The sequence below is a fragment of the Ascaphus truei genome, chromosome 10, assembly GCF_040206685.1.
Source record: "Ascaphus truei isolate aAscTru1 chromosome 10, aAscTru1.hap1, whole genome shotgun sequence".
In the NCBI taxonomy this organism is placed as follows: Eukaryota; Metazoa; Chordata; class Amphibia; order Anura; family Ascaphidae; genus Ascaphus; species Ascaphus truei.
The window spans coordinates 32,187,094-32,259,182 of record NC_134492.1 but is presented as its reverse complement, the minus strand read 5'-3'; the positions used below and the strand labels follow the sequence as shown (position 1 = coordinate 32,259,182).

Here is a 72,089-nt window from a genome sequence, read left to right as displayed (position 1 = left end):
CACTTGATTTGCAAACACTTCCCTATTCAGTGGCCCCTAAGAAATTCTAATGGCCGACCATGTGGGATTCCACCTTTAAGGCAAATTTCAACTTAACTCTCTTTGCTTTGACGTATCAAGGTCATTGGTCCAAGTTTCGTGCCATATGCGCCAGCTTGCGATTTGGTATCAATGGGAGCAGTTAGGAATGAGTTACATGATGCACAGAATATAGGCCAGGATTTATCACGCTGCCCCAATCTGTTGGTTACTGCCATTGAACTCAATTGCAATTACCACTGGATCCGGGTTTGATAACCCGCATTGTATCTGGATGAATGATGGACATAATGAGATGCATCCATCTCCATGTGTCTCCATCCGTCTCCATGTATCACTTTTTTTATCTTGTCAAAGAGTCTGCCCGGTCTGAAGTGGCATAAACTCTTCTAGCTAACAATTTGTCAAATGTAATAAGCACTTCCTTACACAAGCAGAAACTCAATCAGAAAATTGAGTGAAACGAACTTCTTTTCACACTCTCTTTACGTGATACACCTCCTCCACTCAGTTTGTCTATATGTGATTACTTTATTATATGTCACTATAGTATATTTAGTCAAATTTGTCACTTTAAATCATCTTCACTAAAAAGGCTGAAAATCCAGTAAAACTACAGTCTTGAAAAAAATCCAGAGACTACTTTTAACTGCATGAAATATGGGATGAGTAGAAAAAAAAACCATTTCTAGGTAAACTAAGTTTAGGAGAACTCGTTAAATATTGTTTTTACAGGGATAGTAAAATCCTTTACATATGCCATATGCAGGCTCTGTCCACTTAGATATATATACAGTGTTCAATAATTAAACTTACACTATAAAATAAATGGGTTTTCCACTTTCAGACTCAAGAATATCCCAATCAACTTGAATATTAAAGAAGAATGAGATTACACACATTGGAAAACTAGCCAGCTTTAGCTGTCACATGTTTAAAAAAGTGTCTAACATTTTACATTTGCAAAATAATTACATTTGACTTACTGTATGTGCCCTACTGTAGATTATCCGCAGATCTTATGATAAACTGATGGAGTGACACAATCGAAAGAAAGGACTAGACAGGGTGTGTCATGCTCAACTACATTATAAAGATCTTTACATAAAAGATATATCAAGGAAACTGAAATGTTGCAAATTATTTGCATGTGACAGCCCTTTCAATAGTACCCAGAACTCCTATTTTCCTAATGCCCACAGCAGACAGTTAGAGCGACCACCGCCACAGCTTGATCCAATTACTGTACTGTGTTGCTCATCACTGTTCCTTTCTTGTGCTCGGATCTGAGCCTCATTAAGGTGAATTCTGACAGGTCTAGTCAATGCTAAATTATAACTCTTAGGTTATTCAGACATTTTGGAATGAAATTTGGATGACTGAACTTCGTCAGGTTGCAAAGTGAGTTTTAATATTTCATTGTATAGTGCTATTTATGTAACTTATCAAAATGTATTCTTTGGGCTATTTAGGAAAGAAGAAAAATATCTCACTAAAAAGAATATTTGAATAATCATGCAGAAATGTCCAACTATATATTTTTTGTTCTTTGACAAGTCAAACTGTTCTGCTCTATTTTTTTTAACTGCTATATTCAGGGAAATAAAGAATGTGAAGGCTAGTAGCTGCTACTTATATAAAATGTATCCATCTTGCCTATATAGATCTCAATTCACAGTATGGGATCAGTCCTATTTTAAAAATTCATCTTCTGCTTGTACTTTTGATCTCTGGTTCCAAGTGACCAAAGTTCTGTGCTTTGCGGAGGAATATATGACAAAACACACACAACCACACACACACATATACATACACATATACATATACACACACATATACATACACACACACATATATACATATACACACACACATATACATACACATATACATATACACACACACACATATACACACACACACATATACACACACACATACACATATACACACATATATATATATATATATTATATATATATATATATATAACACACAAATTCATCTTCCTGTATGTACATGACATGTCCAAACACATGCAATAGAGAAGAAAGTTAACAGCGCTAATATTCCAATGTATGTTCCCCTGTATTAGGATATACACATAAACATGTTAACACTGTCAAGTTTATAGAATGCAGAAAACACAAGAAATGGCCACAGGTGTCATAGCGCTGGCTAATAGATATTCCATGTACAAGTTTCATAGGTGTAAGCAATATGTCTTATTAGCAAGCATTGCTTCACAACTGTTGCTTAAACTACACTAGTCCAGAATCTTGCCTTACCCTATAATCGTATAGCATACTGTGTGTCCAATGCAGCAAAGGATTCTGGGTAACGACATGCAAATGAATTGGCAAATTATTTTGATATAGTGCCATTTAAGAGTTTATAGGTGGCAGTGTTTGCATCTATATAAAGAACTGGATACAAGACTGGCAGATGAGCAGCCTCAAATAGACATGTGTATGAAAACTTTTTGTGCAAGTGACCACAAGTCCAGAGGCAGAAGAACCAGAATGTTCCCGTTGGGCTTTAAGCACAAAACGCATTTCCTCAAGTGGATAATTTTATGTGTTCCATTTTAGGCATGGGCACTTTCACTGGTGTTTTGGTTCTAAAACCTTTTGTGTTTTGGATTTGTAAAATATTATGTGTTTATTAAATTAAACTATTATGCCCATCCTAAAAGCAACAATCCCGGCTGTTCGTCTTTTTATTATTTATTGTTTTACATTTTTACAGTAGCATCTGTTTTTTAAGGCTGGAACTTCGGGGCTCTTTTGCATTTACTGCAACTGCATTATTTTGTTTCGGTTTCCGAGATACTTACCAGTGAAGTTACTGGTTTTCAATCTCCCGCCCAGCATAACAAAATGGACACTAAACCTCGCAGGTTCCATGGTCTTATGCTGAAGGTAGCCACAACGTCGTCGCTTGCTGCTGCTGCTTCTTCTTGGATGCCGATTTAAATCCTGTGGAGAAAACAGAAAGTAACAGCGGTAACTTCACCAGTATGTTTATGGGGGTCCAAGGTGTCCATCGAGCTAAAAAAATAATCTGGACTAGCTCCAGGGAAGCATGCTGCCAAACAAAATATGAATTAGTCAGGATTGCTGCTTTAATATCTCTCTCTGAGATGTGGAGGGGATTGAGTGGGTGACATGGGGATGGAGAAATTGAGTGACAGAAGGGAGAGCGGATTCCAGCGAATTAATCTCAAAAAGGGCAATTTCACGTTTTGCCGATTTTTAAAAAAAAATTATTATTACCAGTACACTCTGCGGTTCCGCAACCCGTGGACGGATTTGTAGACAAAGCCGTGGATTTTATTCTACAAATCCGTTCACGAGTTGTATCCAATGGCGGTTTTTGATGAATCCGCGCGGATTGAAAGCACCCAAATCCGTGTCACTGGTTTTACACCGCAGAACGGATTTTGCGGGGTTACATCAGTGAAAATCCGGGAAAAGGACTTGCGTGGGTTCGCCCATCTCCAATGTCGGGGTATGTTACATGTCCAATTTTAAACTCTGTTTTATTACGCTTTAAATTTGATTTGACTCTTATTTCTCTATTGACAAAGCTACCATACCATACAATTTCTTTATTAACAGAGATACTCGCTATAGACTATATAACTGTGTGCAAATAGAAAAAAAGATTTCAATATTAAACATCAAACTATTTAACATGCCTGAGAAGCAAAACTGTGACACTGAGGATGTTAAAAGCATTGTTAAAATGTATTTGCCTTGATTATCGATAAGTCCCAGAACTCATGTTTAACTCACGTGGGATCTATCTCCCCCTCAAAATAGCAATCTCTTCCACAACTTTGTTTTTAATCAAATGTGATTGATTCTGTTTAATAAAGAATTAAATTGAATTTCTTTTCACATAGTTTCCTTTCCAGGATGGAGACTGAATCCTATTTTCTTTTCATTTCCAGCAAAAAACAATACAGGTCCCATGGTGTTAGAATGGATTAGTCCTATGATTCTGTTCTATTCCACCTGCGGAGGCAAAGACTCTGAGTTGATTAAGTAATGGGTTAGTGGTATTCCTGTGAATTCATTTTTAATACATTGCATACTGCGCCATAAGCTTGAAATTGAAGAGAAAATCAGACTAATTGTTTCTCTAGCTCTAATATCCACCTGAAGTGCAACTCGCCAACTGGATGAAGAGACATTTCCTAGTTGGAAACTCATATAAAATCATACGTATGTTTCTTGCTTTTGATGATATCTTTACATTAAATGCAAATAGTTCTGATAAATGGATGTTATCAAAATCAATAATGGCCGTTATTTACCCGGAGCATAACGCATATCCACCAAGCTAATTATATGCAAAACCAATGGCCACTGAATAACTCATTAACATCGTTTTAAAGCCATGTTAAAATAGCATAAGATTAAAATAACATGACTCTCGTTGACTCTCTCTTGCCTAAAGGTGGCATTTGTCCCATCCAGATCTGAAATAAGGGTTTTGCAGGAGTGAGGTGAAAGTCCCACATTATTTATATACATCTCCAAACACCATTTGTACACAGGTTTCTCCCTCCCTCCCTTGGTGGGATTTAACAAATGTCTCATTAAATCCCTGCGTTACACCTCTTTTGCATATCATTGGCACTAATGGTCATTACAGTTAATACCATGCGCTTTCTAGCCGAAAACAGCACTTATCACTGCCTTCTTGAGCTTTGAAGATATCCGTGAGCACTTAACAATGTTTTATGTCAATAACGAACCACTGTAGAACTGGGCCTTAGTGAGGTTAGACAGGCATGCTCCTAGGTACATTGACACACTTCCACACATCTTATTTGTCCAGTGACTCTATTAATCATACTCAGGGCCTCAGCATAGAGGCATAGGGCTAATGTGATCAACTGGTCCTGGGTATGCACCTCACTCCCTAGATTCATCAACACACCCACTAACACTGCTCTTCTGACACCTCCTCTGTCAGTGGATAATAAACCGCCTGATTACTAGCAGAGGGACATCTATAAGCCTCTGGATACAGCCCTGATTTCAAGCACCAACAAGTATTCAGTTGTTCCATGTACATAGCTCTCCAATCCATGCATCACGCTCCACCTACCAGATGTATAAGCACACGCTGCACCACACTGCCCTTGTAGGCACTTACTGCCCACTTAAGTTGTCATTTAGGAATCATGTTTCACATTTTCTTGTGTGTTGGAGGCTGTGTTGCACAAGCAGGTTGGTTGTACTGTAACTGCTATGTGCCTACTTCAAGCCTTACCAGAAAACTCCCTGGAACCGAGGAAAGATATAAAACAGAAGGTAAAGAAATCCATAGATGTGGTAGACAGATGGGTAAACATGTTAAAAAGGAATATACTAAAGTACTGAAGGGAAGCTATGATTGGCGGCATCAGGGTTATGAAAAGGTTAAAAAATAACTGCATGCACCAGTAATTTTAGACTAACAGTACATGTTGATATTAAAATATAACACCAAACTCCATCCCTACAAGTAACTGGCACAAAGATGGTGTTTTCAGATGCTGGACCAACACTCATCTCAGATTGTAATACATTTATGAGATGGATTGACAGTGAGGAAGAAACATCAGTTAACAGGAACTGATCACAATTGCCTTAAAGAATGTTGAAGACTAAATCATTAACATTGAAGATTTCACAGAGATGTTTCCAATTTTTCCACATGGGTTGCAGAGAGAAAATATGTACAGTGCAAAAATTGTATACAGGCACAAAGATGTTATGAGTTCAATGCCAAATGAAAGCATTACCAGCTGTGCTAGGAGAATCATTCATTTTCTTGCTGCCTTACATAAAGATGCTACAAATGCTGGTAAAAGAGAACAAATGAGACACACTATGGAAGGCAGAAAGAGTGTCAGAGATCTTATTCTGTCCTTAGTTCCAGCGCTAGTGTTTGAATACATAGATTTAATGACAGGATTGAATGTGGAATGACAGATGGATGCAACTTTTACAGCTGGCGTGTAACAAATTAGAAATGATTAAACCAGTATCTGAGATACAGATGTAACTACTGTATGCTAACTGTCTTCGGTGCCGCTCCCACTGGTCTGGGTACCGGAGGATTAACTCTGTGGGGGTCCCATTTGGGAGCTTGGACCTCCTACAGCACGATTGTGGAAGACTCTGTCTCTGGCGCCGCAGACTTTTGCTTTTTGAAGCAGCGGAGACAGAGAGTCTTACAACATCTGTGTGTGAGACTGGGTGTAGAATATGGAATGATGGCAGAAATTGTAACAGGGATAGTCGCGGAGAGTGGAAGGAAGAAAATCTCAGAAACAGAAGGCGAAGCAGAAGCGCCGCTGGTATGAATGGCGAAAGGATTCTATTTTCCAATTAAACCGTGAGAGACAATTACTTGAGGAAAGACTTAAGGAATTAGGGAATCAATTGAGGCAACATTGAGTGACTCTTCCTAACTTTGAATAAAGAGATGGTGAGAATGTGTGAAAGTTTGAGCAGAAAATTCTCTGCAGGGTTTTGAACAAAATTTTATTCTTAGACAGATATTCGCAGGCAGTTTGGACAGTTAAAAATGGGTGCGAACGCTCCTAAATCCGCTATCATTTTTACTTTGCGCACGCCCGAGAGAGACACTCGGGGGGACACCTCTGCTCAAAAAAGAGCACACCTGCGATTCCTGGGATATATACAAATAATATATTCAAAGTATATTGTAAGGACTCCTATTAGCGTATATCTCAGGTGTGCCCTTTTTTGAGCACGTGTCTCTCTGCGTGTTGTTTTAAGGTTGGTTAGAGGGGATATATAAAGCACTTGCAACTCTAGTAAAATAGGATCCCTCTCCCTCTCCAAGCTGCAAATGTTGGTAAAAGTTTCACCCATCTCTACTCCCCAATTTTTGATGCTCCTTAACATGCATTATAATAAACAGCCTACAAGAATACTCAAATACATTTAATGCCAAAGTGGGGTATGAATAGACTAAATCTCCCTATGTCCAAAGTATGCTATAAAATACATATGTAGTGTAAAATAAAGAAGTAATTTTAAATTGGTTATCTGTCTATATCAACAAATGCATACATTTTATTGAGAGTTGTTAACATTTTCCGAATAAGTAAAGGTGGCGTATGGTATTATTGCAGTTGTCTTTTCTTTCAGGAATGCTACAAATAAGCTGCGGTTAATAATCTTTCCCCCCACCCAGAAGTGTGAGTTAACACTGTATCGTATGTATTGTTGGCAGTGGCAAAAATGGTATAATAAAAGTATGGCTGTGATCATACTTAATTATATGGAATATATTGTTAACGTGGATAGTCTTCAAATTTAAGAACAATAACTGCTAACAAAAAAACAAACATGATATTGCATCCTGAGCTCGTTGTATAAAGAAAATGTTTGCAAACAATTATTTATAAACGTTCAAAATGGTATTCATGGATGTAAAATGACACGGTACTGACATGTCTCATGTTGTATTGTGACTTCTCAGATCACTCCATGGCATTAAATAATTTATGGGTGAATATAGCTAACAATTGTCTCTTTCCTTTCCTTTTTTGCATTTTTAATTGATAATTAGAATATATCCCATTTGAAGCAATGAATAAATAAAAACACGCTGAATAATTCATCAACAATCTAGTATGGATTTATGCATACAGTGATAAGAGTAACAATGTTATGTTGTTCGTGTTTATGTTTGTATCTTGTTTAAGTCTTGTTGCAGACCACAGAGAAGCAGATTGAAACTAGTTAAATCTCACAGACCACCAGAATCAATGTATCCTTTTACTTTCTGTTCCAAATTTTGGATTTCTTAATTGTTGGACATTGGTCATTTTTCCAATCACGCACATTATTGAATTGTTTGTAATATTGTATTAATTTGTATTAAAAAAATGATTCAAGAATGCCCAATGAGAGTTGCATCACACAGATACTATTTTTTTTATAGGTAGGGGCCTAGAAAATTCCCCATTTGTTCTAGAAATCTACATTTTAATTATGTTTTTACATCCTGTTCTCTAGTTTAGAAGGTATAATACATTCAACATATTACTGGGAATATCAAAGCTAAAATGATAATGATAGTCTTATTCATAAATGTAATTACACATTATACACATCTATGTCTACGTTGTTTTATTTTAAAGGGGGCTTATTAGTTTGGGGACACTAATACGTCAAATAAAAAGGTTAACAAGGATTCATTAACTACTTGTTGAGGAGGAATACAGTATGTATTGGACTACTAGTTTGGGACCACTGAATGCACTACACAAATACATGCATTATCCACTGTATCATTTCTGGGTATGGGGGTGTATAATGAAATCATTTGCTGTGCATGAATATACTGAATGTATAGTGCAAATAACTTGTCAGTGAATACTCAGGCAATTATAAAAAAAAATGTCTTAAAAATGGTGTCAGTGGATGCAGAAACCAATCAAGCAACCACTAAATGTGTTTTTAAGATGTAAAAATAAAGGTTTACATTAAAATAAAATCAACATCATTCAAGTATCCATGGTGAAGAAATCAAAATTCTGGAAATTAGATGCCTTCCTCCCCTATATATCATATATACATAGATATGTATTTTATAATATATGTATATATATATACTGTGTATATATATAAAAAAAAATTAAATCTTCGTTAAAGTGTAGTTATAGTTTGTAAGCAAACCCTTCAAAAGTCTGAAATTTCAAAGTTAAGGTGACACGAAATCTTAACTACATTTGTAGTTTCTTACCAATGTAGCCAGGTCCCCGTGACGCCCCGGTCCTCTGTTTCCCCCCCCCCCCCCCACCTTACCTCCGATGACGCGGGGAAGGTGCGGGTGGTGGCAGGCTCGCCAGCGGCTCCCTCTGCAGGGCGCTGCCCTGTTGATGACGCGCAAAAGTTCACGCATGCGCAAGGGCAGTGGACATTTGAGACTTGCGCATGCGCAGTGAGTTAGGCGCACGCGGCAGCAATAGGAGAAGGCTCCACGGGGAACTCCCTGCAGAAGAGAATAAATACTTTTTGCATGCTGCAGGCAAGGCATTCGGAGCTGGGACACAGACAAGGGAGAGTGTAGGTTTGCAGGGGTCTGTGACCCTCTGCACTAGGCCAGACATCCCCCTAGGCCCCAGCTAGGCCCTGACTCCCCTGGTGAGAGTGAAGCAGTGACAGGGACAGGCCCTTAGGTAGGGACACAGCCTCATTAGCTGTGTATGTCAGGGATACCGTTGCGACATTGCACAGCACTGGAGAGCGGTGGTCTGGGACCAGATCACCTGAACAGGAGAGAGAGAGAGAGACTATCTGAGTGTGGGATCATTCTGCAGGATATCAACCCACGTGGGGGCGGACATCATCGCGGCGGACATCGCTGGATCGGCGGATACCAGTGTTTCCTTAGTAAGCGCGCCCGGTTGCTGGAGCACCCAGCAGGTACCTATATCCTAAGCGCACCAACCAAGTACATACACCATAGTGGCAGCGCTGACCACATATAGGGATGGGGGCTCTTATCCTTGTGGACACCAGGGTGGTTGGGTGCCCGAGGGTCCCTCAGGTACAGTGTACACGGTGTGGGTTACACGCTGGTGGGATCAGGCCCTGCGAGGCGAAGGGGTAGCTCTAACCAGTACAGTTATTACCCAGTTATCACTGTTTATTATATGTTCATCAGTAAAAGGCTATTCTTATCACATACTGTGTGTGTGTACCTCAGTATTGTGGTTCCTTTGAGGGGCTACTCCCACTACGCTGGGATCCCTCCCAGGTGGAGGCACTGTACCAAGTTATATTATTGTATCACCCCGGGCTCGCGTGGCGGACGTTCGGGGTCTCTGCGAGCCAACAGGTAAAGCCAGCACCTGTAGACTCCTTACCCTAGGGCAGGCCTGCACAACTCCAGTCCTTGAGGGCCACAAACAGGCCAGGTTTTCAGGATGTCCCTACGTCAGCACAGCTGGCTCAATTAGTGGCTCAATATGACTGAGCCACTAATTGAGCCAGCTGTGCTGAAGTAGGGATATCCTGAAAGCCTGGCCAGTTTGTGGCCCGCGAGGACTGGAGTTGTGCAGGCCTGCCCTAGGGGGAAAGAGGGCTACAACTACTTAAATACTTGTGTGGGCTTCAATTATGCTTAATTTCTGCTTTTGCCATCCATGTGTTTTACTAGTAAGCATGTATTTACTGTATGTCAATCTGACACAGTTCCCCAGTAATAGAGATTAGCGGATTTGGTCTCAAAAAGGGCGAATTTGTGTTTTACTGACTTTTTTTTATTATTACAAATACACTCCACGGATCACGCAATCCATAAGCGGATTTTTAAGAATCCGCCAACGGATTGCTGAATCCAGGAATTGGATTCTGCAAATCCATCCCCGGGTTATGTCCAATGGCGGATTAAAACTGACCAAATCCAACCGCGGATTTTACACCACGAGATGAATTTTGGGGGGGAAAATGCGAGAAAATCTGTGACATGGATTTGGGCGGATTCGCCCATCTCTCCCCAATAGGAGAGAGAAAACACATGGGATAGGAAAAGAGTTGGTTGGCCAGCAAATAGAATGCAAGTTTTAGAAAAATCAACGTTCTCTCCAATAGAGAACTGTAGATCAAAAAACTTCAATATTCTCTTAGCTCACACATGTAAATCAGCATTTAGGAATGATAATTAGTATTTTGATGCAATCTGGTCAGGGCTTCTGACAGGGGGGGAGAGCCGGGCTTGCCGGTCCTCTCGTTGCCACCGGGCCCGGCTCTCCCCCAGCTATGGGCCTCCCTCACTAATCCTGTCCCACGCTGATCTTCTGACACTGGCGCGCCGGGCTTCTCTGATGTCGGCGCACACCAGAAGCAGGCTGGGCTCAGCTTACGGCATGCACTGGCATGAGAGGGAGGCCCTGCGTGTGCTGACATTAGAAGCTTGGTGTGGGACAGAGTGAGGGAGGCCCACTGGGGTGGGGGAGAGCCGGGGCCCGATGGCAACGAGAGGACCGGCAGCCGGGCAAAGCAGTTGGACCCGACCAGAGGCCTGAGACCCAAGACCATCCCCAAGGTAGGCAAGTTTGTATTTATTTAGTAGGTTTTTTTGTTTTTTTTTACATTTTATTAGTATTTTGTATTTGGGGGTTTCTTTATATGTATTTTGAAGGGGGCTGTATGTATTTGGGGGATGAGGGGGTTTAGTATGTATGTGGAGGGTGAGGGGGTTTGGTATGTATTTAGATGGGTGAGGGGGTTTGGTATATATTTGGGGGGTGAGGGGATTTGGTATGTATTTGAGGTGTGGGAAGGTTTTTTGTAATTGGGGGGGTGGGTTTTTTTGGTATGTATTTTGTGGGGGGGTTGTGTGTAGGGGAGGGAATGAGTAAGAGTGGGGTGATTGATGGGGGGGGTGGAACAGTGAAAGAGGAGGGAAAGATGGAGTGAGTGAGGAAAAGAGGGGTAAGATTGAAGAGGATGGGAGAGAAATACATCCGAGGCGGGGAGAAGGTATTGAGTGAATGTGGTAATTGATGGAGGGAGAGTGAGAGGAGAGAGGGGGTGAGTGAGGAGAGAGGGAGTGAGATGGAGGGGAGATAAATACAGTACATGGGAAGAAGGTGGGGAGGAAAAGAGGTGTCTCGCAAGACTACCGGCACGAGGGGGGTGGTCTTAACTCATTCTGGGCCCAGGAAATCTGTCTGTAGCTCTGACCCTGGTTACCAGAAGATACGTTGTGGGTTGACTGAAGAAGAAATATTTCCTGGACACTACAGTATACTGTCTCTCCAACACTACATCAATATTAAGGCTGTGTGCAAATGTACTGTAACTGTCGCTATGTGACTTTGTTCTGTTAAAATAGGTCACTGGCAACCAACCATCTCCAACACACAGTACTTCTCAGCTTTTTTTCTGAAATATATTTTTGTCACAATATTATATAAATAATGTCTTAAATGTTTATCCTTAATGTGAAAGGAGGCTCAGTGCTTCTACTCATGTGTAGTAGCCATTATCAAGCCTGTCTACTAAAGTTTCCTGGCTGGAAAACTGAAGGAAAAGCAGTGTAAAAAACAGTCCCAGATTAACCAAAAAAAAAAAGGAGTCCCCCTAAAAGCAACTGGAGTTGATCCTTTGATAAATCAGGTGCCATTCTTCTGCACTGCGTGTACCCCGGTTTTACAGCTGGGGACTTTACTAAATAATCTTCCAAGAATCAGAGGAAATTTGAAAATAATAACAAGACCAAGCTTGTTACACAACAATAATAGCTTTAAATATAAAAAGGTAGGTAGCGGCGCATCAAAAACAGATGAATCCTTTATAAGTATATATTCTGTATATATATATCCGCCTGGACCTCTGCACCGTATTAGATTGTATATGCAGCATCCCTTGCAGGGGACAGGGACTAGTACCTAGTGCTCACAGGCACATACTGTATGTGTAGTACATAAAATGTCCCTTGACCTTGATAAAGGGCACACAGCCAAAACGCATTGGCGTGGTGCTGTTGGGGCTATCTAGGGGTTATATTTGATCCCATTTTGGAATATATTTTTCTATTTTATCTGTGAGCCTCCTCCTGCTTTTTTGGCAGTGCACTGCCATTTTCCCAATTTTCTCCTAGCTTTAAATATAGTTTTATTTCAAAGAGTGCTGTTCTCCCAATGGTATAGCGTGTGGTACGCAACACCCGGAAATCTTTACAGACACACTTTGCCCAGCTCATCTTACAATCCATGTTTCTAGTGACTGAGGCACAGGGAGATAAAGTGACTTGCTCAAGGTCACAAGGATCTGACGCCAGGAATTGAACCAGGGTCCTCTGATGCAAACTCATTGTTTACAGTCAGTGTCTTTTACTCACTGAGCCAGGTCCTTCACCCTATAATTAAAAAAAATTCAATAAAAAATAATAATAAGGAAATATTATTTAGCATGCCAATGCTCAGAGTTAATCTACTAAATATAATGTACTGTATAGATGGATAAACTCCTTTTAGCATTGTATGATTTCTAGCAGTACTTTATGTCCTATGAGGATTGTGATAATATAACAAACACATAACATTATTAGGTCAACAACGACTTTGGTTCATCTATCAACAGAATAATATAAGATTAAAAAAGAACCTATAATAGCAAACACTGTGTTTGCTATTGTATCTTTTTGTAATAGAAAAACTCGCCTGAAATGTATTTGTATTTATTTATTATACTGTAAGTACAAATACTGTAAGTACAAATCTGTCGTCTAAATTTAGCCTAGGTTTGAACATGATGGTCATATGTCTTTTTTTAACCACATCTACTATGTAACTATTAAAAAAAAAAACGATTTCCCTTGAAACTGGCATAGCAACAGAGAATGGACATGTGCTTTCATCATTATATACCTTTAAAATGAAGAGTGTATCTTTTGTGCATTTCCACTTTAAATCTTTACGAACCCTGCTTTTTCTAAGGCCATTTCACGAATGTAAAGGCACCATTCTGGAAACTAAATTAGCCCTCATTTACCCAGAAGTTCAATGCAGGCAGACTAATAGTGGTGCAAATATAATTGGTTCCTAACATGTGCCAATATAGGCTGCTGAAGTCACAGAAAATATGCTTTATGGGACTAATTTTTTCAAATGTTAATGGATATTGGAGATTTGCCAGCCACCCAGCTGTGCACAAAACCCTGAGATGGTAAATAGCTCTTGATCTGTTTAGAAACAAATGTTAATGATTGTTAGAATTCCACATGACTGAATGCATGGCAACCGGGATAAAAGTATGACCCTATTAACTGAATTAAAGGGCAATGTTGATTTCCACAATTACATTGTGGGGCCTATTCATTAAACACTGATGTAGTCAATGCGAAATCGCCCAAAAAAGGCAATTTGACATGATAAAATGTTGGCGTTTTCGCTGTATTCATTAAGAACTATTTATGCATCCCAAAATCACACGGTTTGACATTTGTATGTGCTTTGCATCCAATTTGCTGCCATTACCGACCGATGGAAATCTCGCTTCGCTCAGGAAAAAATATTAAATGGTATAGACCAGGGGTGGTCAACTCCAGTCCTCAAGAGCTACCAACAAGCCAGGTTTTCAGAATATCCCTGCTTCAGCACAGGTGGCTCAATCAGTGGCTCAGTCTTAGACAGAGATATCCTGAAAACCTGACCTGTTGGTAGCTCTTGAGGACTGGAGTTGGCCACCCCTGGTATAGACACTCCACTGTGATAAATAACTGTTTGTTGACCAACGTTTCGTATTTCCCATGTAACCTTTCTCAAGTATGTTAAAAGAAACAAAAACACCACCCTAAATACACAAAAAGGAGTAACATATTCTATATAGATGACATCAGAAGAAATCGTGATAGGCTTGTATGTCTTAATTTGGATAGCGCCATCCATGTGCATAGCGCTTCATAGCAGTAATACACATGACAAAATAATAGGACACATAATAGGAATAAGCTCTACAGACATAAAAGTAACATTAGGAAAACGTGTCCCTGCCCCGAAGATCTTACAATCTAATTGATAAGAGGAGAAAATATAGTGTAACTCTGTTAAGATAACTTTTACTAATATAGACCAGGTGAAAAGTATCTCCCCCACATGCTGTGTGAGGAAATAAAGCGTTGCAGTTGTTCAAGTAACCAACTTAGCGATGAGTCAGGGCAATCTCAGCAAACATCCAGATTGTAGGGGAAAACTTCCCAAACAAAAAGAGCAACAGACAGTGCAGTATTGCTTTATGTACCATAGAATTCATAGGTAGTACACTCACAAGCAGTGATGCAAAATAAGTGTTGAGACCACCCAGGGTTAGATGCAGAGGATGCTCCCCAGCCCCTGAGTAAGCTCGTAGAGTTAAACGCGTAGGGCGTGTTTAGCGTTCGGAGCTTCCGTGTGCTGGGCTGAGGAGATTACCAGCTGCGGATCCCGCTTGTACCTTCAAATGATGATGTCATACCGAAAGTGCCGCGACGGTTGGTGCACTCGTAAATGAAGGAGTGCTGGGTAGCAGCCGGCAGCAGAGAAGAATATAGAGAAATGCAGACAAAAATAGAGACGATTGCTAAAAAAAATGGGTACTAGCCCCAGGTTTGTGGTTCCACCACACCTAATCATTCAGAAAAAAATACATAAGAGGGCAGCAAACACCAAAATTTAATCAATGCAACAGCATGATAAAAACAGCTGCTTCTGCAGGGGGCAAGCAGCATCCCATCTTTAAAGTGACCCATTTTTAAGTGGGATACGCTACTGAGTTTAACACTTCTACTCTTTTACTCTGCTACCTTTCCCACCTCCTTCAAACATGCAACAGTTATACAATTACTCAAAAACAGCATGCTTGACTATACCTGTCTTTCTAACTATCTACCTGTCTCTCTCCTGTCTTTTGCCTCCAAGCTACTGAACACCTTGTATTGTCTCGCTTGCTCCATTTTCCCAACGCCTATTCTCCTGTAGATCCTCTACAATCTGGCTTCTGCACTGCTCACTCCACTGATACAGCCCTCACTAAAATAACTAATGACCTCCATGCTGCCAAAGACAAAGGCCATTACACTCTTCTCATACTACTTGATCTCTTTGCAGCCTTTGATACTGTGGACCACCCTCTTCTCCTTCACATTCTCCATACCATTGGTATCCATAGCAGAGATTTATCCTGGATCTTATCTTTATTTTACCTCCCTTCATACTTTCAGTGTCTCATTTACTAACACCTCCTCCTCCTCTGTTGATTGCTCAGTGGCCCTACTCCAGGGGTCTGTCCTGGGACCTTTCTCTTTACACACTCTCTCTAGGTGATCATATCACATCTCTTGGGTTCAAATATCAGCTCTATGCTGATAAAACACAAATGTACCTTTGAACCTCTGACCTTGCACCTGCTGTACAGACTAAAGTCTCTGAATTTCTCTCCTGGATGGCCTCCGCTGACTCAAATCTAACATGTCAAAGATGGAGTTCCTCATATTTCCTCCCGAGCCTGGCCCTACTGCCCCTTCTACATTACTGTTGGCAGTACTATCATACAACCAGTATCCCAAGCACGCTGCCTAGGATTACATTTGACTCCTCCCTCACATTCTCCTCACACATTAACAATGTAGTTAAAACGTGACGCTTTTTCCTCTGTAACATTGCAAAGATACGCCCTTTCCTCTGTCACTCTACTGCTAAAAGCTTAAGACAGGCCCTCATTGTCCCGTCTCGATTACTGTAACTGTCCGGCCTTCCTGCCTCTTATCTGTCTCCCCTACAATCTATCTTAAAAACTGCTGCTAGAATCACTTTACTTTCTCCAAAAATCTGTCTCAGCGTCTGCCCCGCTGAAATCCCTCTCCTATTAAATCCTGTATTACTTAAAAAATTATCCTCCTCTCTTTTAAGGCTATACACTCTTCTGCCCCTTCTTATATCTCAGCCCTAATTTCTCACTAAACAGCAGACAGAGATAGCTTGCTCTAAACTGTAATGGTGCTAGCACAGGATAATGGATTCCTAGAAAGCTATTGGACTCATAAAAGGGAGAGGGGAAGAAAATATCCTTATTGGGTGCACTCCTATCTCAAACATAAACATATACCCAAAATGTGATGTGATTGATTAATAAACATACACACCACCTACCCTTTGTTTGAGATAGGAGTGCACCCAATAAGGACATTTTCCCTCCCCTCTCCCTTTTGTGATTCTAATTTCTCTCTATACACCTGTCTGACTCTTGCGTTCTGCTCAGGGATGTCTTCTATCTACACCTTTTGTATAGTGCTCTTGATACTTACCAGAACGGATATGGGAAAGAAAGATTCCAGAGTTGGAGAGTACAGCTTCTTGGATACCACAGTACTGTTGGATCCCAGGAAGGTTCTCTATAAAATTATCATATTGGGTGATCTGGAAAAACTGGGTCCACCACGGTGTTCATTGCATACCAGGTCAGATATGCTTGAGAAAATGGGTGTGTGTATATATATATATATATATATATATATATATATATATATATATATATATATATATATATATATATATATATATATATATATATATAACCTTTGCACCTGTGTGACTTTGATAAATCACCTCCTAAATGTATTTAATAGTCAATTATTTTGTGCTTATTGTACTTGAGTAGAGAGATTACAGCGGAGACAAATAACACACACACACACACACACACACACACACACACACACACACACACACACACACACACACACACACACACACACACACACACACACACACACACACACACACACACACACACACACACACAGTTTTTTTTTATTGAATATCTTATCTTTCTTGAAGTGCAGGGTTGTCTTATAAAAACAATATTGTTTCCTGACATGATATAAAGTGATTGTTTAGTTAAGTGCACAATATCACATTGAAGCAACCCATGTACAACCTACAACATATTATAATCCTTAGCAATGCTGAGTGTGACTTTCACGTCCCTCTGATTGATGCATGCTTCTTTAGAAAATTAGTTAGGAAAATCTTTGCTAGGGCTCTTCAAAAATGATAGCAGCTTTTTCAACCACCCACCATAACCCCCTTAAAGTATACATCCTTATTGTGAATAATAATATTACTTTTCTATGTGGTACAAATGGCAGGAAATAAATATTTTAGGTTGTGCTAATTTGCATATTTTGACTACTTTCATTTCTATTTTCTTTTAGAAAAAGAGAAATGGGAGGTTGCAGATATATTAGCATCATTATATGAGGCACCATGTTGAAGTGACTATATCCGTAATGTGAAAATATTTTGGGGCATGTGTCACATATGTCAGACTCGGGAGCATCCTTTTATACAATAAATAGGCATACAAAATAGCTCAGCGTCTTAGTTGAATGCACTACAACAGATGAATTGAGCATGAGAACACATGCCTTGTTGACCATGGTAATCATTAAGATATACCAGTCAAAATCTGTCTTCTCCATCTGTCTTTTCACTTGCGGGATTTCACAGCACATTTCTTTCCCTGTTAATCTCGACTCTTTATTCAATGCATTAGTTCCAGCAAATGTATCCACTACATCTTTGTTTATCAATTCAGCTCAAGTTAAAACAATTGAGGTGATCCATCTGTTCGCTCATTATTCCTTTAATCACTTTTTTTTTTGTATAGTGTTAGTTAATAAATGCAAAATATAGAGGTAGTCCTGTGTAACTGAATTACGAGAAAAGCAAAAGGAAAAACAGCAAGTCTGCTGCCAAAAACAACATCCTAAATAAGGTATTTCCATGTCATAACAAAAGGCAATAGTGAAAGAAGGTAATATGGTAGGGAAATAACAACATAGTTTAGAGCAGCATATAAGGACAAGAAAGTACAAAAAAAGATACAGGCATGCCCCGCATTAACGTACGCAATGGGACCAGAGCATGTATGTAAAGCGAAAATGTACTTAAAGTGAAGCACTACCTTTTTTCCCACTTATCGATGCATGTACTGTACTGCAATCATCATATACGTGCATAACTGATGTAAATAACGCATTTGTAACAGGCTCTATAGTCTCCCCGCTTGCGCACAGCTTCGGTACAGCTGGTATTGCTGTTCCGGACGTGCTGACAGGCGCATGCGCGAGCTGCCGTTTGCCTATTGGGCGATATGTCCTTACTCGCGAGTGTACTTAAAGTGACTGTCCTTAAACCGGGGTATGCCTGTAATTGCTTGTAGGGAGAGACTTCTATTCTTGGCAAACTGCTATCATGTGACTATAGCGTCCCTTGTCCCGGAAGCGGAAGAGGGGAAGTCCTTATTTTCCCTTTCCCTGCAGTGCATATCGCGTAATGTGCTCCATAGAAGCGCGGGACGCGATCTCCCCCAGCAAACGATGACGTGGTGTGCATGATGATGGCACTAAGTCAAGACATAGTGGCCCTATGACATAGTTGCAACGTCTTGGGGCAACCTGAGGGTTCAACACAGTATTGCCAAGGCCTTTTTGAATTACAGATAAATGCAAAAATGATGTGTTTTCTAAAAAAAATAAAACATGTATGCTACCTAATGCAGTTACTTACTAGTTGGAGTGCTTTAGCAATGATCATCAAAACTGTTACTATGGAGACTGAATAACAGTATCAGCAAATTAAGCTTGGCTGTGCAGACTCTTTACTCATGCAAACCCAGTTTGTTTTGATCTGATGATGCAAGTCATTTATTGGGGGTTAGAATGAATTCAAATTGTCCACATGTTTGCGGCAACTGCAGATTATAAGACCAATTTTACAAAAGAGTTTTCATGCATATACAAAAATAATTTCTATCATTTATGTAACCCTATAGAAAGAATATAATCATTCAACTTTTCTATGAGCACATACATTCACATGTCTCCAAAACGTCTTTGTCCCATAAACACACAGCATACAGTGCTCCCACGGCAGTTGGGAAATGTGGGTACTGACATGCAGGAAAAGATACACTGAAAACCATTAGGATATTTAATGTGATGTTAACCTAAATTATGTTAATAGTAATGCTTATCCATAAGAGGGAATAACGTAATGTTAATCCAGTTGTGCGCATTAAAATAGTGCAGCGTTACTTTCTACGGACATTAAAAAATGATATGCAAATGGACCATTATAATAAGCATACCATACACACTAATCTCTGTTAAGGTTAACGCAGGGAAATAAAAGAACATTAAATACTGTACATTGCACCTAAACTTGGCGTTACACCCAGCTCGTTAAAAACCCCCATCATTTTAGCAAAGATTTAAAAACATACTGCAATAACTTTATATAAACATTTTCCTATATTAACACAGTGGTACCCCAATCTCTCCTTAGAGATAACTAAGGCTACACTTATAGTGCCGGCGACAGCAACACAATGTTGCGTCAAAACAAATGCATTGCGGACAACGGCGCGACGGAGCGACGGCTTGGTCGCGATCGCTGGAAGTCATCTTAATTTGATTTTTCCAGCGACCGCAGCCTGACGTCACCGTCCCCGCCACGTTGCCGTCGCCAACACTATAAGCGTAGCCTAATGAACCTGCTCACAGGTAATTGGTTGCTATTGTGACCATAGCCATGACAACAGATGACAAAGTAATAAGGATTTGACACTAATGTTGGGTGTTAGGCTTATTAACCAGGTGTGTCTGCCTAACAAGAGCTTTGGGTTTCACTATTTAACCCCATAGTAGTCCAAGTAGCAAGCTAGCCATTGCCAGCCCATGTTGGCCATCACCATCCCAACTGGTGAATACGTGCTAATAAGGATTAATATTTACCTAATATATTTCCAAGTACTCCTCCTTGCATAAACAATGTAAAAAAAGTAAGTAAAACTTTGCTTTGCAATGGCATAGAAACTACTATGGCATTCATGGGATTAACCCCCATATCGCTCTCCTAGAGGCCCTAAATGACCTCCCCCATGCACAAATCCACACTATTCATTGCTACCACCCCCAAAACATAACAAACAAACCCCCATCTATAATGATTAAAAGCCATCTACCCAAATATCCACAAGATTGTAGGCCATTGTACAGTATAAGCACAAATCATACATATACCATATAAATTAATTCAAGCCAAACTTGACATTTCAATCAAAATCAATTATTCCTTTATGTCTTCACTACCAGTGAGCCTACAGTATATAGCTCTTTCCAGGATAGTGTGATAAATTGCAATCATGGGGTTAAAACTAAAAATTAATAACTACACATGCACAATCTGTATAACTACCATAAAGAAAAATATATTAAAAAGTGTGCAAAACTAATGAGATGGTATATACAGATGCAGCATTATGGTTGGTCGCAGTGCCACCCCTAAATCCGCTGCGCACTGTGTTTTCTTAACATTTTGATAACACAGTATTGAATCAAGGGGTCTCTGTAGCTGAACTGCAGCCTTGGGGACCCCCTGCTTACCAAGTTACAGGCACCATTATGGCGTGCTGGTATCTCCGCCATGGTTAAATTCTCCCGCGTCAAGGCCCAAGTGACTGGGACATTTAAACAATGCAGGGAGATACCGGCACCCCACACCGGGGCCTGTAACTTGGGAAGCAGGGGGTATAACAATATCAAAAAGAAGAATAGCACACCAAACCTATATGTGAAAGAGTAGTTAGATTATTAGCGCCAACGTTTTTGTCTTGTACTGGACTTAGCTAAGGTTATGCATTCATTTTATTACACGAAAGTATAAATGGATGCTGACAACCTTAAGGTCCACCCCCCGCCCCAGGATGACAGAGGGAGAAGAGAGATTGAGAGATCTAGAGCTGGACAGAAAGAGATGGTGAGGAGAGGATAGAGATAAGAGAGTGCAGCAACAGGGGAGAAGGATGGTTGTAAGGCCCAGGAAACAGACAGGTTCTCCTTGGCCTGAGGGAGAAGGGGGTTAGAGGCTACTTCTGCTAGAGCATGGCTACTATACTCTCTCCTTAAGAGCAACTAAGACCAGAGATGGAGCTAGTCTCAAGCAGGAGTCATTACATTAGCCTCTGGGTCTTTACAGAGTACTATGGCAGCAGTTGATGGGATTGCACAATTAACATTCTTGCGTTACTTCCACAAATTTCTGTTAGCCCTGAAAAGACACACTGCAGGGTATATAAAGTTCCCCAGTGAGAGGACAGTATGGGATTTCTGACTTTCCCAAAATGATGGAAGCAGATTCATGGCTGTGACGCGACCCAGGGAACGAGTTGGGGAATTCCATAATCCGAAAAAATCCATTCTCTCAATGTACAGGTGGTTTGTGATGCAAATCTTAGCATTCTGAATGTGGTTGTTGACTTTCTAGGCCCCTATCATGATGCCTACAGTATATTCTGCATCAATCTATAGCAGCCATCATTTCGAGGAGTGGAGATATGGAAATGACTGGCTGCTGGGTACGTGAATATACATGAGGCACACACATCTACACATTCTGTCATCAAGTAGACATTTGGAGTGTTGAAAAGCTGCTTCTTCTGGTGGTTTGCTATAGTACAGGCCTTAGACAGTAAGAGCTTTGTGTATTCTTAACAATAGCTAGACTAAAAACATGCCAGGGGACATACCATAGATTGAGGGTTAGAGGAGACTGACTCAAATATGCTGGGGGAAAGTCAAGTGCAGAATAGGTTCATTGGAAATATAATTGCATGTGTGTGTTTGTCTATACTGTAGCATCACATTATTGAAATAGGTTCTACTAAACAATTAATATGAGTGTAATATAATGTTCTAGCACACTGTTGGAGAACTTGCATTACATTTAGAAAATATAACACATTATTCAAAACTGTAACTGTATTCTGTAGGCTACAGAAAAAATAGAAATTGGAAAGAATTCAAGTTCCTTCCCTCTTATTTTGACAGGAAGCAGAGGGCAGGTTATGCCCTCTTTGACAGGTGCCTCCATTCCGTAACTGTTAAAAGGGTAGTAGAAGAAGATGTGAGATATTTACAACAACTCATTAGTAAAGATGAATAAGGCATTTATTCACAAGTATGAATATTTACGGATTAATTTTATAAAAACAAATTACGATTGTCTACATTAAAAAGGTCTAAAAACATCTATGCAAATGTATGCAAAGCCATCTGTGGCCGTGAGTGAGAGAAGGTCTATGCTTAGGTAGAGTATCAAGTGCTATATACTGTAGATCCTCTCACACATACCTTCAAACAACACATGGAGAGAAAGCTGTACACAAAAAATGGGCACCCCTGAGATGCCTGGGAAATATTATAATATGAGTGATTTGCATATCTGATTAGCTTATTTGCCAGATATCTTGGGGGAGGGGGGTGGTATTTTGTGCACAGGTGTCTCTCCACATGTCTCTCTCTTCCTTTCCCCTTCCCCCCACTAACAAAACCCATATTTCAGGTATGGGGCAAATAGTGGCCACTGGCAGAAATGTATGGATTTGCACAATTATTTTTGAACAAAAACTTTGCATGCGAAAATTCATAGTCTAATTGAATGTTAACAGAAAAAACACAAATATGTGGAGTTGGCAATGCTGATGAAGAAGATAATGAAGGTGCCGTGGGAGTGACTGGATCTGTTGGAGGTGCTATGGGATAAGGTAGAGTTAGTGGAGGTGAAATGGGAGTAACTTGAGTTGGTGGAGGTTGCCATGGGAGTGGCTGAAGCTTCATGGTGATGCCATTGGTGTGACTCGAGATGGGGATGTCATGTCATGGTTGTGTCATGTCAGTGGCTAGGGCTTGTTGAACAAAATGCTCTCTGAAGGCACTTCAGTTAGAATTAAAATAATTGAGTCCTCCAGTATATCACCTACAATAATGTAATGATTTTGAATAACATAAGCAATGATAAAATGTGATCCAAATGCATTCACAAGTGAAAGCCTTTAAAAGCACATATTACATCTACCGGTGATGGGATAGTAGAAACTCCCTCCTTATCCTCCGCTCTCCCCTCACTCTCCCACAGCCTTGGCCTCCTGTCCAGTATCTCTGTTGGCCTGGTTGCCATTTTAGATTACTTAGATTAAGTAATTGATCACAGAGACGTTTCAAACTTGGCTTCCCAGCTCTGTGATGTTTCATCAGAGTTCCTCTGAGACATTGGAAGTGTGTGATTGGTGTCTCATTGTTTGTGTGTTAATTTGCTGGCTCTGATATTATTGATCATGGTCGCTAAGGTTGCCCCTCAGATTCCAGGGAAGGAGCTTTGACAGGGATATCATTCTGCGTGTGCAAGATGTTCTCCAATAATTTTTCAACAAATATTACAGTCAGATTTTTTTTCTGCTGAAGACCTCCCAAAAAGGATTCAACTTAAGCCCCGAGACTCTCTCTCACTCCTGCACACAGTATATTTAAGGGTCAAGTTTGTCACAAGGGTAGCGATCACATTAAGATCACTTAACTTAGATATAGCTTAGAATGATACGACATCCCAAAACAGACAAAACTAAACTAAAAAATTAAAATCTATGACTGAGTCTCTAGTTGAATCACCTGTGCTGAAGCAGGGATATCCTGAGAACCTGACCTGTTGTTGGCCCTTGAGGACTGGACTTGGCCACCCCAGCTATAGAGGATGCAACGTTGTCTCCCCTCCAAGACAGGAACCTCCAGAATGAGATTACTGGAAGCTGTGTAGTTACCAGGCATTTTGCACCTTCTGTATCATGTGCCTCTCGCTCCAGGAGGTTACAACTCGGCAAAGGTCGTAACCAGAACCAAAGACAATGGTGATCGGTGGAGCAGCTCAATAACCAGAGCAAAACCACAGTATAGGATGAGTTGACTGGTATGTAAGGAATTTGTGGCAAGCAATATGCAATCATACCTGCAAGGTAGGAGGGCGGTGGGCGCAAGCACCGGGGCAGGCAAGACAGGGGGGCAAAGCAGCAAAAGTTTGCGCTCCCCTGCTTTAAAGTAAAGTATCACATATAACAATTTTAGAGCAGTCCTAACAATATATTGCCTGTTCACTGCAACCTGTCCCGATTGAATCATCTAGGAATTTGGTAGCATTAGGCTTACATGCACACGCACATTATAGTGAGATTTATCAAATGCTGGATCTTTGAACTACATTTTTCAATCTCTTACTAGCAGCATAAAAATCTGCCAGTTCTGAAGTGGTATAAACTTCCTGCCTACACTGTGCATGACATACAGGAATAATGGAATCTCTTTATTTCATCTGATGCAAACTCAAGCAGCAATGGAGCAGATCAGATTTTTCTTTACACTTTCTGCATGTTGATACCTCAGCCCCAAAATCCAATACATTTGAATAAATCCCTTTTTTTTCCTATTAAATCTTGTGCTGTTTTTTTTTAACCAAAATTGCTATATTTGACACCCAGGACAGGAGACCTTATTAAATAACCCCTGTAATGCATTTTGTACCCTATGTTGATACTGAACTGATTAAAGAAAGGACTACCAATGTACAGTGCTTCATTTTTAAAATCTGTCTCATTTTATATACTACATCGTGAAACGGAACTTTTATATTGATACAGTATGCCTTGGAAACCGTTAGCTACGTCTGAGAACATTCTTACTCTCGGACGCTGAATTTATGGTCATATTAACAAATCAGAAATCCCATTTTTCTGCTGAAGAGACATGCAATGCATTGACCTCAAACAGTGCAGTCGTTTGGCATTAAATAGTTAAATAAAAGAATACCCAATACACCAACCAACAGGAAAATGAAAATATCTTTACTAAAATGGGAACTTTCAGTCCTCATCCTGTCAATAATTAATAGATTATTTACACTTGCACATTCCTATTTCCTGGCTTTCAAAAATTCATTTACACTCTGATCCTGTGTTCAGCAGCAAATTTAACATCATGCTGACCTCTTGTTCTGCTTGGTACTATGTGCCTCTCTTACAGAAGTGAAACAGCATTTAATATTTGCACTTATTAAAGCAACAAGCACAAGCTATTGGAAAAATGATAAATGTCAATGTTATCTATAATAAAGCTGGCAGGAAACAGCTTGTAAGACTGGTACCATCTATTAGGAAAGACATGTGTTTGCATATTGAGGAAGTGTGCATTAGGTTAGGGGTGCTCATTGCCAGTCATCAAGCCCCCCCCCCCCCCAACAGATCAGGATTTCAGGACATCCCTGCTTCAGCACAGATGGCTCAATCAGTCCCTGCTTCAGCACACGTGGCTCAACCAGAGGCTCAGTCTTCAACTGAGCTTCTGATTGGGCAACCTGTGCTGAAGCTGGGATATCCTGAACCCCTGACCTGTTGGGGGGCTTGAGGACTGGAGTTAAGCACCCTTGCATTAGGCAGTAATTTCAACAATATTTCAACAAAGAGTCTATTATTTGTATCCATGCAAAAATAACATTGATGTGTAAAAAAATAAAATATAAAAACTGGCTTTTGTCTTTTATATTTTTCTCTATCAACCATTAAGAAAGAACTTGCTCCAATATAAGTTAACTTTGCATATTTACATAAATAGTTACAAGTAGAGATGGGCAGAATTGTCAAAATCCATTCCCTGGAAATTCCCGGGCTTTCCGTTCAAAATACGTTCTGCGGGGTAAAATCCATCTGCGGATTGGGTATTAATCAATCCGAGCCGATTAATCAATATTAATTTTTAAGAAACCGAAGTCTGAGTCCATATTAAATCTGAAATCCGGGCCACAGATTGTTAAGAATTCTCTCTCCCCCCTCTCTTCCTCATTCCCTCTCTGATTTAATATCAGTGCGGATTAATAACAATCTGACCACCGACTAAATAAAGCGTCAGTTCCGAGTCGGATCCAAACACTCCCAAAAATGTCGCCCCTCTCTAGTTCCAATGCCATATTCAATATTCTGTGAAGTGGCTTTTAAATGAATGGGAATAAAATGTTCTCCAGAAAGAGGAGCAGGTTCGCAGTTTATTGAATGAAAGCCTAAGATGTTATTAGTCCCATTAATTTGTTCCCAGTTCTGTATCCAGTAGACTAATTGTAAACATTGTACACAGTATGCCACATCTGTACTTTTAAGCAGCCTCTAGGATAAATATTGCAATTAAATGTGACATACAGTACTGTGCCTTTCACGGGTCTGTGAGGTCCGAAGTCTTTAGAGATATTCTTCCTAAACTAATGGATCCATGATATGGGCGAAACTCAGTCTGTAAGCAATATGGAGTATTTTAAAAGAACAAACAAATGCTGGGACACATTAAATCACACAACATCTGTAGTTTTATTAGATTGCAATTCAAATCTGATGAGCATCTGTAAAGCAAGAGCCTCTTTTCTAGTAAATTAATTGGTCCTAAATTGTGAAGTAACCTACCTCACTATCTAAAGGATTAAACCAGAAATATGTACTGTACTGTATCTAGACCCTTGTTTCTAGTATCCAAACTGACCTTCTCCCAAGATATTGTATATCTATCCTCTTATTTTCTTGCAATAACCCACAAAGGTCAACCAGATAATCTTATCCACCTAATTAATATCCCTCTCAGGATAAGCTTGAACCCTATCATCAACCCCTGGGGGTCCTTCTTTTTCTTTGAACATGAGTGTTAGGGTTTTCACAGTAGTGGTGGTATGGTGCCTAGGGTATATGTGTAGGTACTTAATTTGGGTAACCCTGAGGCTGATCTTATCACAACCCCACCTACTGTAGACCTGCCAATACCTGATACAGCAACAAATCTTGCCTACTGAAATACACCAGTGGGGAGAGGCCAAACAGTTAACAAATCTTAAGAATGCGGGTGTAAACCAATAATCATACCAATTTTAGCAAAATATATTTGTTATTGCACTGGATTTGAGTTTTAGAGAAAGTGTTGTGCACTAAATATAAATTGGGATTTGAGTACCTATGATAAATCAAGCTGTTAAACACAAAGGAAAACATAAAACAGTGAGAATATCAAACCGTAGTTCCAAGTGACTGATTTCCCCCCAAGTATCATTCCCAGATTGAGAAGAAGGATAAGTGTTTCTCTTTTATGAACAAATCCACATATTTCTTCAGCATGACACTAGGATATTTGTACCTGCTTCTAATATAGAATTGTGTTGTTTAGACTTCACCTGGCCAGGGTTTACTTGTATAGCGCTCTATGCACAAGTGGGTATTCCCCAGCATTAATTTAGGTTTATCAGTGTCGTCTCGAGAATCCAGCACCTTTCCCTATGTACTGTACAGCTCTGGGAATGAGCTTGGACAAAGCGCTAACGGGTGCAAAACAGCTGCTGGACCAGGGGGTTGGTTGTACACGCTTACACAGGATTTACGTGCATAGCTCTGTTCGTTTTCAGGTGTGGATAGTGATGTAATGACATCCTACTCACAAGAACAGTTAGAAACTTTAACCCACAGCAATTTATGGCTGATCTGAGCAATTGTCCTTGATGCAGAATCATCCTGATACTGATTCTGTGCTTGTTAATTTTCGGAGTTCTTAAAACTCTATGATACCCATGCCCCACTACACAGAATAATATTAAAGGGGGGCCCACCTAGGGGGGCCCACCTTCCGTGGCTTATAACCACCCTATCGGGTTGCCTTGTGGTAAAGATACAAAGTAACTGGCACTACCAAAGACCTTATCTAGAAATGCCTGCAGAAAATATGCACACGACAAACAAAATTAGCAAAAGCGCAATATTACTCTGACAATCTTTATTAAAATACATCAAATCCAGTAACCGTCTGGAAGGTCATCAATAATATAGTCCAGCCTTCTAGCCATCAACAAGCATCGAATATCAAATGCACTGACATAGCAAACGTATTCAATGAATACTTTGTGGGGTGTGCTACTTCCCTACTATCAAAGCGCAACCCTAACTACAGTACAATCATGAAGCACAAGCTGTGAGAACCTCTATATAGCCCCACCTTCTCCCAGCAGTGCTCACAATTGTCAATTTGACCCAGTATCAGAAGAGGAGATTACATAGGCACTCCTAACATTAAAATTGTATGTGTTACATGTCCTGTCTAGACCCATCCCTTGATGATGTAGATCAGAGGTGTGCAAACTGGGGGGCACGAGATTGTTTTTTGGGGGGCATGATGGTTGCAGAGGCTCTGCACTCTTCAGTGCGAGGCCTCTGTAACTCACCAAAATGTAGCCGGCTTCGGGCGACACGTTGCCATGGCAACTGGCATCAAATGACGCCGGCACCATGGCAATACGGCGGAGGTCACGTGACGTAACATCACATGACCTTGAGGCATCATTGGATACTGGATTAAAGGTAAGGGGGGGGGGCGCGACACTGGGGGAGAGCAGGTAGGAGGCGCAGAGCAGAAAGTTTGCGCACCCCTGATGTAGATGACCAAATATGGCGCCATATAGCCTCCCACTCATGACATAGAGACCCATATAAGGGCATTTACGCCATATAGGGGGAAGAAAATACAACCTGCATCTTACCTTCAGCTCGGGGACACGGCTTCAGGCGGAGAGGTGGCGAGATGGCTTTAGATGGCTGTGCAGCTCATCTCAAAGGTGAGTACCGGTACTCTTTCCTATCAAGCAAAGGATTAACGCTGCGTGGGTCCTGTTAAAAAAAATGGACCCCCGCAGCGGTCAGATCTTCCGGGCAGCAAAACTTGCCGTTCTTGTGGCCGCGATTGGGTCCCGGTTTTCTGCATTTTTTTTTTCCACAGTAAGAATGGGACGTGCCACGCTCCTCACAAAAAAGGGCTGCTGTGACAACCGAAACGCCGGTCACGCGTGGCTGAATAAACCCCTTTTTTTAATTGAAAATTCAAAAGTGCCCTTCATTTTTTATATCCTTAGTAAATATGGGCCCATACCGTTTCTCGAGTACGTACAAATTAGTACATGCCGCCATTTACTGCGATCTAAATATCCGCATTTTTTTAAACATGAAACCTGAATTCCGCACCCTGGAAACTATTTGCAGAAGCTTATTTGATATTTAAATGTAAACCCTTAAACCCTTGCAGAAGCGCCTGCAAGCTAATCCTATGCACGGTATTACAAGTGCCCTTCGTTAGCACCAGAGTTAATATTTACTTCCATAACTTATCAGAAATAGGTTTGATTCACCGTAAACACCTAGTAAGCATTTGCTAATAAAAAAAAAAAAAGTCAGTCTTAAATTCTTATAAAAAACTCCACATACTGCAGCGGCTTCTGACCGTAAAATAATATTTAGCATCACTAGGAAAAGTAATAAGCAGGACCTATTGTTCAAATGTCGCTTTAGCAAATAACACGGAAGCATTTAATTTTTTTTCTAAAGGAATACTGTGTGGGTGCTTCAAAGATGTTTTAGATATCTTAGACATAATTTTTTTTTTATTTTTTTTTACACAAAGTAAAGATAAAACTCAATTCCGCTAAATAAACTAGATGGCTGATAAATAGTCTCATAAGCCAAGAGAGGAAATGAATGTCTGGAGCAAGGGCATTTTCAACCATCTTCACCACAATATTTCTTCACCCTGCTTAGTTAGTGACTTTTCGCTGCCATACATGTTTTTGAAATGATCATTTATTTTAAATATAGATAGAGCAAGTTTCTATTTCTTCCTCAAGATTATATTAAAAAAAAATATATATATATATATATATCTATATATATATTATATATATTATATATATATTATATATATATATATATATATATATATATATATATATATATATATATATACTGAGTTAAGTTATGGTGAGTAAAAAAAGTGACAAAAACCCTCCACAGGAAAGCAAATATGCAAATATAGCTGTATGTTCATCTGCATGTCTTAGGCAGGTCTGCAACCCCACCTTTCCCCATTATCACCCAGCATACAGCACTTCCACTGCAGCAAGGGATTCTGGGAAATGACATGCAAATGAGCACACAGTGTCACTTTTTGCCTCAATAACCATTTTTAACATGGTTCCCTATAGGCTTAAGCTTGCTGCATGGTCACAGCTTTGAGCACAGCCAGGGTTAAGGTGCATACCCAGAAAACCACCCACAGACAGCTGTTTCGACCTTGATGGGTCTCATCAGTGTGGGGTTGATTTTACTGGGATGCAAGAGAGGCTTATGGGATAGGCCAAACCATAATACTGAGTTAAGTTATGGTGAGTAAAAAAAGTGACAAAAACCCTCCACAGGAAAGCAAATATGCAAATATAGCTGTATGCTCATCTGCATGTCTTAGGCAGGTCTGCAACCGCACCTTTCCCCATTATCACCCAGCATACAGCACTTCCACTGCAGCAAGGGATTCTGGGAAATGACATGCAAATGAGCACACAGTGTCACTTTTTGCCTCAATAACCATTTTTAACATGGTTCCCTATAGGCTTAAGCTTGCTGCATGGTCACAGCTTTGAGCACAGCCAGGGTTAAGGTGCATACCCAGAAAACCACCCACAGACAGCTTTTTTTTTTTTTTTTTTTTGTAGCCCGGGTGGTGAAAAAGTGATTCCACCTCAAAAACCGTGCTCGTGGTCCAGTGAGACCAGGTGCGCTCCACATGTGACAGTCTTCTCCGAAGAGTAGGCTAGTCCGGTTCCATGACGTCTTCCTCCGGAGAGTCCGACGTCCTTCTCGTTCCCTCCTAGTGCAGCTGCGCCGCAGGAGGGTCCAAGTCTTTAGGGTTTTCAACGTACGCCTACTAACCCACCGTAGTCTTTTCCCGAAGGAGGGGTGACCACCGACCAGCACTTAGTCTTCTCGCTCTCCGAAGAAAGAAGGGTGACTATAACCCGACACCAACAAACAAAAAGAGTTCATAGTGCAAGTGCTCCTGTGCGCTGTGTGATGCAGTGCAGGAAGTGCTCTGACAGACGACACAAAAAAGTGTGCACGAGTGCACGCCCAGCCCTTTGCAAGGCCAGGCGGGTGAAAAAAATATTGGCTTGTCCCCTCAGCGGAAGGCAATAAGGGGGGCCAAAGTGCGGGAAAAATAGGGGACGGTGCAATAAAATCAGTGCAGATCAAGTGCTCGTAAGTGGTGGCCGGACGCCCAAAACGACCAACCACAGTGCAGCAAGTGATACTCCACCAGGTTTTCCACGCCTGGTGGTGCAAGATTAAAAAGCCCGGGCTACTTTGCATCCGCCCTCTCAGCCCATGACCAGACCAAGTGATGCAACTAGGGCCATCCTTCACAGGACAGACCCTACACTTGATCTTAGCCAAAAGGCCGAGAAGCGATGTTAAAAATGGTTATTGAGGCAAAAAGTGACACTGTGTGCTCATTTGCATGTCATTTCCCAGAATCCCTTGCTGCAGTGGAAGTGCTGTATGCTGGGTGATAATGGGGAAAGGTGGGGTTGCAGACCTGCCTAAGACATGCAGATGAGCATACAGCTATATTTGCATATTTGCTTTCCTGTGGAGGGTTTTTGTCACTTTTTTTACTCACCATAACTTAACTCAGTATTATGGTTTGGCCTATCCCATAAGCCTCTCTTGCATCCCAGTAAAATCAACCCCACACTGATGAGACCCATCAAGGTCGAAACAGCTGTCTGTGGGTGGTTTTCTGGGTATGCACCTTAACCCTGGCTGTGCTCAAAGCTGTGACCATGCAGCAAGCTTAAGCCTATAGGGAACCATGTTAAAAATGGTTATTGAGGCAAAAAGTGACACTGTGTGCTCATTTGCATGTCATTTCCCAGAATCCCTTGCTGCAGTGGAAGTGCTGTATGCTGGGTGATAATGGGGAAAGGTGGGGTTGCAGACCTGCCTAAGACATGCAGATGAGCATACAGCTATATTTGCATATATATATATATATATATATATATATATATATATATATATATATATATATATATATATATATATATATATATATATATATATATAAACCATAATACTGAGTTAAGTTATGGTGAGTAAAAAAAGTGACAAAAACCCTCCACAGGAAAGCAAATATGCAAATATAGCATACAGCTATATTTGCATATATATATATATATATATATATATATATAAATACAAATATAAATATATATACGATGTGTTTTAAATTTATTATTTTCATTTTACGCTTAGCTTAAAGACAGGCTACACACTACAAATTGTTGCTCTTCTTGTTCATCTATTATAAAAAAAAAAACCTTAATAGATTATTTTTTTTTACTTTTTAAAAGCATATTTAACTTATTAATAAATAGTGTCAAGTGTATGTATCTCGGGAATCGGGAGCCCTGGGCCCTAAAGCTGAAAGTACAGCAGTTCAGCACAGGAGAACTACAGATGCGCAAAAAAAAAATTTTAGTTCATTTTTCACTTTCTATTCCTTGCAAAACTTTTCACCAAGCCTCAAAGGGCTAATATTTAGTAAGCTATGACCAAAACAGCAGCATATATATTTCGTACAACTGGAGATTCAAATGTATGGAACCTGGGCTAGTGCAACCATTAGGCGACCTAGCCAATCGCCTAGAGGAGCACATTATGGGAGGTGGCGGAGGCAGTGCAAGGGAGGCTGGGAGCAGAGCAGGCTGCTTAACTCCGATGCTGCTGTCATGCTCCCGTGCTGCAGGAAATAGAAGGCCCGATGGACACTGCTATTCAGGTGGAGGGGTGTAAAAATGGCAGGGAGGGGATGTAAAAATGGGGGTGAAAAACAGGAGGAGAGGGGGTGTAAAAACAGTGGGGATAGGTGGTGTAAAACGGAGGGGGAAGGGGGAGTGGGAGAGGTCTGTGGGGGGAGAGAGGTGTGTGGGGGGGGGAGAGAGGTGTGGGGGTATACAGAGGTGTGGGGGAGAGAGAAATGTGTGTGGGGACAGAGGGGTGGGGATAAAGCGTTGTGGGGAGAGAGGGTGGGGGGAGAGAGAGGGAAAGGTGGAGGGAGATTATGTATGGCACTATTTGGTGAGAAGGGGAGTATGTGCAGGAGAAGCTCAAGAGGGGAGCATGTGAGGGAGAAGCTGGTGAGGAGGGGGAGCATGTAGGGGAGAAGCTGGTGAGGAGCGGGAGCATGTAAGGAGCTGGTTGAGGAGACAGGGCATACGCAACCACTGGGCGGTTTAGGGCAGCATATTTTGGGGGGATGGCAGAGGTTGAGGCGGGTGATGGCGGCAGCTCAACTTGTGGCAGGCCAGGAGCAGAGCAGTCACAGAGCAGAGGAGGAAGTGTGCACTCCAGAGAAGGAGGAAGGCAGTGGAGTCTGTCGTGCTCCATCCTCGACGACCTGGAAGAAAGTGAGAACTTTCCATGCCAGGAAGGCTCTCCACAGCCAGGCAAGGAATTTGAACTGGAGGGGGAAGAAGGGTGAGAGAGGATGAGGGGTTGAGAAAGGATGAAAAGGGGGTGGGAGGATGAAGAGGGGGTGGGAGAGAGAATGGGGAAGGGCAGATGTAGAAGCAGGAGAGCAAAGAAAACATATAGGACTATATTCCATATACTCCAAAGAGGCAGCTTCGGCTGTTTTTTCGCATTCATCATGAAAACATAGGTCTTGCCAACCACAGGAAGCTTGTTGACAAACCCTGTGATGTCATCAGAAACACGTTACAGCAACCTACTGATTGGATGCTGTAATATGTGACCATATAACACGTTTTTTGTGATGGCCTTAGCCACTATAAAAGGCAGGGCCCTCGAAGAACACCGGAAATTCAGGGAGAAGCCCCTTAAAGCGGCTGATGACTGAAGATGTCAGGATAAAGAAAAGAAGAAGAAATACTTACAGATGAAGACTATTCAAGCAACTGAGAATCCAGGGAGTCTATAAAGTTGAGGATCCAATGTTGCCTGTTCATGGATGGTCTTGAATTGACATAGGTCACCTGGCCTGGATCTATTTAATGTGTTGGGAGATTTTTTGGGGTCCACCAGGCCATCGATTAATTTTTGATGGTTCTTTTTTTAATATTTTGGTCAATGGGCCATGGATATTTCTTTTTTTTTTTTTTTTTTTTGTAACTTAAATTTTATTAGTTTATAATTTTATAATATTATACAATACAATACATTTCAAAATACATTATGTCATGGTGATTCTCAGTGTATCTGGAAGTATAATGTTACTAATATCAATGGAATAGAACTTTAATCTGTGGTCAGACTGGTGGGCCTAAAGGGGTATCGAGACACGGCTCGCTTTCCGGGGTCCATATTATGGTGTCAAACCCCCCTTCTAATCGGGGGGGACCAGGTGTAAAAGCTCAGTCACCGAATCAATAACCGCCCTGCCGATTAGTCGGCTGACACACGACTCATCCAGACGACGTATACATAGACAGGTAGACAACTACATGGGTAGACAAACAAACGTGAAGACCGACAAACAATCAACCATACGGACGGACAAACCGGTAGACAAACATTGATCCAAGAGGAAGAGGGGGGGGGGGGGAAGAGGGGGTTGGGATGGATGCTAGTGTTCGTGAGTGTGTCTCAGAGTTGTTACGCTGCCTCTCTAGGTATGTTACCTGTTTGAGATGTAATCATCTTATGCCGAGCATGGGTGTAGCACACCTCTCCCAAGGAGAACGGACTTGGAAACTATCATAGCCAGATTGATGCCCTTTCTAACCCCGGGATGTCTGTCTGTGCCAGCCAAGGCGTCCAGACTTTTAGATAATTGTCGCCAGTGTCGTTAACCAGACTCGTTAACTTTTCCATCTGGCAGATAAACCAGATACGATTCCGAATTTTTGGGATGGTTGGTATGTCTGAGCTTTTCCATAGTGCTGCGATCTCACACCGCGTTGCGAGTGCAAAGTGAGCAATAAGTTTATTATGAGCTTTAGAGAGACCCGCTAGTGGTCTGTTCAAGAGAAACAGCCACGGATCTGGGGGAATAGTGAGATCAAACAGTCTCTGTATCCAAAGTCTAATTGTCTCCCAGAATGAGGAGATCCGCGGGCAAGACCACAGCATATGTAGCAGGTCTGCTGATCCTCCACATTGGCGCGGGCACAGCGGGGAGGATCTCGGCACGAACCTTGATAATTTTAGTGGGGTAAGGTACCATCGCATCAGGACCTTATATGCGTTTTCCTTGAGGGAGGTACATATGGAGCACTTTGCTGTGGCTAGAAAAATAGCACTCCAGTCCTCGTCTTCCAGACATTCTCCGATGTCTGTTTCCCAGCGCAATCTAAATGAGGGTATCTCATGGGTTTGTTTGCTAGAACTGATCACTTCGCTGTATAGCTGCGAGGTAAGTCCCTTTGTGTCGGTCTCTGCCAGACAGAGCTTTTCGAAGGGTGTCAATTGTGGGTACGGGGCAAATTTGTTATAGAACGCCCTGATCTGGAGGTATCTAAAGAATTCTGAGTGGGGGATCTCTTTTTCTAATCTGATGTGATCAAACGTCTTAACTTTTCTGTCATGGCCTTCCAGATCTTTAATCCGATTATAACCTTTCTTTTTCCAAATTGAGATATTACCGACCGATAGGCCCGGCACGAACTCGGAATTGTTCCACAGGGGTGACATCATAGAGCGTGTCGTTGTGAGGGAATGTTTAAATTTTGTGGCCTCCCAGATTGACAATGAGTTGGTCATTGAGGATAGCGGCATGTTGGCGCCTTTTCGCACCATTTTGGGGAGCCAGATTAGATTACGTAATTCTATAGGTTCACAGGCTGCGCTCTCTAATTCGACCCATCTCTTAGATCTCGGGTCAGACTGCCATTGCACAATTTGGCTCAACTGTGCCGCTTTGTAATATGATAACAGGCAGGGTACCGCTAGACCCCCAGCCAAGACCGGCCTTTTCATATTAATTTTGCTGACTCTTGGTTTTTTACCTCCCCATATAAACTTGGAGATGTCGGATTGAAGCGAGTGCAGGTCCTTCAATCTGAGTGGCACTGAGAGAGTTTGGAAGAGATATAAAATACGGGGGAGTAAGTTCATTTTAACACTATGGATTCTTCCTATCCAGGAGATCCTTTTAGATGTCCACTTTTGTAGGTCTGATTTTAGTGTCCGGATTAGGTTGGGGTAATTTGCGTCGTATATTTCTTTAACGTTTCTGGTGATGTGGACACCCAGATATTTTATAGATTTGTGTTGCCAGTGAAATTTAAAGTTTAGTTTTAATAGTTTTTCTATATGGCTGGGGAGATTGACATTGAGAGCCTCAGATTTGGCTTGATTGATTTTGAAGCCGGAAATTTTAGAAAACCTGTTTAGCAGGTCAAATAAGTTCGGTAGTGAGGTGAGGGGTTTCGTGATCATCAAGAGGATGTCATCTGCGTACAGGGCCGCTTTATGGGTTTGGGAGTATGCGTTTAACCCTGAGATGTCAGGGTTTCCTCTGATTTGCGCCGCCAGGGGTTCGATACAGAGGGCGAATAGGAGGGGCGATAATGGGCAACCCTGTCTCGTACCACTCCTAATTTGGAAGGGCCGAGAGGGGTAGCCTTGGTGTACAACCCTGGCGGTGGGGTTAGAGTACAGCGATAGAATCGCATCACTCACCCGATCTCCAAAGCCAAATGCCGCAAGCGTCTCCTTTAGGTAGGGCCAGTCTATCCTATCGAAAGCCTTTTCGGCGTCCAGACTTAACAACATACTTTGAGCAGTGTCAATAGTGGCCAAATCTATCAGATCTATAAATCGACGGGTATTATCTGCGGCTTGTCGGCCCTTGATAAATCCGACCTGATCTGGATGTATGAGTCTGGGTAGGATAAGACATATTCTATTGGCCAATAACTTTGCATATAGCTTGATATCTGTATTGATTAGTGATATGGGCCTGTAACTTTTGCAGTCTAGTGGGTCTTTCCCTGGTTTCGGGATGATTGATATAGACGCCTGTAACATCTCCTTGGGGATGGGGGCTCCCGCTAAAATAGCGTTGAATACTTGGAGCAACCTTGGGGCAAGTAATTTGATAAATTTCTTGTAGTATAACCCTGAGAAGCCGTCCGGCCCCGGTGCCTTTGAAGGTTTGAGTTCCTTAATGGCCTGTGTCAACTCCTCGTGTGTGAAGTCGGCATTTAGGGAGGCTCTGTCTGATTCTGTCAATCTCACCAGGTTGGAGCTAGCCAGGAAATCTCTTAGCTTACTGCTCGTGCTAGGATTATGTGCCACTTTCTCACCATTATAGAGTGTCTCATAGAAGGAGCCGAATTCATCTACTATTTTCTGTGGGTTTGAAGTAGGGGTACCAGATTTTAAGCGTAAAGCTTGGATGTTGTATTTAATTTGCCTGTCTTTCAGCATGCGGGCCAGCATCGTATCCGGCCTGTTTGCTTTTTCGTAAAATTTCCTCTTTGACCAACTCAATGAATTATCAGCCCTGGAGGTCAGTATCATGTTTAATTCAATTTTAGTGTCTTTTACCTCTTGTAGGGTTTGCGGGTCTAGTTTCTTTTTATGTTTGGCGGAGAGAGTTTGTAATTTAGTTTGGAGTGTGACAATTTTTGCCTCTCTCTCTTTTTTTCGTCTAGCCGTGATATTTATGAGGGTACCTCGGAGAGTCGCTTTATGCGCCTCCCAGAGGACCAGATGTGAGGAGACAGAGCCGGCATTTACTTTGAAAAATTGGTCTATCTCATTACCCACAGTATCACAGATCTCTGGAATTTTTAGAATGGATTCATTTAGCTTCCAGTTCGTTCCTGGTCTACCCGTTCGAATATTGTTGCACCGGAGCTCTATGGGTGCGTGGTCAGACCATGAAATATCATGGATCTCCGCTTGGGTGACCTTGGGGACCAGGTGACAGGACACTGCGAAGTAATCAATCCTACTGTATGAGCAATGTGGGTGCGAGAAGAATGTGTAATTCCTATCTGCTGGATGTAGCTCTCTCCAAATGTCTATTAGTTGGTTACATTTGAGACCTCTTCGTAGGGATATACCTGCTCCTTTATTGTGTAGGGTAGCTCCACCTGATCTGTCCATGTGAGGTTGCAGGACCATATTAAAATCTCCTGCTAAGACCACGCTTCCCTGTGCAACCGAGTTTAGGATTCTAAAGAATTTCTCGAAGAAAATTGCACTCTTTTCGCAGGGGGCATATATACAGGCGATTGTGATCTTCTGTCCCCTAATAGTTCCTACTATTATAATAAATCTGCCATCGTTATCCCGTTTGGTTATCAGACCTTCGTAAGGGATGCTATTACGGAATAGGATGGCAACTCCACGCTTTTTGACTTCAGCAGAGGCCGAAAAAACCTGGGAGAAGTCTTTATCAAGATATTTGGGGGTATTGGTTTTGCTGAAATGTGTCTCCTGTAGGAGCAACACATCTGCATGTTTTCTTTTATAATCTGTGAAGGCTAGTTTGCGTTTAGTGGGGTTGTTAAAGCCCTGCACATTGTGAGATATAAAAGTCAACGCCATTTATTGCTGTGTGTGACTACGTGCATCATTATGTTGCTTGACTTACCCGTGGCTTCCATGTGTAGGGCCGGACGATCACTGCCTTCAGGGCGCTTACTCGTAGATAGGTATTTGAGGGAAGGGTAAGGAGGGAGTGGGAGGCAACGGGGAGGGAGGGGGAGGGGAGGGGGGGACTGGGAGTAGCACATGAGGGTCAACAACAAGGGGATTGGGTTCACGACACATAACAACAGATACTGTAATGTACAAAAAACAAATACAAACATGAAGACAAGAGCCCACTCCGGGAGCCCCCGGGAGTGGCCCTTGCGCCCAAGGGATGGATCCTTTGGCCCAGACTGACGACGGGATCTTCCCTGCCTGCTGGGTCCTGGCTTCCCTGGGACTTGTTTGCGACCCCTATTCTGTAGGGATCGTAGCGGAGGACACATACACGCCGATCAGGGAACTGTCCTGCCGGCGCATCTCCTTTAAACAGACAACAGTTAAATAACAGCATAACTTATAACTTTAGCAATAAAAAACTCTCATTTACATAACATCCACCTAAAGAGTTTCCCCCAAAACTCCACTTCTCCCTACTCCTCCTGTTTTTGCCCTCTATGTGACTATAGGTTGTAAGGAGCTCCGTGCCCCCCCAAAGGGTTCCTATTGTGCGGTCCTCGTAGCGCCAATCCCGACCACTCTTGTTGGTGAGGAGTTCAGAGGACCAGCTACCTAATTTTCATTATCCTCTTATATGTGAGTGTCTACTCTCTATATGGTAGGGTGCCGGACTCCCCTCCTTTAAGTGCCTCTGTGTTTTAATGTGTGGGTGGTGAACGTTTAATGTGCCGGTGGTCTGCATGTATTGTAACCATATAGCTGCATCCAAGAAGGCGGAGGGGCCACTGGCGCACATGACGCTGACGTTAGTCGACTACATGCAGACCTATCTCCCTATGGTGTTCCATATTCCCATGTGGGGTCAAGCAGGAGGCAGCCACCGATTCCCCAACCCTCGGATGACCCCGGCATGCATTTGCATCCCCCTTCCCCCGCCCACCAGCCCACTCCGTCAGCCCTCTAAGATCAGGGCCCCGTTCCCTCCCTCAGTGCTCCTGCATTGCTGACAGGTGAGGCGCCGACATATACCGACCGCGATATGCGGTCTGCAGGGAACGGGAGACGGAGCGGGGGGTGGTCGGGATCGGGAGGCCTGAACGGCAGGGGGCGTGGCCCGAGCGGAGGGACCCCCTACTCTCCCCCTCCTCCACCTTTCACGGGCTTGGGCTGGGGTTGCTGATCATAAGCAACACACATATTCAGTCACACACGCAGGCATTCTCACACACACACACAGGTTCTCTCACACACCCACAGGCACTCTCACATACATACACACAGGTTCTCTCATACACACACATAAGCTCTCTCACACACATACAAGTTCACACACACACACACACACACACACACACACACACACACACGCTCTCTCACATTCCCACAGGCACTCTCATACATACACAGACACAGGCACTCTCACACACACACACAGGCTCCCTCACATACCCACAGGCACTCTTACATATATACAGGTACTCTCATACACATACATACCCACACACACATATGTAGGCAGGCACTTATACACATACACACGCACACACACAGACAGAGGCAGGCATTCACGCACTCAGGCACACACACACAGGCATCTAGACATCCAGACACATATACATATAGGCATCTCTGCTACTCAGACCCCCCCCCCCCCACCCACCCACCGCACACTCCTCCCCGTTTCCCCCCCTCCCCTATGGCCCTCAGCCACATCGCGCGACGTGCCGGAGCCAGGGAACACAATTCTCCTGCGTCCCCCAGTGGCCGACGCGTCACCGCGTGCATGCAGCTGCGCAGTCGAAGGGGATCGGGACCGGCCCGGAAGGGTTCTCCCGCTGCGGGTCCCATCTCATTCTGCTCCCATCGCCGGGTGCGCCGCCTGGTGTGTCCGGCTGCTAGGTCTCGCCGGTTCAGGGACATATCTGGGTCTCGGGGGGGGGGGGGGAGTCCGGGTGCCGGTGAGACTCCGTTGGTGCCGTCTAGGGCTTCGGCTACGTCATCGCCCGGTGCCGTCGCCGCTGTGTCCCTCCGCGCATGCGTCCCGCTTCAAATCTCGCGGGAGCCAGTGACGTCATCGAGGCATCCCGCGAAGAGCAGGGCTGCTCCCGCTCGCTTCGGGGAAGGAGCAGGAGAAGATGGCTGCCCCTCAAAAAAAGTGAGTAGACCTGCGGGGGCTGAAAGTTTTCTTTATCTCCTTGGGGGGGTCGATGGGGGTTCCCGGACAAGCACCCCTTGGCTAGGGCCTTCCAGAGGATCCTGCTGGGGAGTTTGGGGGAGAATTTAGATGTTTATTGGGGTTGAATCGCAGAGTCTATGTGGAGCTCGGCGGTTCTTCCACAACTCTAGCTGCGGATCGTAGGCTCCCAGCTGCGCGCCATGAGGTTGAGGGGGCGCCATCTTCAGCAGCTACCAGGTGAGGGGGGCTTTGCGGGGGGCCAAGGACCTTACGGAGGAATCCCTCTCCATCCTCCACATGTTTCAGTGTGTGTGCAACACCGTTTTTCACAACCAGGACTGCACATGGGAACAGCCATCTGTAGCGCACTTCTTTGTCCCGGAGCGCTCTAGTTATGGGGGTCATTGCCTTTCTTTTTGCCAGGGTAGCTGGGGACAAATCTTGATATACTTGAAATTTGATATGTTCAAACTCCACTGTTTTCATCTCTCTGGCAATTCTGCATGTTTGTTCTTTTATCCGATAGCAGTGGAACCGCATAATGATGTCTCTGGGGGGGTCCCCCTGCTGGGATCTTCCTCTGAGTGCCCTATGGCATCTGTCTAGCATTAAGTCCCTTTCTGTCAGGTCTGGGAACAGATGCTCCAACCACTTAGCGGCGAAGTCTTCCGGGTCCGTGACCGATTCTGGCACCCCGCGCAGGCGGATATTGCAGCGACGGTCGCGATTCTCCCCGTCTTCGATCTTTTCCTCCAGGGATCTGATTTGATCTTTAAGGGTGGACACTTGTGTTTGTGTCTGGGATATGGCGCTGGTGTTCTCTTCTGACATAGATTCCAGGGTATCAGTACGCTCCCCCAGGGCATCCACATCTTTCCTTAGTGCCCAGAGCTCTGTCTTGAAGAACTTTTTCATGTTGGAGCAAAACTCCTTCATGTCTTTCCTCCGCACCACTGCCATATCATCCTGCTCCTCTGCAGGGCTGTCCATATCAGGGTCTGCTGCTGGATGCTGCTCAGGGGAATCATGAGTCCCGGCCTTAGCTGTACCTTTACTTTTAAAAAATGTAGATACTGGCTGTGTTTTTCTACGCACCGTTTTGGTAGAAGCCATCTCTGTAGGTTGATGTATGTTGCGCTTAGCTTTTATTAAGGAGACGATAGCGTTTTAACTGTTATTTTATGCTATTATGCACCGGGGGGAATGGAGCTCTCACTCTAAGCTGCCATTCACCATCGGGGGGGCGTGTCCTCCTCTGGATATTTCTTTTTAATGGTTTGGTGCCTAGTCAGAGCAAAAGTGCAAATCCCTGTATGTGCAGTTTGTTCACCACACAGAATATTAACACCATGGTCATCAACATAATCATCTACCTTCTCCATTTCTGCCTCAATTTTTCCCTAAGCCATCCCTTCTCCCTCCACAGAGTCTTTAAATAGAAAAGCTGGAGACTATTTAGCATCCAACCTCATCCCACTTCCTGCAATTGCATAGTTTGCTGAGGAATAGGATGTATTAAACTTTGCATCAGTATCTGACGCTGACCCATCCTGCACAAGTAGTTCTACTAGTGCCCAAAAGCTGAGGTCAGAGAAATACTCCTCCACCTCAGCCTTTTCCTTGTCACTCACATTAGTATTAACAAAATGTGCTTAGTTTGACATGGGTGGCTACTCTCTATAAGCCACTTCTAGTCATGCCAACAACATCTAGTTTTTTTGTGGACAACCTTTGCCACTCTGGTGGTGGTGATTTCGTACTCCTGACCGGATGAGGAAGACACTGGTGATGGCAAAGCCTGCTTTTTTGTTTTATTTATTTTCATACTTGAAGGCTTCTGCGGAGGGTCAAGAACAACTGCTGCTATTTTTGTAGGAGCAGCTACTACTCTTTTCTCTAGGGTCCCACTCATAAGTCATTTACGGCTGCTGTCTCTATGACCACGATGACTGCAACCAAGCATGTGCCCTCTTTTGTCAATATGAATAGATATACAGCAATTGCTTTATTATAAATCCCTGAGTGTGATAACTACACTATTCGGCATAATGCCTTGGAAGTCGCTTGCGAACCCTAAGGGGCCTATTCAGGTAGCTTCGATAAGATTGCTGCCATATCGATCGGTTTGATATGTTGTTACCTCACGGTATGAAATTGTGTAAAAACGGTATTCAGTAAGATTTTTCGCTTGGCAGATACCATTTTGTACAAGATGCCATATCGATCAACTTTGCAGGATCTTTTTCAGGGATCTTACTTTACGATCTCTCTGCAGTCTGGAAAAGCTGTGCAGAGAGAGCTGAATTTCCCTGCACATGGCCATTTTTTGAGATACCGCTTGGATTGTCTGTGCGAGGGTTCTAACAATCGCTAAGAAGCCATTTTCAAGTGAGTTTGACATATTATCGGAACCCTCTGAATAGCTACATATGCAAACGCGCTTGAAAAGTGCTCTTACCTGTCGATAAATCACTTATCGAAGTTTACTGAATAGACTCCTAAGAGAGCAAACATTTTTGCAGGGTAAAAAAGACAAATTTTGTGGGATTCCTGACTTCCAGTTAATGTTTCGCACATCTCTATGGAAGACTCTCTGGTACCAATTATATTTAACAATTCCATTTGCATTTATGGCGGGACCTTGTAAAATTACACTCTTTTTAAACAATCCTTTCGCTGTTGCCAACTGGTTTCTGTAGCCTGACTTTAAAAAAGTACACTGACTCCAATACAAGATGGTGACAAATTAGATAATGCACCGGTAACAGCACATTCAATAAGTATGTATGTCTTTATTTATATAGCGCCATTAATGTACATAGCGCTTCAAAGCAGTAATACTGTACATGTGACAATCATATAAATAACAAATAATACAAATTGCAGATCATGGGAATAAGTGCTTCAGACTTAAAAATGAACATTTAGGAAGATGAATCCCTGCTCCGAAGAGCTTACAATCTAATTGGTAGGTAGGAAGGAAGTACAGAGACAGTAGGAGGGCATTCTGGTAAGTATGTCTGCAAGAGGCCAAGCTTTATGTATCAGGTGTACAGTATTAGCCGCGGAGCTGCTCATATGCTTACGTGAATGTAAGTTACAACATTATTAAATGTGCATTATCCTGCTTTGTTCTTGACCATGTTCTTTTTGGAACCATTGAATTAACAATGATAACATTCACTGTACAAATACTGTCAAATCTTTTAATGTCAATCTTTTGCACTTGTATGGTTATGAAATACTGTACTCATATCCTATTTTTTATGCTTTTTCCTTCATGATTAATTGTACTTCATTTCAAAAGTAAATGATTTAAACAAAACTAACGGGAACATGACATTTTACAAAGATAAAATGTCCAATGTAGTATACAAGTAAAAAAGCCACTGATTTATTGCGCTGAACGACCCCATGCAGGAAAATGGCTAAGTACATCTTGTTACATATAATGGATTGCGGGTTTCTATATATTATTCATATATCATACATAAACTATCACCATGTCCTGGATTGTTTCCAAATCTATATTTAAAATGTAAACTAAATCATCAATATAAAGTAAATAGAATAATGTGTTGTTCATGAGAATGCAGGTGTACGACATACCCCACGTTTGCTTCTGCAGGAAATCTATTTTTGATATTCCTTTCAATTGGTTATTTCAAACTATGCACAGTGCTGCATCTGATAAGTGATAACTGGTTAAGTTACAGAAATAAATCACTTTGTTCTCATATGTTTTTTTATCAATTTGAGGCAAACCATGAAATTAAATATTTTCGCCCTCACTAAGCATGAAATCACAAGGTACTGTACTGGTATGTGATTTCTCTATCCTGATACCAGAAGGTTAGAGTTTATGCATCATGGTATTTGCCACATTAAGCAATGACTGTTGACGTGTCACTTTCATTTTTTTCCCCCCATTTGTTTTGAATGTTTATCTTCTCAGATAAGCAGAATACAAGTTTTCTGAGGTCATTTTACTTTGGTGCGTTTGAAAAATACACTCTATTTATTAATTGATTTGTAATCAAATACAGTAATGAGGGGACCTTTGATGTTGTAAAACTCATAAAACACGTGCTTAAAATCACATCATTAAACCCATAAAAAGGGATCTGAATAATGTTATCTTTAATAATATGGACACTAGAAAGCTAATACAATAACCCACGTTTATCTGGATTGGAAGTTACATGGTTGCAAGAGCCCTGCGGGCGTGCTGTGCATCGTGGTTTTAGAGGCCCTGCGCTCATCCCCACAACAATTAAACTGATTGACGGGGAGAGAGGGCGGGGCTCTTTGCGGCATCATGTGACGCAGCGACATCATGACACTGTGGGAGGAGTGGCCAGCAGGCAAGTGAAATGCCCGGTATCCCATTTCAAATCCAATTCGCCCCTGCATGTTTTTTAACCTACTATAGGCCTCATGCTATAAGCAGCGATAAGCCACTTATCGCCATCTTATCGCCAAAAAGCCTACAGCGATTCAGTAAGCCCCGATAAGCCGGCGATAAGAGGCAAAATCGGCAGGTTTTTTTTGCTGAGAAAAAAAAAACGGCAGACGCTCGGCGATAAGCCGCTTAACGCCAGCTTCTCAAAATCGCTCAATTCTAGTAGCTCCGATCAGCTTATCGAGGCTGATCGTCGCTCTAGAATTGAAATTTCTTCTCCAAATCGTCCCGCCAAAAAAAGTTGGCAAGAACGTGGTGAGAAGCTGCCAAGGAGCGGCGAGATGGCACTTAGAAAAAACAAACATTTTTCCTGCATCGGATTGATGCCGGGAGACTCCGGAGCTGATATCCATTAATATCAGCACCGGAGAGCCCCAGCTTGAATCAGATCAAAAAATGTAAACGCGTCACGTGATCGGGACATTTCAATGCATAGGAGATACCGGCACCCCATAACGGGGCCTGTATCTCGGGAAGCAGGGGGTCCCCAGACCTGAAATCAATGCGGTTCTGCTTCGGAGACCCCCTGCTCACAAACAATACTGATAAAATTAAAAATTATTTTTTTACGGCGAGATTTGCGCACGAAGAGACGTCTCTCTCTCTCTCTCTCTGCAGCAGAATCATCTCGCCGAGTGAGCCCTTTTCAGAGGGCCGATCATCTCATCGCCAGATACTCGCTATTTTAGCAAATGTTGCGATCACAGGTATTCGGGCCTTTCTGCATACCGTGATAGCAACGCTGCCAAAAAATGGCGATTTAAAAATCGTGGCGATTTTTTTCTATCTGAGTTTACTGCATCTCATTTATTTGCAAGATGAATCATGCATGTCAGTAGGTGCAATATATGTCCATTCCAGAAGATCCCTTTCCATCCATTACATGGTGCCGACTGCATGACAAAAGTAATGTATTAAACTATAATTACCAATGTAGCCAACGTTATTTCCCTAGTTACTCTACCGCATTAATGTTATAAAGTGCATCAAATGATGCCCTGTGGCACATAGTTTCATGCATGTCAACATTTGTTTCAATGGCGTAGCGTCAAATCTTAAATGACGCGCCAGCTTTGTTGCAGATCATCACGTTAACAGGGGCAATAATGTAGACTACATCTAAGTTGGTAATTGTAATTTGAGACAAAAGACCTCTAGAGATCTAGTCATCATTACAGAACAATAGTAATTAACATTGAATAACGGCTACTATACTTTAGTTAATAGGAGCACTACGTCTTCTGCCTTATCAAGTAGTGGATAATTCAATGCTGAAATATATTAAACAAGGTTTAAATTGGAAATGTGAACATTGACTGATGCCTGATTGGCTTCGTTTTGCATCTCTCAGTGGTATGTGGTTTCTTCTTAGCAATATTTTTGGTTTAGTAATAATGCAATCAGCTCTGGATAAATCTAACATCTGCTGATTTTTGATTTAGTTAATCTAGATATACAGATACTCAATAGTCCTGGAGTTTTGTTTTTGCCTCTGAAAAATGTTCATGTTTTGGTTTTGCCTCAAGGGCAGTAGCGGATTTCCCTTTAGGCCCCGTAGGCACGGGCCTAAGGTGGAAAAATTGGAAGGTGGCAGAATTTGGAGGTGGCATGCACGTCCGATGCTTGCAGGCACGATTGGCAGTTGTCAGCTGTGCGTGGGCGATCGGTGCTTGCTGGTTGCAAATGTGTATGCGCTGCCAGCAAGCGTTGATCGCGCACGAGTAGCTGGCATGCGCGGCCGGCAACGTGATAAAACATGGCACCACGTTGCCATTGCAACTGGACAGCGTAGGGGTGGAAGAGGAGGGTGGCATCAGTTAGTGCCTAAGGGCGCCATTTTTTCAAATCCGCCACTGATAAAGGGGTTGGTTTTGGATTATGGGAAAAGTATGAACTTGATAAAAAATGTTTTTTGCACTAGTGTTCGTTTACTTTGTCAATGACTGAGCCACTGATTGAGCCACCTGTGCAGAAGTAGGGATATCCTTAAAACCTGAACTGTTGGTACCCCTTGAGAACTGGATTTGGCCACTAGAGATGGGCGAATCCGCCGAAATACGTTTCCCGGATTTTTGCTGGTTAATCCCAAAATCTGTTTCTCTGTGTAAAATCCGCCAGTAGTTTCATCAAAATCCACCATTGGATACAACCCGTGGACAGATTTGTAGAATCCAATCCGCAGATTCAGTAATCAGGTGGGGGATTTGTAGAATCCGCCAACGGATTGCTGAATATGCGGATTAGATTCTACAAAGCCATCCACAGGTTGCGGATTACGCGGACTGTATCGATAATAATAATAATAATAAAAAATCCGCAAAACGCGAATCGCCCTTTTTGATATTTATCCGTGGATTCAAATTTGCCCCCCCAAAAAATCGCCCATCTCTATTGGCCACCCCTGGCCTATTGCATTATTCTGCACATGGGTTTTACATAGGTTTCGAAACAATTCCATATGAAAACTTTGCATTTGTAGAACCATTTATGAAGATTGTCTAGCATCACCAAAGTACCGGACCGTGGTTGTAGAACATATAACATTATTTTTAACCAAATAAGTGCTTTATTTAATAGTTGAATTGAAGATAATTCTGTCTAATTGTTTCATTTCCTTAATTATAACAACATTTTCCTAATGTACTGTATGACTTTAAATGTTATTGCTGTTTAATAATGCATATTTACAGTATTCTCCACTGCCACGTGTTATAATTGTTATAATTGTTCAAACAGGGATTACAAAAACAATGTTGATGGTATTTTTCTGGAAATGTGATTATGCTGTAACTTGGCTAATGTCAATATATTTTGTATGTGAACAAAATCTACTTTGCTAACACTTAACAGTAAGCATAGGTCAATGTTACACCTGACATACTTTCTCTTTCATTACTATTTTCTTTAAATACCACAATTAAGTTAGAAGAAATGTCAAATACCTATTCTATGATTCAAGCTGTTCAGCCTCAAGAGCACATAAGAAAGTTATTCAGTGAAGCATATGGATTGATCAACCACCTCACCAAACGTTTGTAATAAAACAGTGGATTTACCAAATAGACAACTCATCCATACATCATGAAGAAGACTTCCCACATTATGCTGCTACTCACAATATAATATTTAAAACAAACTGTATTTTGCTGAAGAGCCAGCGACAAGCCTTAGCCTTTGAGAGGTATTTTAGGATGTTGGACATTGATTCCAAAAAGGTGTCTTAGAGTGATGGATATATCCTGCCTTTACGCATAGGTAGCTCATTTATTTTCACTGGCTCTTCCTTTCCCTCATACCCCCAAATACTGTCAACAGTTACATGATTTGGTAGATGTCTTTGTCACATTATATACTGTAAAAGGCAATAGAAAATCATGCTAAATATTCCAATAGTAATGACTGCTATTATTTTTTTTTTAACTTAAGTTTTTATTAGTTTTTTTCCAACAGTTGTGCGGGTGGAGGGGGGGGGTTCAGAAATAAAAAGGAGGGGTAATGGGTGAGAGGGGGGGGGAAGGAATGGTGCGCAATATTCCTGACAATCATACTTTGCATATATAGAACTACATTATACATGTCCACTGTAAAAATACTCTTTATTACTACTATTGGGGGAGGGGGAGGGGTGGCTTACCCATCGGGATATTAGACTGATCTATGGGTGGGTGATCCTGCATGTTGTATTGTATTGTATGTCTTTATTTATATAGCGCCATTAGTGTACATAGCGCTTCACAGCAGTAATACATGTGGTAATCAAATAAATAACAGATAATATAAATAACAGATCATGGGAATAAGTGCTTTAGACATTAAGGAAGAGGAGTCCCTGCCCCGAGGAGCTTGCAGTCTAATTGGTAGGTAGGGAGAACGTACAGAGAGAGTAGGAGTGCATCTGGTAAGTGCGTCTGCAGAGGGCCAAGCTTTATGTATCATGTGTTCAGAATATCCACAGTGCTAATCATATGCTTCTTTAAGCAAGTGTGTCTTAAGGTGGGTCTTAAAAGTGGATAGAGAGGGTGCTAGTCGGGTACTGAGGGGAAGGGCATTCCAGAGGTGTGGGGCAGTCAGTGAAAAAGGTTTAAGGCGGGAGAGGGCTTTAGATACAAAGGGGGTAGAAAGAAGACATCATTGAGAAGAACGCAAGAGTCTGGATGGTGCATAATGAGAAATTAGGGCTGAGATGTAAGGAGGGGCAGAAGAGTGTAAAGCTTTAAAAGTGAGGAGAAGAATGGAGTGTGAGATGCGGGATTTGGTCGGAAGCCAGGAGAGGAATTTCACGAGGGGAGATGCTGAGACAGATCTAGGAAAGAGTAGAGTGATTCTGGCAGCAGCGTTTAGGATAGATTGTAGTGGAGACAGGTGAGAGGCAGGAAGGCCGGACAGCAGGATTCAAATATCAGCCACGGTTGCTATACCTTTTGAAACTTTGAACAGGAGTCTCTTAGAATCCCAGTAAGTCTGTCCATTTTGAGAGAGTACCAAATCCTTGTTCTTATCTGATTAAGAGCCGGCAGGCTTGGACTCCAGCACGCTTCTGCTATAGCGCAGCGCGTTGCTGTCATTATATGACTAATGAGTTTATTCTGGTATCTATCCAGGTTCTCCAGAACCTGTATTGGGGTTCTTGGGTGCTCCAACCATATATACTGTTGTGAGGGGACTCAGAGTCCAAACTAAGTTTAAAGACAGTGGGGGCTATGCACTAAGCTCCGATAAGCCGTTTTAAGAGCACAAATTTGCTTTTAAGGCTGATACAGGCTGCTGCGCGATTCACTAAGCAGTGATAACAGCACTTTATCGGCCTTAAAAGGCATATTTTTGGGCCTGTGCTCAAAACCCGGACGATCAGGCAAAAAAAGGCAAACGCGCCAATATCTGCCAGTCTACGGGATTCTCTAAACAGCGCCAAGTGAATCGGGGTTTATAAAGCGCCGGAAAAACGCGCCAGCTGAAGGCATGCACAAAAGGAGCTGGACTTAGAAAAATGTCTTTGTTTACCTTTTTTCAGGAACACCATCCATACAACAAGCCAGGGGGTGTCCCCGGCTATCCCCGCAGGGGTCCCCAAGTTATCCCCGCAAGAGTCCGGGGATCCCCATGGGCCAGTGGTACCAATGGTGTGCCCCCAAAAAATAAACTATACTTTTAAATAAATACACCCCCCTCACCCCCCCCTCCACCCCCGAACACATACAGTAATGGGCAAAATTACTATTATCCACATATGGATAATAATGCATTTGCCCATTTAAAATACATTAATCAGAATAAATAAAATAAATACATCTTGTACTCACCCCTGCCAGGCTGCCACGTTGAAGACTGTCCTCATCCTCACTCCGTCCATGCCCTCCGGGGCTGCAAACAATACACAAGAATAAAATGAGACAATATAATGTCCCTGTAGGAGGACATGTGCAGAGGTACACAATGGAGACTGTTTTAAGGTGAAATTAAAACAAGGCTTTATTGTGCCTGTCGCTTTAAACACAGCAAAAATCAACATAAGAGAATAAGCCAAACAAAAAAACCTATCTCTGCTTTGGAGACTATCTACATATGTAGCTCAGCCCTCTCTGACTGGGTTGGTTAGCTAAGCTATTTACCAGCCCCAAATCATGGAGACATTTATCAATACACATAGACATAGATAATAGTCTTATACGAAAAGTCTTATCTGTTAGCCTGGCTGCTGTAGGGGAAGCTTCTCTGCTCTCTTGGAACCGCACCCTTGTGTGCACAGGCAATGTCAGGCTCCAGGTTAGAATCTTGTCCCCTTTGTCTTGTGGTCAGCTTGTCGCTCAAGACATCTGTCCTTCCTTGGTTCAGCCCAGTTGTGGACTAAGGAATCTCTGCTCTGTCTCCTAGTTCAGCTCAGGTGTGAGCTAAGGAGTCTCACTTCCTGTCTCAAAGGCAGGCTTTTTCTACCACCTGTAATCAGCCAGGTGGTGCTAGTTAATTGCCTACAAGCAGTTAACCACCACACTGCTGGATTAGAGGCACATTTGTGAACAGGGATAAGTCCCCTGTTACATACCTCCCCTGTTTGTGGGAAGCTCTGACTTACCACAGCCAAAGCCCATCCTTCCACTCTCATTCGAGATCTTTCTGTGACTTGAATGAGAGTGGATGGAGGAAGAGAACCCTCTGTCCCGCTGGGATTGGAGCCCTTTCTCCAGTTTATTTTTGTCTCCTCCCGAAGGTGCTTGAGATCAGCACTCCTCAGTCGCTCAAGGAGGACTTTTTCCAAGTAAAGTCTTTTTACCGTGTGAGCGGTCATGAGATTTCCATTGCGTCGGGCACTCCTCTTTTTGTAGACAAACTGTATGGCAACAGTTGTAAAGCAGTTAGGACTAGCCCTTAGAGTTTTCCGCTCTTGAAGCGGTCTTTCTGCACCTCCTCCACACAACGGAGTCGCCAGTTCAGCTTCTTTGGGACTGAGTTGCACCTCCACCTCCCTTTCCAGAGAACGTCCTATCTTTTCAGCTTCCTCAGCTAAGGATTCTTCTGGCTTTGATTCTGCACTCCTACCTCTGTTTGTTGCCTGTTGGGCAGCTGTAGGTTTAGCTAGTGCTTTCTTAGGTGGCTCAAACTTCGTAATCTTGTTTTGAAGGTGCGTGGAGTTCCCAACTCTCACTGGACCCTTGTCCTGACGGGCATTAGTTACTGTGGGATACCGGTGCTCTGGCAGAGCCAATATCTTTTTACGTATTGGAGGAATCTGTAAGTTACTGGTCTGCAGAGTCTCAATCTGTTTGAGTGCGTCTTGCAAGTCTCTTCTCAGGGAATTTATCTGCGCACTTTGCTTTCTCTGAGTCTGTTTCAGTGTCTCCTTCATATTCTGGAGCGCTGTAATTTTTGTCGTCAAGTTTGCCACTACGTCTGCTTTCTCCTTGGTGTACTGACTCAAGGGAATGGAACTGTCTCTCTGTCTCTCCAGCTCTTGCTCCAGTTTCTGAGCCTTCTCACGCTCACTCTCATACAGTCACCTGGTATCGAAGCTCCGCCTCCAATGATGCTCTGAAGACATGCAGCGTGGCCTTTTCCTCCCCATACTGCTCTGTGGGGACGTACTGGGTATTCAGATGTTCCTGCAGCGCTTGTACCTCTTTAGCAGCCTGCAGATTTTCTTCCTGCAGCGCTTGCTGCTTCTCCTCAGCATACTGGAGGTGCGTACGCAGACCTTGCAGTTGGTTCTGCAGTCGGTGCTCTGCTTCAAACTTTTCATCTTCCAAAAGTTTATTTATTTCTTTAAGCTCGTGCAGCTTTTCATTCTTTCCCTTGACGTGTTCTGTCAACTCAGAATTTTCTTTTTTTAATCTTAAATGTTCTCTTTTTTCAGTCTCTGTACTATTCGGGGCCTCCTTGCAGTCCACCTCCCATTTTTGCACATCTGCTTGGAGGCGGCCTTTCTCCTGGCGTGAGACTTCCATCTCCAGGTTTAGGTTCTGAAGCTCCTTCTGAGAGACTTTGAGATCTAAGTTAAGATGTAGGATAGTTTTCTTTGAAATGTCCAGCTCCTCAGTGAGACTGTGAAGTTCCTCTCTGGAGACTTCCAGTTCTGTGCGGCAGCTGTTGATCTCATGATGTGAGGCATCTAGTGCTCTGCGGAGTGTATGAACCTCCTTCTGAGATACGTCTACCTCTGCCCGGACACTATTGACCTCCTGTTGTGAGGCATTCAGCTCTATGTGAAGAGTGTGCATCTCTTGCTGGAAGACTGTCATCTGCTTCAGTGCCTCCTCATACTTCCGCTTCAGCTTAGCCATCATTTTATCAGATTGGCTCTGCTTTTCATCCATGGCGGTAATAGTAGAGTTTGCAGTATCTAACTCAGTCTTGAGATCGTCCAATTCTGTCCTTGCCAAAGAGTACATTGTGAGCACATCTTTCTGTAGCTTCACGTTATTTTCCCGTAGCCGATCACAGTCACGCCTGGCAACCTTCAGGGCATCCCCAGGGCTGGTCAAGGGATCATCACTCACCAGTTCCGGTTCCGCTTACCTGGGATGGTTGGTTGAGGTTTTTTCACTATTAGCACTGGACAGACACTTCTTTGGGGTACACGACTTCTGCCTTGGGCCATCTGGATATTCGGTCATCCGCGGGATGACTTCTCCATTTTCTCTAGGCTGCAGGGCATTTCGGACCCCCTTTTCCTCCGCAAGATCTGCAGATGTGTCTGTTCCTTCCACGGTAAGTGAAGAACCGCTTTTCTTTTTTTGCCTTTTTGTTTTGGATGACACCGTCTCCTCAGGGATACTGGGGTCTCCACCATCTTCATTTGAAATTTTAGCAGCGTCATTGGATCCACCTGGCTTTTATTGCAACTGTAATAGCTGACGGAAATATTCGGTGATCCACTGCTCCCGCTCTTTCTCCCGTCGATCATATTCGTCATCAGTGGTCTTTTTGGTTCGTACCGAGTTCAGGCACCCCCACCATTCTTGGGGTGTTTTGTGGGTGTGACTCGGTTTGGGTTTCCCATAAGAGATGTCTTCCTCCTCATCGGACTGGAAGGGCCACTCTTCTGTGGGGTAGGGTTCATTACAGGAACGCTGTATTTTGTCCTCCATTTTGGGGCTATCAGGTATATTTTTCTTCCTGACCTCAGGAGGCACTATTGCAGCTGTTGTCACTGAATTTGCTAGAACCCCAAATAGTTGTAGTCCTACAGGTGGGCATATTTTGCTTGCAGAGGTCATAGCTCTCACAGGCCTCTCTGTAGACTTTTCCTTCCCTTGGGTAACTTTTACAACATTAGCATTACTGTGCATGCATTCATTCTCAACGTCTGAATAAGGCCTGAAGGGATACTGCTCCGTGTGGTGGGGTTCTTTACACCAGGAACAAATTTTCTTCCCTATTTTTACAGAGTCTGTATTTGACTTCAGCTGGGTGGCCATTTTAAATTCCCAGGGTTCTATTTCTTTAAATACAATGCTTGCTAGCTGCCCATATTCTGGCTTTAGCAAAGGCATTTGCTTTAAACCATTTACTTGCTATGTGCAATCCCTCCGCTTCAGCAACAGAATTTGGTTTTCTGCTTGAGTTCAGTAATTTTCAGTCTCATCTTTGGGTATTATGGCATTCACTCTTCATACTTTGGTTGCCTGTTTTACTTCCAAGATACATAGGCAGACTTTTTTACTTGCAGAAAAAAAAAAACATTCTTTGCAGTGGAATATTTCTTTCACTCCCGGCAGGGTGACTCAACAGTCAGCAATTGGCTTTGGAATAACTTTTACACAGTTCAGCAATCCCTTTTTCCACTGTAGGGCAATTTTACACTCAGCATTTGTTTGCTGAAAGTTCCCCTGCTTCAACACAGTCTTGCATCAATTTTCATACTTTTCTGCATATACTCCATTCACAGCTGGTAGTCCTATTCGGTGTGGCAACCTTTATTTGCAGAATCAGTACCGCTCGTGGGTCACCATCTGTATTCACTGCTTCAGCGAAACTTTTGAAAACAACAAACACCTATCCCTTTTAAGGGCTAACTCACTTCTTGAACCCTGACTATGGCTGGAAGGCAAAACCCCTATTTCAATGACCATATTACACTTTGTGATAGGCAAATAAGGTTTCCCTGCTTCAGCAGTCTCTCTCTCTCTCTTCTTGGGATTGGGAAAAATAGTCCATCTGTGGTTTAGTGAGTTTCAGTGCAGTGTAGATTTCCTGCATGGGTGTGTATCTTTAACTGTGATCTCTGCTGCATGTGATTCAAAGACCACCTCTCATCCCACTTCTAACACCATATGTAAATGTCATATTCTCTAGCCTTCTGTACCCATGCTTGGCCACCGGGACTGCTGCCACTCTCAATGTCTTGTTCTAGCCTGCAGTACCTATACTTGTCCACCGGGATTGCTGCTGCTAAACTAAGGAACATTCCAGACTCTGATACCTGACACACCTGCACCTGTGCTCCCTCTCAGCCTGCATATATAAACCTCCCTTTCCTGTTCCTCCCTTGCCTCTGTTTCAAGTCAGACTCCTATGCACATGCCTCTGATCCTGATTTGTTCCTGTACCTGTATTTGAGTCTGTTCGCAGTAAAGGCCCTTGCTGGTTATCTGGCTTGTCCCTGTTTGTTCCCGTTCTCAGTCCCTGCTCCCAGACCTGTCCCTGCTCGCCTGTCCTGTTCCAGTCTCCTCGTTGCCGACCTCTGCTTGTTACCTGACTTTGCTACCTGCCGCCTGCCTCGGACCCCTGCTTGTTACCTGACTTCGCTATCTGCCGCCTGCCTCTGATCGCTGCTTGTGACTCCTACTACGCTCCTACTGTTCCGGTCACCGAGATCCTACCCGCCACAGGAGTCTCCCGTGACAGAAAACAGAGGCCACTTCTGGATCTCGCTGGAACAGATTCTCTGCCTTTCTGCTTCAGCAGACCCCATCCGCTTGGAGGAAGATAAGTACTTTTTTATTTTTATTTTTGAAATCCAAGTTGGGATCCTGAAGGTTTTGTTGCTGCAAAGGTTTCTGCAGGGTTTTTTGTGCCACTTTCTCCCTGAGAAGAATTCCCTTTACAAAAAAAAAAAACCCTCCCTGCAGTACATGTTTTTGCCCTTTTCAGACTTTCATTACCTGGACAAGAATTGTCTCTGCATTGTGGGTTGGCCACTGCAGATTTTCAGACTCACATTTCTATTTAAGATGGTTACCTTGATTTACTGCTTTCCCTGGTTGGACCACTGCTGTTCACAAGGTCCCCATTTCAAAAGACAAAAGTGCTCCCATTATTTTGTTGCTGCATGCTGTGATTTTCTTGCAATCTGTAGTTCTTCCTATGATTGGTTCTAAGGTTTCAGGTTTACCTGCAAGTTCCCCTAAAGTTTGTTTCTCTGCAACCTGTGATATCCCTACGCCTGATATCAAGAGTTTCAGATTTAACTGCAGGGTTCTCTGTCTGATATCCCTATGCCTGATTTCTAAAGTTTCAGATTTAACTGCAAGTTTCTCTGTTTGTTTTTTTGTCTCAAAAGGGTCAGCTCTCCTATCTTGTCTCTCTTTGTCTAATATTTCTGTTGTTCATTCTTGTGCTTCAGCTTTAAAGACACATTTCCTCTTTACTGGTTTCTTGGGAAGTGTGGTTTCCCCATGTCTGAAATTATGGCTCCCATTCAAAAAACAGACTTGAGCAGTAAATGTGAACACAGTACCACTGATTCTTCAGAACTTCTCAAAGCAAGGAAGAAGAAGAAAAAGAAGGGAGGTATTACTGTGGAAGTTGAAATTAAGGATGAACCTTTAACCCCATAGTCTGCATTTGATGAAAGAGATATGCTGCAGTTTAAGGCAACTCACAGACTTATCGCAAGAAAAGTGGGAGAAAAGAACGATGTATTTAATCAAGGAAAAGATGCCCTAACTCAGACACTTCAATCTGCACGAACAGAGATTGATTATATTCATGGACGTTTAGATAAAGCGCAAGAAGCCAAGGCTGCACTACAGAGCTGTCTATCCTCAGCAATTGCTAAGTGTGTTCTCCAGGAAAAAGAAAAGCACCAGTTGGAGAGTGACCTGGATGTCATGTCAGGTGAGCTGGAGAGGGCATATGCTGATGCTGCTGAGGATCAGCGCCTCGCTTCTAAAAGTCTATAAACCAAATGAGTAAGAACTTCTCTGTCCAAGCCATTGAAGGAGCTAAAAGACTCCATGAATCAGAAGAGGAGAAGAGACTATTGATTGAAGAAAAGTCAAGGATGCAATTAGCACTGGAAAAAGCAGAGGGTGACTGGGAAAAAGAAAAATATCAGCTGGAGAATGACAGGGTGATCTTGTCAAGTAAGCTGGAGAAGGCCTACGCTGATTCTGCCCAGTACCAGACTTTCATGGCTCAAGTTGACGTAGCACTGGAAGCATCTCAGAAAGAGGTTCACAGGCTTACTACAGAGCTGGAAGCCTCTAAGGAGAAGAGTTGCCACTTCAATACAGAACTATGTTCCTTGAGAGAAATCTTCGAAAGTTAAATATCAGTTTTGAAACTGTAACCCAAGAGTGCAAGAATCTCTATGTCCAAGTCAGTGAAGGAGATAAGAAACTCCATGAATTAGGAGAGGAGAAGAAACAGTTGGCCCAGGAAAAAATAGACGTGCAGACAGCACTGCAGGATGCAGAGAGAGTGCTGCAAGAAGAACGTGTCTTCCTGGAGCAGCGCACACAAGCAGAAAATATGCTACAGAGTCAGCTGCAAGAACTGCATACACATCTGCATGACACGAAAGAGAAATGGGTGAATGCTGAGGAAAAGCAGCGAGTTCTGCAGGAAGAAAGTTTCCAGACTGCCTACAAGGTAAAAATGCTGCAAGAGTATCTGAGTACCCAGTGTGTCCCCAAAGAGCAGCATGAGGAGCTGAAGGCCACACTGAGCATAACTAGAGCCTCTCTGGAGGAGGAGCTTAGAGCCCAGGTAACCCTGTTTGAAAGGGAGCACAAGGCGGTCCAGACTGAAGCAAGACTTAGAGGAGCAGAGACACTGCTCCATCCCTAACAGCCAGTACACCCAAGAGAAAGAGACCTGGAAAAGACAAGCTGCTGAGATCATAGCAAAGGAATTTGCAGAGCTCCAAGACATGATGAGGGATGCATGGAAGCAAGTTCAAAATGATCTCAGTGAAGAGATGAAAGTCCTGAGAAGAGAATTGCAGTATGCACTTAACCAGGGATCTCTCACTGAGGAGTGGAAATTGCAACAATACCTAAAAAAGGAAGAGCTAAAGCTGACAGCTGAACACACATCACAGCATCTCACAGCGCTGCTGATCGCTGAGCTCAAGACACAGCTTGCCAAAAAAGAGAGGGAGGAGGTGTCCGTCCGTCAAGTGGTTGGCCTGACACTGCGCTATCAGGTCAAGATGGCTGAGGCCTGCAAAGTGTTGAATCACACAGCCCATGAGAAGGCCCGGCTGCAGCTGGACCTGGACAAGGTCTGGGAGGAGTACCAGCAGCTACAGGTCAGAAATAAAGAAAACGAAATACATTTAAGCCTTGTTCTAAGTCAGCTGGGAGATATGAAGTCGCCACTCAACTCCAAAGAAGCTGAACTGACAACTGCTTTGAGTGGGAAAAGAAGTGCAGAAGTTCAGCTTCAAGAGCCGAAAACTCAAATAGCAGGTCTTTCATTCGGTAATGCCACGAAACAGCAGTCACAAGAGGAGACCATGGAGAGCAAACTCTGTGTCCCCACTGACTCATGTGGAAAAGCTGCACACGTCCTTGATGCCCACCTTCCTGATATCTCTGCCCCTGCTTTTGGGTTGAGCGCACCCATTCAGAGGTTCCCTGTAGCACCCAATGTACCTGTTGAGTACCCTCTGCCCGCTGACAAACCACCAGAGGTGGGTCACCTTGAGTCCACTTTTCATCAAGGCCTCCGGGAAGAGCCTGGAGGATCGTCCGGAGAACGCTCTTGGGAGGGGGGAGTAATGTCATATTTTCTAGCCTGCTGTACCCATGCTTGGCCACCGGGACTGCTGCCACTCTCAATGTCTTGTTCTAGCCTGCAGTACCTATACTTGTCCACCGGGATTGCTGCTGCTAAACTAAGGAACATTCCAGACTCTGATACCTGACACACCTGCACCTGTGCTCCCTCTCAGCCTGCATATATAAACCTCCCTTTCCTGTTCCTCCCTTGCCTCTGTTTCAAGTCAGACTCCTATGCACATGCCTCTGATCCTGATTTGTTCCTGTACCTGTATTTGAGTCTGTTCGCAGTAAAGGCCCTTGCTGGTTATCTGGCTTGTCCCTGTTTGTTCCCGTTCTCAGTCCCTGCTCCCAGACCTGTCCCTGCTCGCCTGTCCTGTTCCAGTCTCCTCGTTGCCGACCTCTGCTTGTTACCTGACTTTGCTATCTGCCGCCTGCCTCTGATCGCTGCTTGTGACCCCTACTACGCTCCTACTGTTCCGGCCACCGAGATCCTACCCGCCACAGGAGTCTCCCGTGACAGTAGGAGGACATGTGCAGAGGTACACAATGGAGACTGTTTTAAGGTGAAATTAAAACAAGGCTTTATTGTGCCTGTCACTTTAAACACAGCAAAAATCAACATAAGAGAATAAGCCAAACAAAAAAAACCTTATCTCTGTTTTGGAGACTATCTACATATGTAGCTCAGCCCTCTCTTACTGGGTTGGTTAGCTAAGCTATTTACCAGCCCCAAATCATGGAGACATTTATCAATACACATAGACATAGATAATAGTCTTATACGAAAAGTCTTATCTGTTAGCTGGGCTGCTGTAGGGGAAGCTTCTCTGCTCTCTTGGAACCGCACCCTTGTGTGCACAGGCAATGTCAGGCTCCAGGTTAGAATCTTGTCCCCTTTGTCTTGTGGTCAGCTTGTCGATCAAGACATCTGTCCTTCCTTGGTTCAGCCCAGTTGTGGACTAAGGAATCTCTGCTCTGTCTCCTAGTTCAGCTCAGGTGTGAGCTAAGGAGTCTCACTTCCTGTCTCAAAGGCAGGCTTTTTCTACCACCTGCAATCACCCAGGTGGTGTTAGTTAATTGCCTACCAGCAGTTAACCACCACACTGCTGGATTAGAGGCACATTTGTGAACAGGGATAAGTCCCCTGTTACAGTCCCCTAACCCCTTAATCACCTTAGCAGTTAGTAACCGCTAGAGTAATTAAGGGGTTAACCCACCCCCCTCACTACTCACCCGGGAGGCCTAACCACCCACCCCCATTACCCACCTGGGAGGCCTAACCACCCACCCCATTTTGGATAATACCCCCTTCACCCATCCCACTAAACCACAATAAAAACACTACAGAGAACAGCCCCACTACCCACCTCCTAGGCAACACAATAAACATTACCATATTTAATAAACATTAATACATAACCCACCTACCCCTGTGCCCCCCATAAAAACATAATTTATTATTTTACATACAGGCTTAATACCCCAGGCCTACGGTAGTCCCCGGTGGTCCCGACGGGTATTCACAGGCCAACAGTGCACCTGAGGGGGGTGCCCACAGGTGTCTGGGGGTCCCTGCTAGGTGCTGTGGGCCTACAGGTGGTCCCCGCAAGCCTCTGTGGGCCCAATGGGGTCCACAGGTGGTCCTGCGGGTGTCTGGATGTCCAGGTCATCCCACAGGTGTCTGGGGGCCCTCGGGTGGGTCCCACGGTGGTCTGGGGGCCCTCGGGTGGTTCCCTTGGGGGCTTGGGGCCCTCGGGTGCTCCCTGCAGATCCGCAGGGCACCCACAGCTGTATGGCCCCTGGTTCTTCCCCGCAGGTGTCCCCCGTGGGTCCGCAGGTGATACCCGAGGGCGTCCGTGGGGCCTCGGGTTTTCTTCATAGGTCCCTGCAGACCTAAGGTACCAACCCTGTATGTAAAAAAATAAAACATGGGCCTACATTTAAATAAATCAACCCCCCCCTCACCACCAAAAACATACTGCACCGACACACTTTATTCGAGCAAATACCCGGTATGTACCTGGCAGATACCTGGAATGCGCCGCTCCTCACCTCTGACAAGCCCCGTTGCATTTGCCTTTCCAGCCTGGGTTCATGCCTGGCTGATGGGCGGCTGATCTGTTAAATGATAATGATTAGGATTTAATAGGCTGCAATGCTTCGCGTGTCTACTAGATGGCATAAATTCATGAATTGTAATGCAGTATATATATATATATATACTGTGCAGTATTGCAGCCAGCGGGAATAAAATGCTTCAATCCCTGCCTGGATAATAACTCAATGCACTCGGGCAGAAAACAGTCACAAACCTCAATACACCCGGGTATACCCGAATTCGTGGGACTAGCCGAGCTCGAATAAAGTGTGTCGCCAGTGTATAGTACAGTAATGTGCAAAATAACTATTATCCAGATATGCCCATTATTAAGCACATTAACCAGCATAAATAAAGTAAATAAATACAGTTCTACTTATCACAGCAATATGAAGGGTGTCCTCGTCAGGATACAGCAAGGTCCCTGTCCTCCGTTGCCAGAAAAATACATTGTAAATACAATCTAATGTCCCCTAACCCCTTAATAACCTTATGGTTAATAACCGCGAAAGCAATTAAGGGGTTAACCCATCCTGCTCCGATACCCACCCACAAGGCCTAACCACCCTCCCCAGGCAACTACCCCCACCCTTCACCCTTTCATTTGTACAGTGGCTTCATCATGCCCATATATAATATATATATATAATATGGGCATAATTAACCAATATACAAAGAAATAGTTAAGGATTACAAAAAAATACACAAATAAAAACATCACATAGCTACATCAAACACAGCACATTGCAAAATAAAATCATCACATTGCCAAATAAAAAACAAAGCACATTGCAAAATAAAATATAGCACATCTCAAAAGAAAACACAGCACATAGCCAAATAAATCTATAACAAATGCCAATCAAACAATTGAATGGTACAGTGTGTAAATGATGCAAATAATCTGTGCATCATGTAACACTGTGCCAATCAATGCTCAAACTAAAAGAAACAATTACAAACTAGACCCAATGCCATCAAAACAATAAGAAATTAAAAACAAAGCAAGAAGTAAACAGAAATAAATTACCATCAATAAATCCAATCCAAAATCAATTACCCAATTCACTATTAAAACAAGAAAACAAAACCATTCAGAAATAAATGCAAGTTCAAAGTGATCACCATCAGCCAAAATCTAACTACCAAAAAGAAGCCACTATTAAAAAGCAAGCCTCCCCCTGAAATAAACTATTGCAAACCCCACTAACAATTAACTAAATAAAAATTACATTGCACCAACATTTCTAAACAAAAAAGAAAACTACATTTAAAACACATCCAAACAAGGCAAACAAGCATTTTCAAAAACAACCATTAATTGTCCCTGTATGTATGTATGTATGTATATCCATAGGGACATACATAAGTACAGGGGCAATAAATGGGCATCCAAAATAATTCAATTACAATAAGAATCAAAATACAAAAAACGATTGAGTGTCACTGTATGTATGTATAGCCATAGGGACATACATAAACACTGGGGCAATAAATGTGCATAAAAAAAAAAATCACATAATTTTTTTTTAAAAAAACCTGTAAAAATAAAATAGCATTCATTTATTTTGTTTACTTACCTTTAGATGACCTCACCCACCGAATCCTGGGGACACCGCATACTCACGAAATAATCCATGCACAGGATCCAGGTAAAAAACCATAATTAAAAATAAACAAGTCTTTTTCTTCTTTCTTTACATTTGTAATTCATACCGTCAGTCTTCGGGGGTCTTCGTGGTCTTCATCTGTCTCGTCCTCTTCATCTATGTCTTCATCCTAGTAGAAAATAAAGTGCAGCTTTCTATTCTATTCCCCATACCCAGAGACTTAAGATATAATAAAGTATATTTTATTAACATTGTGTTTAATAGTGTATATACTGTTGTGCACTATATATGAGCTGGGACTTTCAGAACCAATGTTCCGACAGGCTACGAGGGCTACCAAGTTGGTGCCAGTAAGTCTGCCAGACATCGGTTATAAAAACAATCCAGAGGATGCCAGGAGTGTGAAGACCATTTGGGTATCAGCAAAGGGCTCAAGTACCCACGCCATGGGATGAATGGAAGTCGTCCGGGCTACCCTTTGCCCTACCAGACTTGTAGGAGCCTGACCCAGTGGGTGGCATCTGAATAGCAAGGGACTGAGGTGGCAAACGTGCGCATGTCCCTTGGCAGATTCTGATTACCTGCTTACCCCGCTTTCCAGACCAGATTAGCTCTGATTGGCTGTTGAGAAAGTTCCCACGCTCGAATTTGCTGTACTATTTTGTGAATTAACTCCAAAATACTATAAGAAACCCCTAAGCCAATCAACGTTAAGATTTCGGGCGCAAGAAGAAGAAGGGCTTTTCAAAAGTGCTCTTGCGCAAAAAAAAGGCACCGGCTTCAGAAAAGTCTGCCCGGAATATTTTCTAAGTCCCAATTTTGGCAGCCAAGTTCTGAGAATTGAACGTAGTGGTCGCGGCTTGGGATTTCAAGTCAATTTTAGTTCCAGGATGTTTGGAGCTAACTCTCGATCAAGCAAAATCAAGTCCTCCGGAGAGAAGGGAGCTGTGGCATCTGGAACTTCATGCCGATTTGATTTCCTGGACATTTCTGGCTAGGTCCCGGTCAGGGTCAGCTTCTTATTTAGAGGTCCCTGCACCTAGTAAAGTCTAGTTTTGACCCTCAGACCCCCAGTAAGTGTGTCTTTTCTTATGTAGTTTATGGATCATTGTTTGTATGCCGGTTCCTGCAAATAAATTTACAGTTTATTTCACTTTGCCTGTTTTGCACAATGAATGATTCTGGTAAAAAGGTGTAAATGCCTGGTCTCCCATGACAATTTAAGGTGGAGCCACTTTGTTGAGACCTTCGTCTTAAGCTCCTGTTTTGCATGCCTAACACTTATTGCATCCGGGGAAAAAAAACCCTGGTTGTCCCCATTTCATTTATTCTCTTTCCTAAAAGCACTGAGAGCTGGTTGGTTATTTCAATTACTTGCTCTAGTGAAAATGATTTGGGGATGCTTAGGTAAAAAGTCTTGTATGATTGTGTCCTGTCTTAATATCTCCTAATGTTTGTTAATTATCTTTTTAATCATTCTAAAATTACTATGAAGCAAAAACTTGTTACTGTAGCACATTCACATGTCTCAGCCAGGTCTGCAACCCTGCTTTTTACCATTATCTCCTAGCATACAGAGCTTGCACTGCAGCAAGGGATTCTGGGAAATGACATGCAAATGAGCGCACAGGGTCACCCTTTGCTTCAAATCCATTTTGACATGGACCACTATAAGCTTATACCTGCTGCATTACACAGCTGTTCAGCACAGTCTGCGTTACTGGTTTACTATTAAACTGTGTAATAAAAGGCATAAAACCCTCTGTTTCGAAAGCTTTTTTTAGAAGCAGTATACACAAGCTGTTTGTCCCTGTCTAACATACTGGCCTTGATTAATGCTGCATTTATCTCATCTGGATTATACTCTCTCGAGAAAACCCTTTCCTAGAGTTTCAGATTGTTCTCTAAAATCATTTTCATTTGAGCAGTTCCTTCTTAGCCTGTGAAATTATCCATAACGGATATTTCCCAGTCAATTAGGATGGTGATTGCTTTTTTTTAAAATAGTTACTGATATCTATTGTTTAAAAAAAAGTTTTACTATACATCAGACCATTCTCTATATACCTGGTCAAATCCAGAAAGTCTATAGTTGGTTTATTAAAAGTAGAAGTGAATTTTAGATTAAGAGAGTTAGTATTCAAATATTTAATGAGTTCTTCCTTATTCACTTTCTAAATAAAAACAGTATCATCAATGCACCTTTGCCAGAGTACCAGATTCGCTCCATAAATTATCTTCTTCTAAGGACCTAAAAATAAAGATTGCCGTACGGTGGACCTGATGGAAGGGGTCCTTGGAGGTGCCTGTAAGGCAGCATACTATAAACTGGTGGAAGGGAGGCTTCCCTGACAGGCACCTCTGTGGGCATCTTCTAGCAGGCTCCTCTTCAGGCCCCTTCCACAGGCCTCTAACAAGCCCCCTCAATTCTCCAGCAGGTAGGCAGTGGGCACCCTTGGCTCCTCTCCCTTTCTTCCTGTTTCTCTCTCATCCCCCCCCCCTTCTTTCATTCCCCCATCTCTTTTCCCCTTCTCTCTCCATCTTTATCTCCCCTCACCCGTCTAGTTCTCATCCCCTCCTTCTCTCTCTTCCAACTCTCTCTTTCTCACTCTCTCATCCCCCCTTTCACTCTCTCTATTCCCCCTATCTCTTTCCCCTCTCTCTCCCGCTCCCCTCCCCATCCGTAGGATTCTGGTTGTGAAGTTGAGATGGCCCAGTAGGGACTGCAATCGCCTCAACGTTGCTCTTAGCTTCACCAGCTTCCTGTGTGGGAGATGGTACTTCATCTTCACAGTATCAATTTCAAACCCCAGAAAGCTGATGCATACCGCTGGGCCCTCTATCTTGTCCTTAGCCAATGGAATCCCGAAACGTGCCATGGGTTCCTGAAATTTCCACAGTAACCTCCTTCACACATCGGATCCATCCTTTCCTATGAATAGAAAGTCGTACAAGTAGTGGAGGATTCCCCCAACTCTGGCTAAATCTCCAAATGCATAATCCAAGAAGGAGCTGAATGTCACAAAGTAAAAACATGAGATTGCATACCTCATTGTTAGACATACTGTAGATCTACAAAAAATTCCTCCCCCAGCCTGCACTCTAGCAGGTGGAAGAATTCTTGGGGCACGGGCAGTAGACTGAATGCCGACTCTACAGTATGTCAGCTTTTGCCATCCATGCCCCTACAGCTTTTGCCATCCATGCCCCTGGTCCTGCCTCCCTTACCAGATCCCAGGCCCTGTCAAAAGATGCAAACTGCATGCTACACAAATCCTTGTCAATCCCACCCTTCACTGACAGGTGATGTATGAGACGGAATGAACCGGGCTCCATCTTTGGGACCACCCCCAACTGAGAAATTCCCAAACCTGGTAACAGGGGAGAGGAAAATGGTCCTGCCATTCTGCCTGACCCCACCTCCTTTGCTAATTTTGCCCATGCTACCCCCATGTCATCTCGTGATTTAAAATTCCTTCTACAGATGGGAACCTCCACCTCCATAAAATGGATAAAAAAACACTCCTAAAACCTGTCTCTAACAGCTGCGTCGCCTTCCTATTCAAGTAGAGGCGGAGCCACGGTGTCATCCTATCGATGTTTACCGGTGTCCTCGCTCTTTGCCCCAGCAGCTCTACTTGCTCTTTTCTTAAATCTACCCTTGCCATTTTTAAAGCACTTGGACATCGTGGCTACCCCCGCAGCTGTTGTACTAGTGTTTAAACCAACACCTCGCACCCCCGTAACACTGGCCCTCGTTATGCTGCCAGAAAGATCCCTCCTTCCTATTCCAGGCTTACTGTTCCGCTTGCTGCGAGCTGCCGGCACAGGACCAAAAGGAGTCAGTTTTATGAGGCATCATTTTCGCCATACAGAGGTCCATATTCTTCACGTCCCGAAGCAGCTGCTTCTTAATCGCCTTTTTCTGCCTGAAGTGTCTATCGTACTTCCACCACCCCGGACTCCCATAAAACTTATAGGCCTCTCAAATTGAATCCTCATACTTGAAGAGAGCCAAGCAATGCTCTAGTATCACGCTGGCTACAATTGCAAAAGCCTGCAGACTGTCCCTAAAAGATTTGTGAGACTGCCTCCTTTCCCTCTCTGCCTCCTCTTTCTCATCCTTCTTTCTGTCCAACTTTGTTGGCTCCTTATAGTCCAGCAATAATGTGGATATTGACATACTCCTCCATCCATACCTGCTTTTTTACTGCCACTGATAGCTTGTCTGCTAGGAATGCACCTAAGCAGAGTTAAGCATCACTAAAACTAGAATCATGTGCCCCCTCTTCCTTTTTCTTGCCTTCCGCTGTCACAACCCCTTACTCAGGTTCCGCTGCTGGCGCCGCTACTGCTGCCACCCCCTCGTTTCTCCCTATTACTACTGCTGTTACCCCAGCTGCCACACGTAACCTCACCTACTACCAATGCTCCTGCCAGGGTTCCTACCACCAATATAGGAGCCCCCAAAAGGCACCACCCCCCCTTGACACCCCTGACCCTGCCCCAAACTGATCCCAACATTACCTCCCCCTCCTATCAAATACGTTCTGGGCAAGATACCCATCTATCTGAACAAGCTCCTCACCCCTACCACATGCAGCACTTATCATCTGAGATCTGACTCCAAAAGACTGTTCATGGTCCCAAGGCTTAACAAAGTATTCGGCCGCTCCTCCTTGTCTTACCGTGCACTCCAAAACTGGAACAACCTACCAGAGACTCTCACATCCACCACCAGTTTAAGTTCTTTCAAAACCAAAGCTGTCTCACATTTTAATCTGGTCTGTAACTGTTACATACGCCTATAATATATATTATGTTTAACTGTGCATGCAATGTCTTGTATAATGTATAACCTGCTCATTTATGTAATTGTATTTGTAACCATATACTATTTGTCATTTTAACTCTATGCCCAGGACATACTTGAAAAGGAGAGGTAACTCTCAATGTATTACTTCCTGGTAAAACATTTTATAAATAAATAAATAAAATATCAATACCCCGGTCATGGATTGACCCCCTCCCACCACTTACCTTGATATCCCCTATGACCCAATTGCAAGAACTCCTCACCCAATGCTCTGAAGATCTCATCCCGATTCTTGTCCTGGCAAAGGCCAAACTACCATTACCCCGCACCTGGTCCCCTGCTGGTCCTATTGGACCCTCCCCACCCCCTGCACCTTCTGCCGACCATCGTACTTACCATGCCTCCCACTGACCCCTTGTATTCCGTCAGAGAAGTGACCACTTACTCCCCTGTTCTCTCTGCCTCCCCCCCACTCACCTCTTCCTCCCCTGTTCCCCCACTAGTCATCTCCATTTCTACCTGCACCTCCCCCTATTTAAGCACCCTAAAACTAACCCTGTCCCCTTCCAGCCGACCCACCCCCCCACATTCTCTTCTGCAACACCCAGTCATCTCTCGCTGTACCCCATCCCTCCTCCCCTGCCCTGCTGGTATCAGTGTCAGCGGAGGCCGTGACCGCCATTCCCTGCTGCAGTTCCTGCTTCACTGCTCCCTGCTGCCATGGGCAGCTGCAGGCTCCGCTCAGCCCCTTGCGATGTCCCTCCCTGGTGCAGCCTCGTCCCCACTCCCTCTGCTGGTGGTGCTACAGGTATCTGTCACTGATTCAGGTTTTGACACCTCCAGGCCTCTTCTACTGGAGTCTGCCCCGTTACTAAAGATGGGTAAAAGCATCCAATTCAATTTCCTTAACCATTTCTCAGCAATCCATTCCATGGTGCGTAATCCGTCATCGAATTTGATCGTCTCTATCCGTGTGGATTTTCCCAAGATCTGCACTTGATTTTCCGCAGAATACGTGCTTGCATATGATCCACACGGACTTACCCTTTAAATCCGCCCTCAAAATCAATCCGCATGGATTCTACCCTGGAATCCGTCCTTGCATCCGATTGTGGAGATTTTACCAGGTATCTGCCCCCCCTGTCCATCCATGAGGGGTTTTCTAACAAATCCGCCCCCCCTACACAGAATCCACGCAAACTTTACTCCAAAATCTGCACTCCTGTCAAAATTCACACCGCCAGACTCCGCGCAAGTCCTGCACCATACCCCGAAAACCATCTGCAGATTGAATTCACACTAATCTGTTGGTTCTTTGCCAGCTCCCAACCCTGGCTGGATCAGCTATCCACCGGAGGATCAACAAAACGACAATCCGCCAACGGATTCCGGAATCTAAAACCGTCACACCACGCCAAATGCACCTAAATGGTGATACCCACCCCCCACCTAACCCTGAGAAATCCACAGACCCAGAAACTGCCCGATCTGTGATGTTTTGAAAACCACAAAATAGATGTCCCCATTTTCTACCTTTTGCCATCCATCTCTGCTGCTGCCACTCCACTTCGGCTGGGCTGAAATCCCCACCTTGCCGCTGAGCACTTGAGCCAGTAGCCACTTGGGACTGCAAGCTCCCTCATCCGTGAGTCTCCACCACTGACCGCAACTGCCATCATCACTGCTGCGACCTCTGGCCGTGTTTGTCTTTCTCCTCGCTGTGCCGCCATCTCTCAGGATCAGGATAGCAGGAATCAGGAACCAGGAAGATGTGACTCTCCATTAGATCCCAGAAGAAAGAGGAAGCTTGGATCCCTCCCCCTTGCCTTAAGTACCCCTTTCTTAACCCCTCCCCTGGCCTGACATTCCAGTACCTTAGGGGAGGGACCCCTCAGCCTTACGTCATGCCACCCCTTCCTTACAAGTCCAGGGCTTTCTATACGGTAAGTTCAGGGGTGACATTATTTAATGCAAGGGATCTCAACTCCAGTTATAATGACACCCCCCCCAACACGTCAGGTTTTCAGGATAGCCCAGCTTCAGCGCAAGTGTGTCAATCAGTCCCTGCTTCAGCACAGGTAGCTCAATCAGTGCTGAAGCAGGGATATCCTTAAAACCGGACCTGTTGGGTGTCTTGAGGATTGTAGTTGAGAACCCCTGAGTTAATGCGATTCTCATATAATTGTGACTAGAACATACATTTTCCATATCCAATATTATGAACATTTTTCCCAATGTCTTGTAGACAAGATTTAAGCATATTACTAAGTGCTACAAATTAATGTTTGATATTTTGAAACATGACGTTTTAATGATCTATTTCCTTTTAAAGTGTGAAAGCTACAATGGGTTGAAACAAAGTAATTAATTGTTGTTTGATAGATACTGGAGGTCAGAGAAAAATACAGATACTGTTCCTCAATATATAATTTCGGCATTATTAGGTGTCACTTGACTCATGCTCGTTTTTGACCACAATTCTGAAAACACATTAAAATGTTTTATCTATACAGAAAGAAATGTATTGGAATATTTTATGGCAGGAAGGAATACAAAAGTTTGGATTGACTGTTGTTGGTTACATATATACATTTTGAAATATGTAGAAATGGCAATTACATTTCCTTGTCTACTATGTCACATACTTTATGAAATACTTCATTAGTTTCCCGTTTTGTAAGAATGTTGCTATAAAATAGTATGTTGTCAGATTTGATTGTTCAGCCAAATGTCCCTTTTCTATGTATTTAACAATGCTGTTGCTTTGCAAAAACACTTGAAAATAGCTATGTACTGTAATAATGTACACAATGTTCTTCCTTAAATAAATATAATCATACCTAATGCAAACATTTGACTGTTTAATTTCTTTATAAATAAAGGTGGTTTTTTTTTGTTTTTTTAAATAGGGGCGTATGAATGGGTGTGTGCTTGTCAATCAAGTATTTACTCAACCTCGAGCCTGTCCAGTCTATGAGGACAATGTAGGAGGAGATAGAGATAGGGGCATATGCACTAAGCGGCGTCAAAACAATCGCTGGGTTGTGTAAATCGCCAGTTTTGACAGCGTTCCTATCACGGAAGGCATAAAGCCCAGAATACCTGTGATAGTAACATTTATAAAACTGTTGAGTAGCCGGCGACGTGATGATCGCCCCTCTGAGAAGGGCTCACCCGGCGATGTCTTTCTGCTGCAGACAGAGAGAAAGCCGCATCTCCCTGCGCAAATCTCGCCAGAGATCAAAAATGTTTAATATAAAATGTAATACTAGTGTATTGTAGCAGGGGGTCTCCGGAGCAGAACCACGTTGATTTGAGGTCCGGTGACCCCCTGCTTCCTGAGATACAGGCCCCATTATGGGGTGCCGCTATCTCCTATGCATTTTATTCCCACGGTCACGTGACGTGGGACATTTAAATCCATAGGAGAAATCGGCACCCCATGACGGGGCATGTATCTCGGGAAGCAGGGGGCCCCCGGACCTCAAATCAACGAGGTTCTGCTCCAGAGATCCACTGCTACAATACACTAGTATTAAAACCCAAATAAAAAATGGAACTAATTAGTTACCGTAGCGGCTATCTGCTAGGGTAATGAAGCTGCTTTAATGTAATTTTTATTAATAGTGTGCGGGAGCAGGGGGTCTCCTGAGATGAACGGCATTGATTTCAGCCACGGGGACCCCCTGCTTCCCAAATTACAGGCCCTGGTATGGGGGCCGGTATCTCCTCCAGTATTTAAATCCCACGGTCACGTGACGCGGACAATTTTTAAAAAGTGGCGATATCGGCACCCAATGCCCCACACCAAGGCCTGTAATTCGGGAAGCAGGGGTTTCCTGAGGCAGAAATCCAAGCGTTTCAGCTCTGGAGACCCCCTGCTCCCGCACACATTAATAAAAAGTACAATAAAGCAGCTTCAATACCTTAGCGGATAGCCGCTAATGCAATGATGGGGTTAAGGCACAATAGCAGCTTTATTGAGGGCAGAGGGGGTGAGTTAAGCGGGTACTTGGCCCTTCACTCATTCCCTCTGTCCCCCATAAACATTACAACATGTACTAACCTCCAGTACACAATCCACCCACCCCCTGTGCACCAACATAAAAACATTGTTTAAAAAATCTGCACCGGATTGATGCTAGAGACCGGCAGGGGTCTCCGGGTGGTCCCTGCGGGTGTCCTGGGCCTCCAGGTAGTCCCCGTGGGTATCTGGGGGTCCTCAGGTTGTCCTCGGGAGGTCCCCACGGGTGTCTGGGAGCCCTCGGTTGGTCCCCATGTATGTCTGGGGGCCCTCGGGTGGTACCCGTAGGTGTCTGGAGTTCCTCAGGTGTTCCCCGTGGGTGTCTGGGGGTCCTCAAGTGGTTTCCATGGGTGTCCTAGGGTCTCCGCTGGCCTGCGGTACCAATCATTTGCCTAAAAAATTTAATATATGCATACATTCAAATTATTCCACCACCCCCCCACCCCCAAACTCCCCAATACATACAGAACAGTAATGGGCAAAATT

At 43.2% G+C, this 72,089-nt stretch overlaps 1 pseudogene; it reads right to left on the bottom strand.

The window, feature by feature from the left end:
* Positions 1 to 31,603: 31,603 nt before the first annotated feature.
* On the bottom strand, positions 31,604 to 31,758 carry LOC142504045 (U2 spliceosomal RNA; annotated as a pseudogene).
* Between the last annotated feature and the right edge of the window lie 40,331 nt (positions 31,759 to 72,089).